Consider the following 60948-nt stretch of genomic DNA (forward strand, 5'->3'; position numbering starts at 1 on the left):
TTATATATCTAAATAAATGGACTTTTATAACAACAAAGGAAAATGTTTTTTCTTCAATAAATGAGCACTGCAAATTAACATAACATACTGATTCATTTTGATTTAAAAAATCTTTTGGAATAATTTTCTTTTTTTCATCAATACAAATGAAGAAAAAGTTTGTTTCTTATATTCACATTACTATTGTCTATTTTCTTGATTCTATATTTTAACAAAATCAATAGCATTCAGACAAAAAGATCCAGTATAACACTTTTGATTATTTGCACTAGTTTTTATTAGCATATTGTATTTCGTCTTCTAGAGGCACTATATCATTATCAGTCGATCAGTACCAGAAATAAGTATATACATGTATGCAGATTCAGGTCACTTACGTTTGTTTTCAGCTTCATCATCTGCTCGCCAGAAATGACTGTGATATTTATCCCTTGATTCCTCAAAAGACCTGTCTCTGACTAGAGCAGCTACATCAGTACCAAGAGCAATGATCTCATTCTTCAGCTCAGCAATCTTATAATACTGAACATCAGCAAGGATACCTAGGAATAAGATTAGGAAATAAATATATAAATACATTTTTATGAATGACATATTCATGGACTCATGACAAAATATTGGGATCAAGAAATATTATTTAAAAATATAATAGGCCTCTCACCAATATTTTTGAAAAACAGAAAAGTGTAAAAATACATAACAACTCCCTATTGCAGAAAATATCTATGAATCAAAACTCTGATATGAAATGTTATTGAAACAATGAAAGACATGAAGTAATCGTACATTAAAATAAATAAACTACCGGTATTGATCAAAATTATATGCGGAGTGAGAGGGAGTGGGAAATATAGAGAGACACACAGAGACATGATGACATACTCTATACTGATATACCGGTACTCATATATAATAGACACACAGGCAGAAAGATTGACGTGACAGAAAGATTGACGTGACAGATAGATAGATAGAAAGAGAGGGAGAGGGGAAGGGGACAAAAGAAAACAACTTACCAGCAATATGCTGCTTTACAACCAAAAATATATAATGAAGTTGATCATTAGCAGATGCATGGTCAACCAAGCTGTAGCTATTATTACTGTGGCTAACTCCAACCAGTCGCATAGGCTTGTCCACTGGGGGACGGACCGCGGGTACAGGCACAGTGTCGGTCATCTTTACGGTCAGTGGCGTCTGCTCGAATCCTTGAAATTGTCGCTAACAATGTCGGTCGAAAAACAGGCAAAAAAATGTTCAAAGATGGAACGAAGGAGGAAGTCAACAAAGTCCTATCAAACGAATGTACTATGCAACTTAATGAAAATGTTAAAGTATATTATGCCCAAATTCAACGTGATGTTTATGCGATATTGTGATGAGTCGCGTGTGTTTGGCTGCTAAAGATAAGCGGTGGTCGTCAACGCCCTGTTTGTTTACATACAATGCCTTACACGTGGGTTATTGTCCCAGCTGGTCGTTGCTACAAACAAACTGCTGCTCAAGAAAAGCCAATTTAAAATAATAATAACTAAATATCATTTTGTGTAATGTGCTGTCATTATAAATATATAAGAATACTACAATTAATATATTTATACTATTTCATATTTTTAATTGCTCATAAATGAAAATTTAAAATTATTTAATCTATTTTTGTATTTTTTTATGAGACACTGAAGATTTGACCATATTGCACCGTATTCCTAGTTTTTCCAGCAGCCGCAGGATCAGGATTTCGATTTTGGGTGATCGGTGAGTTATGTTTTTATTTCATTTCCATTCATTTGTAATTGTTTACTGGTAGGTGTAATTCTCGGGAAGCTTTTCCCCCGTTATATTTACAATATTCATCGCATTAATCACAAGAACAGCATATTATTATGCGGATGCAAAATAAACAGCCGAGCTCGAGCTCGGCTCATATCACTGTCCGACTCCTAGCCTGCAACTGGCGGGGTAACAGCCGTAAGCAATCGGTGTTTGCCCCCGGTATACTGATGAGGAGAGGCAGTGGTGTATGCACCGCGCTACTGTCTGGAGCTTGGGCCTGGGCCTGGCTACAGCTACCTAGCTAGTCAATTCTAACAGAAACTTACATATAATTAGGATGAAAGCGACAGTTGACTATCTAATTATCGGACTTCTCATGAAATAGCCACTGGCAGACGCGACGACTTGTGGTCATCGATTCACGATGTGTCATGTAGTTAAATTATTACCAAATGGAATGTAAAGCTTTGACTACAGTACCTGAGTACCGTCACAAATTGGTGCAACTAGAAAATTTATTGTCGAAGAATTCCGGAGATATTGCTAAAGACCATTCTCAAAATTCGATTTTTTTTTAATCAGAATGTGCTGCAACTGACAAAAAAGTCATCAAAAAAACAAGACCTTAATTCGTGTACAGGACTTTACAGCTAATTTATAACAAAAAGCAATCAATCAAATATAGATAATTGCAAATTTTGCATGGCAAACTATCAATAGTATCATACAATCAGTTGGTACCCCATTTTACGTACAATTTTGATGACATAGATCTGCTCTCCAAATAAAGATTTTGAGACCCTTGCCTTGGCCTTGTCAGTAACTTCATATTTTTTTTGGGAAAGGATGCAAAAGACTAACATTTTTGTCAATATTTTCATAATTTCACACCCAATTCCATAGAAAACGTTGTCTCTGGGTAATTTTAGATTCCTCTGTCCATTGGTGGTATTGGAGTTTTGAATTCTAACCAATTTTTTTGAGATAGCGAACTAAGGTCATGCGCGAACACTGGTCACACCACCATACACACACTGAGCGTAAAGTCTATGGCAGAGCCGGTGGTGGAATTCCCTATAGCATTGCATCCAATGAACCAATGCGTAAAAAAGTGAATGAGCAGTAGCTTTTTTCATGAGAATGCCCCAATAGACTAATACCCCTTCAGGTGGAAACCTGGTAACTCCTTCAACTGAGGCGTGGGCCAAGGATCATGCATTTTGTTCGTCATGTTTGTTCAAATCTTCATTCATGGATTTGGAACAAATTTGCAGAGACTCTCACTAAATATGTTTGTAGGTACCTCTCTAACTTCCTGTTCTTTTTTAATTATCATTATTTTTAATGAAAAGGATAAATTCATAATCTTTTTTGCTTAGTGAAATCTGATTATACCCTGTATGGCCTTATTTCCTGATGTATGTCCAGCCACATAAATCATTTTCTGAGCTGGCGGCCTTTTTCGAAAGAAGCACCTCTTCTATAGTTGCTTATTAATGTAATCATAAAGTTAGATCTAACAGAGAGTTTTGGAGATACAATTTTTGTTTCCTTAAGTTATTTTCATACCTTCATATTATGACATATAAACTTGATTTCATCATGAAAGTTATTTCTTAATTTGAACACTTTTGCTTCATACATGTAGTTCCATTTTATTTAGTTCAAGACCTTAGATAAAGATATTAAACACCAAGAAAAGTTGTTTTCATGTTTTCTCATTCATTTTTTCTTCAGATCAATAACTATTCATCATGAGCGTGACCTCAGCCAATCCAGCCACACCTTATACCAGAGCAGAGTTCTTCAATGCATGCACCAGTGTTCTTGAGGGTCTCAACTGTCTGCAAAGGCAGCAATCTGTCATAGATGAGAGGTCATGGGAAGTGTTGAACCGTTTGGGTCAGATGGTCAGTGACCTTCGACCTGAGGTCAAGGGGAATAAAGAGTACTGGGTGGATGGTCCACTAGTGAAATGTGAGTAGATAGTTTTCGTAGAGAATCTGGGAGGCACTAAGAACATTTAGGAAAGAAATATCTTCAAAATTGTCAGATATTGTAGTAGAATATCAAAAATGATGTTGTTTATTTTCCTTGTGTCAACAATATTTTTAACAGTGCCTTGGAACATTACAGGGTTACATAAAGATTGTTTTTCTTCTTCAATTTGGTTCCGGGTATTTTCACTAGGCCTATGATTATTTGACAAGAATCAAATCTTATCCTGTTTACATTATTGGATAGTTTTTTGTTGACAATGTATGTAAACAATTATAGTTAATGATTAAATATTCTTTAATCATTGAAATGTTTAGAATCAAACATTTAAAACTAGAAAAGATTTACCCTGATCCACAGATACTATGCTCTTTTGATGCAAAATTGTATGTGATTGTATTCTTATTGCTTGTAATGTGAATCCTACTGCTTGTCTAATTAAACTTTTATTTTTTCTAACTTGTTTTGTTTCAGTTTTGACAGCAAATGTTTTGAAAGCCAAGAGTGTCCTGCAGGAAATGAAGAGAACATGTAGCCAAAAGAGTGCAGCTACCAATGGTCCAGAGTACATTGAAAGACATCTGTTACAGCATGTGGAAGATATAAGAACTTCTCTTGAGGTAAGTGGTAACAGATGAAGGCTCTTTAGTTCAACTGTAGTGGTATCTAAAGGGGAGATCCACCCTGATATTATCTTGGTTTTTATAAAAAGCAGAAAAATGAGAGAAACAAATTAGTAAAAGTTTGAGAAAATTTGATTAGAAATAGGAAAGTTATGAATTTTTAAAGTTGTCATCAGTGAAAGACATTATATTGGCAACACTGTGACGTATCATGCAAGCTCCTCTCCAATTTGAAATATTTTTTGTCTGATTTAGATAAATATGTTATGGATAATCTTTAAAGTAAATTCAGAAAGTGAACACAAACACATAGATATATTTGTAATAGTTTTTAAAGCATTTATATATTTCTTTTAAAATGAACTTTACACCAATATTTATGTGAAGAACGGATTACAGAATTCGGATGATGATGCATGTAATTGCTCTCTGTTTAGGAACTTGAGACATACCATCAGCAGACCTTATACAGAACAGACACTACAGGCATTGATGCTGGGGTAGGACAAAGAATGCACACCATTACACAAGGACCTACTGAGATGACAGCTGGAGGGTTAACACAAACGTAAGTTACATTACCCCCAAATATTTTGCTCTGTAGATTTTGGGTTCCATGCTGGTATTTACCTTATCAGCTTTAAAGGCTGTCTGTACTACTTTGGCTAGGATGGATAAGACCACCCAGGAAGGTCACTGACAGGTGGCTATCTCATCAACTCAGCTCTCAATTAACATAAGAAAAAGAGGATCATGGGGGACTAGTGGTCACCGATTAGGCATTGTTTTCTATAAAGAGGAAGCAAGTAGTTACAAGTAGTACAGTGGGGCTTTAAAGACTCCTTCAGCACAGAGATGTATCGTAAATTTAAAAACACTCGAAACGAAATAACGACTTGCAATTAACAAGTTGTTGAAGCACTCGTATAGGCTTCTTGCTGGTGCCTTTGGGCCCCATGCGAAAACTAAAGGGTTTGGGACAAAATACTACATCCCAGATTCTATTCTCATTATGCAACTTGACGAGATAGAGACTGAGTTTACCATCCAACTTGTGATGATAAATGTGTATTTAACAATATTGTCATTGTAGTTATTTTCTTTCTTCTCATCTCTATCACTTTCTGTCTGTCTATCCATCTCTGCCCTCTCCCTCTCCCTCTCCGTCTCTCTTTCTCTCTGCCATTCCCTCTTTCCCCCCTTTTTTATCCAACAGTATAGCATGTAGTTCTGTGTGAAACTTTCTCTCTGTTTTCCATTTGTATGGTTAAAGTCATTATCAAGCATAATAGCAATACACCAATATTTAATTCCTTTCCGTCCCCACAGCCCACCAGCCGAAATCAGCTTAGAACCCAAAGGATCAGGAACATTCATGAAGGATTTGAATAATGCTAAGATTGCAACTAACGATTCTTACCCTGGAACCAGCTCACAACCCATGGTAAGTTCCTCTAAGTTGTCTTTGTGTTTTTATAGCAAACATACATAATTTTCTGATTGATTGTAAGGATTTTGGTGCAATTTTCTTATTTTTTCTCAGTAATACAATTGTTTATTTTACCCTCTCTTTATCTTTCTGCATCTCTGCTGACATGTCTTTGAAGACTTTTACTGAGAAATCTTTTCATTCAAATATTACAGATGATCTTTACCAGTACTAAAATCAATGTTTTTGCAAAATATGTATTACAACCATTCTTTTTTGCTGGTATGTATCTTCAGAATAAAAGAGGATACTTGTTGAAACGCTTGTTTTTTGTTTCTAATCAGTAGGGGCCTATCAACTCTCTTGAAACTCTGTCAACCATATAACCCTTACATTTTGTTTCATTGTGATAATTTGTTCTCCTGTAGACTGGAATGTGGTCTTCAGGATTGCCTCATCATCCAGAGACCAGCAAACCCGGTGTCTTTGAACACATCCAAGAGATGACCAACATCTACCCGGAGCATGATCCAAACTGGCCCAAACGAGAACAGAAACCCAAATTGCCCTTCGAAAGAACACAACCACCATTAGGTAAGGACATGTTCTATACAGGGTCCCGTTGCACAAAACTTACCATTGATGGTAACTACCATGGTAACAGGGCTCAACAGCCAAATAATTCAAGGTTTCCATGGGAGTTACCATTGATGGCAAAGTTAACATCAATGGTAAGTTTTGTGCAACGTGGCAGGAACCATTTGGATCCCAATGTCAGCTTGTGAATTTTAAACTGAATAAGATGTTATAAATAAACTCAAGATACTGACTAGAAAGCATGTCATGACGATTATAATGTATATGTTCGTCACACTGTTACATGAGCTTGAACAGTCGAGCTCATTTCTATGATATTGAATTGCTTGAGGTTGATGTCAGGAATTATGACTAATGAGTCATGTAGTGAAATTTAATGCCCAGATATGATTGTTATTCTTTTCATAAGGGGTCTTGATTGAAATTGTTAAGGCCTGCACTCAGAAATTCATAAGTGGAGGTGTTTGGATTAAAATAATTAAAACGGACCCATAAGTTCTGACTTACAAACTTGATGATTACTGTCTGCATGCATGTATGATAATATATACCCAGCTTTATGCCTCATGACTGAATGGGATCTACAGTGCACAACATGTGTATGCAAGCTATTGCATCCATTGATATCACTGTTGTCACACATTTCATCATTTTGTTCCTTCCTTTTTTCTTCTTCTAATTCAGTTTATCCTGGCATCAGGGACATGCACAACTATAGCAACTTGCCTCAGTTCACTGGCAAGGACCTCCCCATGCCGAAGATACCTAATGGGGAGATGGGACTGAGGGCCCCGCATGTACCACATTGGGACAGCACCAACCACTACTCATACTGAGGACTCTCTAGCTAACAACTATAGAGCAACACTCTAAATCAAATCTTAGGATGGTTTTATGGCTGATAGTCAGTGTTGTAGGGGTATTTTCTTTTGACTCAATATCACCTTGATAAAATTTAATTTCTACTGTTATTTTTACATGTACTGTGATTAATTGTGATACAGAACATATACATAAAATGACCTGAATTTTGTAGCAATTGCGTGATTGCAATGCATTGTTCAAGCTATTTCATCTCTTGGAAACTGCCACACATCTGTTGTTCTTCTGGTGATTTCTTGAAGTCTAACTGCACAAATTGGAGTATCTTTTTTAAGACTTGAGACAATAATTTACCAATATGTATTACTCCCAAGCTACAGAGCATAGCCGACTCTATCATTAGAAAGTATAGAATGGATGCCAAACTTCTAAGCTCATATCCTGAAAACAATGATATGCAAAAAAGAAGGGTCTTGTTAGGATACAAGGGATTGGCAGAAGTGACATCTAATGGATGCTCTTCTTATTATAAAACCGATCTGTTTTCAAAGACATGAAAATGTAAATGTAAGGGAGCAGTATACACAATGCAACATTTGAAGACATAAGCAAATCAATTTATACATGTACCTTGGTTAATTATTGGCATTAGCATTATTGAAAAAATAGTTTATGTCATTGTACTTCCAGGACAAAATTATGTACATTTGACAAAACTAGCTCTGTATGATCAAGAAGAAACAAAGCAGTACTTTTGTATGCAGTCCAGCAATGGATATGTCTTTGGGCTATGATATCTGTATTGAGTAGGAAATATATCTTTCTAATTACATAACTTTTAAACCTATTAATTTCTCACATTCGTTGATGTTGTTTTATATCTTTACAATACTCGGAAATAAAGTACTTTCAAGAGAGGCAGAGCACACTCTTTCAAAGTAGAGAGAAATATTTGAAGACACATATGTAGACATGATCTCATCTGTATTAATCAGCCTTATGTATTTCTGAAACTTTTATTAACAACTCTTTGCAAACAAACTATTCATATCAAAAGTGCATCATCGTTTATACTTCCTTTTTTTGTTTATATCACAGTTAATATGTGAAGATTCATATAATGATATCATTAATACTGGGACTTGTGATCTACCATCACTGAAGAGAGTATGACATTTTATGTTTCTCTTTCTTCTGTTCAATGGCCAATCAGCACATGAAGATTATTAGTGAACATCAAGCCATTAATGGAATTACATACATGTATTTGACAATCAGAGGACAATTTGAACTATATGTCAAACTTTGAAAGGATACAATATGGCTAGACCAAGATATTTAACTAGTTAGTGTCTCATGCATTAACCAAGTATTGTGGACTTCTGAACATAACTTGATATCATGGGTGTTATTTACCTTCATAATTGATCTGGACCCTGTTTCATAAAACTTGTTATCAATAACTAATGCTAAATTTCTATAACAAATCTGCTCTCTGCCAATCAAATGTCATGATTTCAGAAGCTTATAACAGTTATTGTAACTTCTTATTGATGACAACTGTCATGAAACAGCGCCCTGATCCTTGCTGTAGTAGGGCTATGAACTTGATGCATTGTTTTAAAATCTTAGATGTGCTTGGTAAGTATGGGATAAAATAGCTTGGACTTGCCCAATAGCATTATGAGAGTGTCACACGCACGTTCAGAGATTTAAAAATACACCAGATACTGACATGTTGTTCTATGTTATGGTGAAATCATTCAACGTATTACATTTAGATTAGTGTATATAAGCAGAACTATAAAAATTGAGATGACTGTTCCAGGCATCTCTTTGCCAAATGTTATTATCACCTTGATTCTATAATCTACTTAACTATTGTAAAATAAAGAAAATCTAAATTTACAAATATACTCTAGCTGTACATAAAATTATGGATATATTTTTAATGTAAATATAAGTTTATAGAAATGTACATATTGTGGATCCCTTCTTTTCTCCTAATCGGTTTGAAACACGAGGATACCCACGTAGAGTTCCATGTAATAAAAATTCTGATAAAAAAACAATTGATTTAGTTTACTTTTTTGTTCTAAACTGTTGTTCTTATAAAGTATATTTGGTTTATTCATTTAAATGTTTTGTATTGTTAACTGTGCTAACTAGTTATTTGATTAACTTTGCATGAATAATCTTTTTCACGTACATGTACTACAGTGATTGAAAAGTTGTGATAATTAATTTATATCACTTTTTTATCAAACGAACTACTTTTTGACAGTACTTTTTATTTAACGACATCATTTTTTTTCTAGGGAATAATTCTGAAAAATAATTTGCAACAAATGTCATGGATATATCAGAGCAGGAAAATGGAACATTTTGAAGATATAACTAGGTCTACAACTTGGTTTTTCCTGATGTGGTGCAAAATTCCGCAAAAGGATTAAGGGGAAGAAAGATACATACAAAAATATTAAAAAATGAAAACGAAGGACAAATTCACAATCCATCATTCAAATCTAAAGCTAAAAGTAGCAATGATATGCCAGTGTTATGAACCTGTTTTGAAACACAAGTTAAACAAATTAAGATTGAGGGTAATTCATGATATGAACAATAATCAAACTAGCTGGTACTTCTTCACAGTTCTAGATTAATCTAAAATTCATGTTATCAGTTATAATTGTTCAAGTTTTCTGAAAATAACTAAAAATCTGTCTAGCAGAAACTTAAATGCTCAAGGTGAGGTGGGAGGGGTGGGATTGGGGCATTATCTACACAGTTAAAGCCTTTACCTCCCCCTCCCAGTTCATGTATGAGAGTAGAGGTAATTTCTTTGACCCCCCCCCCCCTCCTCCTTACCCCGAATTTTAGTTAGAGGGCTAGATAAATTATTTATTTCCGTTATCGTCCTCAATCATATTAACCCCTACACTTTTAAAATCCTTGTACCGCCACTGGATCTATCAACATACCTTAAAATAAATGGAGTATACCAAAAACTAACGCTATCCTACACTTGAATAGACAACGGTTTATATAAACATGACACAACTGGTGTTTCTTTCTTAATTTAAGAAACAAACAATGAATACGTTTTTCTACAATAACATAGTGATATTAAAAATGTCTTCAAAAAACTTACCTCTATTTACAAATGATACCTTTGCAATATTGTCGTCGTCGTTCTCCTATAGTTCATGGCTGACCCGTTGTGACCCATGTGATGAGACCTTTCCATCGGCATCTGTCTCCTGCAATAGTTGCGTTTCGAGTCGTTTATTGTCAAAGAAACTGTCATGTAAATTATTTCTATTTTTACTGCATTATTCTTTTTGTCACTGCATTACTTTTTATTTCTGTGTTTTTTACTCTTTTTGCGTGTGTGTAGTATTTTTACTCTTTATTTCCTCTCTTCATGGTATTATAAATAACAAAACGAACTGCAGAATCGTACATGTATCATATTTTATTGTATTTATCAAACTTCATTGATGTACATCAATAGTCTGTTTATAAAAATATAAATCATGTAAATTTCATTTTATTTCATTTATTTATCTAAACACGGTCACTTTCTCAGCCTATCGGTTGATTTTCAGAAAGTCCGTGACTGAATAAAAAATATACAAATTATATCACAAAACAAAATCCAGTAACAAAAGATAACAAAACATACAAATATGCAAAAAAATCGAATCAAATCAACAACTAACAATAAACAAAGAAAACATGAATTATTATAATGTACAAAATACAAATTAACAATAATGAATAAAAAGTAAATAATTAACAGAGAGGTGTATTGTAAACCGAGAGTCTGATTGACTCTCCTCCCAATGGTCAGCCCCCACCCCCCCCCCCCCCCCGCTACCTAGGTGGTGACATGATGTGTTTTCTAAAAACATTTTTTATTCTCTCTGGATTTCAGTTCCTGTAAAATTGTGTTCAAGCATTTCGCTCCTCTATAACTTAAACTCCTTATTTTATAATTCGTTTGGCCTTTAGGTAATGCAAAATTATGGAAAGAGTGTCGGGTATTATACACAGGGTTGCGCTTTTCAAAGAAACGTAAAATAGGTTTTGGTGCATTATTATAAAATATTTGGTGCATCATTATTAATGTCCTTTTTTTAAAATCTTCAGTGTTATCTAAATTTAAAAGTATGAACAACTGATCTGTTGGGAATCTTGGGTCTTTCCTTAATTAAGACAGTTTTTAGCGCTTCATTTTGTAAAGTTTGAAGTTTTCTTAAGTAACCCCTGTATTTGCATAGACTATATCACAGTAATCAAAATGACATTGTATCATGGATTTATAAAACAACTCCGCTTGGCGTTGTGTAATAATCGGAAGAATTCTCCTTAATATATACAATTTAAACAAAAATTTTCTTCTTATTTCGTTGATATGTAGGTTCCAACTTTAAATTCTCGTCTAGAATTACGCCAAGATACTTACACGATGAAACTCTTAGAATGGGTATACTCTCTACTAGTAAATGTATATTAGGATCAAGTCTGTTTAACTTACTCCTGGTACCTACGACAAGAAACTCACAATTCTTAACATTTAATTTCATTTTGTTGCATTTTAGATATTCACATACGGATTCTAGGTCTTTGTTTAAAGTCGTTGTCAACTCTCGAACATTGTTACTACTGAAATATAAACACGTATCGTCAGCATACATTAATACCTTAGAATGCTTCACTGCAGTTGGTAGGTCGTTCACATATATTGAAAATAGCATGTGTCCTACGATAGTACCTTGCGGTATTCCGCATGTGAGTTCCTTAGTATTCGAGATTATACCATTCATTGTAATAAATTGCTTTCTCCCTATCAGATAACCTTCAAACCATTTGGTGACTTTTTCAGACATACCGATGAAACGTAATTTTTGCAGAAGGATGTGATGATCAATGCAGTCAAATGCTTTTTGTAAATCGAGCATAACAATCCCTGTTGTGCACCCTTTGTCTATATTATCAAATAGATCTTCTGTGATATTTAAAAGTGTAGTAGTCGTTGACTGCTTTGGCCGAAAACCTGACTGATTATCACATAGTAAGTTGTTGTCAATTTACAAATCAATTTACAATGCAATGTAACAAATCAATATTCTGTTTGTAGCCATGTATATCATAATTATTATAAATCAGTTTACAATGCAGTGTATATAGCAAAACAGAAGGAAAATTATATACAGCAGAACAACTCTTTTTTCTTCTTGTAATAACATGACACATAATTCAAAAAGTAAATAATATAATGTACCATAATACATCCGAAGATTTAGATATATCAAACCTAATATAGCAGTTTTATTAATAAATTATAACTCATGCTATACAAAATAAGTAAATGAGGTACATGGAATGCCTAAACTAAATGACATAATAGTACTTATACATAATAATTATATGCGACCTACTGTAAAATTGAACCCAAAACATAAGATTGTAAATTTGTACTTTGTTGTTACATAGTATTTAAAAGTTACCCCTCACTGCAACTATGTTTTAGTGAACAAAGAGAATATATCTATCATATTTTTATTGTCTAACCTCATTATAAATATGAACTTTTCTCGACATTCCAAGTTACTAACATTTGCTTCCAAATTGCTAATTTGTTCAAGAAAAACTACTCGTAAATCTTTATATTAATCGTAGATTAGGTCTTCTATATCTTCCCGTTTCTATGGGTAAGTTGTGTGCAATCAGTCGTAGTTTGGTGATATTTTTTCTTAATGCGGCACCGGGCAGACCGCGTCCAATCTAAACAAAAGCACCCATTTATACCCCTCGAATTGGTCACGCATGCTTACAGTATTCATTTTTTTTCTTTTTATTTATTTATTTATTTATTTATTTATTTATTTATTTATTTTTTGGAGGGGGGGGGGGGTCCAGTTTTTGTGGAAATTTTTTGCGCCGACTCAGCCGGCCGGTGAAAAAGCAGGGGGGATGCTGGAAAGGAGGAACACTAATTTCTTTCGGTGGGGCAAATTTTAAAAATATTCTTATTTTTTTTATTTTTATTTTTTTATTTGGGGGGGGGGGGGGGGAAGGGGGCGGGTCAGGCGGCCCGCTTTTGTTTTTTGTTTAAAAAAGGGTAAAATTTACGTTACTATCCTATTTTTTACCGTTTGGGGGGGGGGGCGGTAAAATCGGCCCGGGATCCGCGCCTGACTGTTGCTATGACATTAATTCTTGAAAGTCCCTTTTCAGATTTGCATCCTCCGAGGGACGCCAGGGGCCCTCAACTCCACAAAGAAACGAATTCATCAGAAACGATATGTGAATAGAAAGGCGTACACCCCATCTATAATTGTCCCAAAAAGTCAGTAATATAATCAGGTCCAACCAGTCGACCCACTCGAAGCTTCTAATGTCGCTGCCCAACGAACGGAGATCGTTCAAACTTTGGGCGTTTCCTCGAGGTCGGTTATGCCTGTTTGGACCCCACCCGAAACAACCTCTATTTCTACAAGATGGTCTCGCAATCCCGTACAGTTGAGAAAAAACGAAAGTGAGTGACCTCACACCATCACCCCTATTCCTTTCATGCAGGGTCCTCAGATCTTCCTTGATCTCGCGAATCAAGTTGCAACAGTCGTGCCCTGGTTTACTGCACGGTGAGAAGCTGCAGAAAATACTGACGGAACGTATCCCTTGGATGTTTTCTTTAAGGTACCGTATGATTTTATATTCAGCATGGAAGGAGGCTGTGTTCTTGCTGATGAGAAGTTTACTTCTCCCATCCAAGAAAATCACATGACAGACACAAACAACGTCTTGCGACCAGTTGACTGTCACATTTCTGAAGGTGTGAAGTCCATTTCCGACGAATATTTTCAAAATATCCGCGCCGCATAGCTTCAAAATATCCGCGCCGCATAGGTGTTTATTGATGATGCATTCCATCTTGTGTTTGGCAAATCACCTCCGAACCCGGTTACTATCTTTATCCTGATGAAGAAATGCAAAAGTACACCAAATCAACTTAATGTCTAGCTTAAATTAACGTGTCTATAGATCTATACATATTTTGATCTCCCCTCCCAATAAATAAAGTCAGAAATTAGATTTTGTTAAACAAACGCAAGAACAGCTACAAAGGAGCTTCAAATCCTCTTGGCTGGATGTAACACTACCTCACTATTTGTCAGTTGATGATAGGCTGACTTCTTTATTATCAACTTGTAATTTTGGAAGTGTCATGAGTGCGTGTAAAATCTTTCAAAGATCAACTTGGTCGAAAAAATAAGCAATCGAGATGGCTGATTTGTTTAAACAACACTTATCACCCACACATTATACCCCGTACATTACTGTGTAAGTCCATTCAAATAGGCATGGTGTTCTTCAAGACGGGCAACCATCCAGTTTCCTTGAAGTTGACGATCGTTGGAGAAAATCGGACCTCAATTTCCATCTCTGTCTCCAGAGGATTTAATCTTTGCAGCAGAAAACATTGGGATAATGTCTTTCTTCCCCCTTTTGTAAACAAAAAAGTAAATAAAGGCCCTACAAGAAATATCAAATGATTGTGGGCAAAGAAATTCATTACATTGCGATTGATCCACGGGAAAAACCGTATTCTCAAATTCGAACTCAATGTTGGGTAAAGAAAGGATTAGGTTGAGCGACCACGTATTGGTTCACGCAGTGGCGTACGCAGGATTTTTCCAAGGGGGGGGGGGGGGGTTAAAATCGGGCCCAAAATTTCGCAACTACTCAGCTTTATTATTTTGCTCCCGAAAATTAGAAAATCGCGCTGGCCGAAAAGTCGCTCAGTGTGGGGGGGGGGGGGGGGGGGGGGGGGTAAGCGGACACTTTTCTTTTTTTCTTCTTTTTGGAGTCCAAAAAAATCGCAACGATTCAGCCAGCCGCTGAATAATAAAAACAAAAAATCAAAAGGGGAGTTTAACCCCCCCCCCTCCCCCCCCCCCTGCGTACGCGCCTGGGTTCACGCAAAAGGTTGATATAAAAAAATGAAATATTAAGAAGAAGAATTTGTTTACCAAGTCCTGATAATGCACGATGATTTTTGTAGACAGGGGGAGTAATATTGAAAAAGAAAAAAACAACTTAATAAACCAATGAGTGATTATAGGAAAGGAAATGATCGGGTAAAAGCACAAACAATTAACACCAGTCAGGTCTACCGTTTTTGCATATACTTGGTGGGGAATTCCAACTTCCACCGTATAGATTTGCTCACCAAACATATTTGGTGGGGAATTCCAACTTCGTATATGTTTGCTCACCAAACATACTAAGTGGTAGCCTTTTGACAAGGCCTCGTGACTCTGGCTATTTTCCACCCAAATCAGTGGCTGAGATTAATCTAGAGACCCATGGTGAACGCGCGATCGAGTGGCTCGCTCTGCCGTTCACTCGGGTTTTCGCGATTATTTTTTTTTAGTCGCTCGGAGTCTATCAGACATGTGGCCTTGAGTTTGAGCAGTCTTGTTGATCAAGTGAAGTTGGAAGATTCAATCATTATAGCGAGGGAATGAAATAATATTGCAAGTGAACGAAATAATGTTGCGAGGGAACGAAATAATATTGCGAGGAAACGAAATAATATTGCGAGGAAACGAAATAATTATTGGGAGGGAACGAAATAATCATGGAAACCTTTTCCCCTCATGTCACCTGGCGGGCTCCGTAGGAAAGGACCTAGATTTAAATAACAAGCACTATGTGCAAAACGAATAGGTTTTTAGGGGAATAAGAAGACAACGAAGAAGAAGAAGACAAACTCAAAACCCGAACGGAAACAAGACATTGACGAAAGTCGTCAATGCAATGAATTCAGAACGCGAACGAAAACAACGCACTGACAAAAGTCATCAATGCAATAAGAATATAGAGCCGTAAGGGGTACCGTCGGTGTATGGGTAAGGTGGACAAAATGTCAATTTTGTTAAAGAATTACCTATACCAGACGTTTATTTCTGGCTATTGTAGAGTTCACCTTCTCATCATTCTCACAATACTAACAAAATTTAGCCAAATTGTTCATGATATTCACTAAGGATTAGGGTTTCTGCAATAAAAACGTGGATTGTTGTAACTCTATGAGCTTATATATAGTGGCTATTGCTTAGATCAACACAATTTAGAGGTAACGAGTCAAATATAATATATTATACTTACTTGTTTGCCTAGATCCTGCTAAATGCGAAATGAGTCGTGGAATGAGGCGTCTAATCCTCTCATCAGATATGTTTATCTAATTATAGTCAAGCTAAAAGGATTCACACATAATACACAGTTCAGATAAACGTAACTGGCAACAAATCACATGAGAGGATTCTTCTAGAACGTGTTATACAGGCGTTTACAATGTCTCTTTCGCGAGGTGTTAATTAAGAAGAGAGTTTGTCCTTGGGTCAAGAATCCTGCGTGACAGATGTTAAAATATGCAGTGTGTCGAGGAAAATGATCTAGAAATCAATAAATGCAGATTCCCTTTGCAAAACTATGCTTCGTTCTATCAAATTCCCATGTAGAAGTGACGGACAACTTGTATGAAATGAAAGACACAGGCTGCGGGACTCTGTATTTCAATGTCTGGGGGCGGGATTTTGAGCAGGTACCTGATGCAAGTTTAATAGTTGGATCATGTTGTCCAAAAACGAAACCAGAAAAAAAAGGATACATAAGTAGAGTTAACCAACCAAACAAAAGAATACATATCTTTCGCTCAGGAAATCGGTCCTGATGGGCATTGTGATGTTATTAATGACATGTGGTAAAGTGGTCTGCATGGGATTTCACCACCACAAGCGGAAACCTAATTATGGTCCCACCCAAAAGGAAAGTTCTTTAAATGACGATGGGGGGGGGGGGGGGGGTTGGGTGGGGAGGGGACTTCTGATTAACCAGATCTCATTGACAAGAAGAAAGACGATGCGATTCTCCTCGCAGATGACTGATGCTAATGATTCACTGGAATTGCAGACTGTTCCCTCGGCCCCCCCCCCCCCCCCCCCCACTCAGAGGTCGGAATGACCGCATGCGTGTTGCCAAAATGTCCGGTAAAGGGGTACTTTTCGTGCTACAAAGTCCGACCCGAGAATTGTAAAAAAAGGGGTGTATTTGACTTTTCACCCGGAGATTTCTTTAAAAAGGGGGTGTTTTTTCTTTTTTTCTCTCATCTCTTTGGACTCCTGAGAAATTATTCCGAATTTAGGGGGGTACATTGAGCATTTTTCCTGATTTAGGGGGGTCTCCAAGGCAGGAAAAGCCCGCGAAAGGGGGGTTCGGAAATATTGGCAGTCCTCAGATAGGGGGTGCTTTCAAAAAGAGGGAACGAGCATATGCGTACCCAGGGCCGTCGCCAAAGGGGGTGTGGGGGGTGCGACACCCCTCCACCTGTCAGGATATTGTCGGTAAAATTGCGCTGCCGTCGGGAAAAGAGAGAAAAGGGGGAGGGGAAAAAGAGAGGGAAAGGGAGAAAAAAGAAAAAAAGAAAAGGAAAAGAAAAGAAAGAAAGGAAAAGAAAGGAAAGAAAGGAAAGAAAAAGAGAAGAAAGAAAAGAAAAAAAGAAAGAAAAGAAAGAAAAGGAAAAAAAAAGGAAAAAGAGAAAAGGGAAACAAAAGAAACGGGGGATGAAAGCAAGGAGAGAGAGGGGAGGTAAGAGCCTGAGAGAGAAGGAGTGGGAGTAAAAGAGAGAGGGGGGTTGTTGGGTGGAGTCGTCTCGTTGAGGGAGCAAGAAAGACACGGGTAAATATGTTGCTGTGTCGGGTCAGCTGTGTCTGTTTTCTTGGTCGATATATCAATGCAGAAGTTTGAAGTCGGTAAGATGTATATTGTCGGTCGGCCGACAAGTTTTTTCCCTACGAACTGTGACTTTTTATCCGCTGTGACGACTTCGAGAGTGACTACAGCTACAATACTTTTATTTTCTCGAAGTTTCACATTCCTATAATATCAGCTAAAGAAATCAGAGGTTAACAATTTTCGGGGAAACTAAATTCAAACAAGGATTAAGAGTCGACAACGGTACGACGAATCGTCTTCCTTTCTCTTTATTTTGATGAAACGCCAAAAATTTCGCGCTTCGCGCGGGAGGAGAGAACTTCATTTAGCCAGGTCGAGAACGGTACAACGAATCGTCTTCTTTCTCTAATAATTTACGGAAACGTCAAAGCTACCGCGCTTCGCGCGAGAGGGGGAAACTGAATTCAGACAAATAGGGCTTATTAAGAGTCGAAAACGGTACAACGAATCGTCTTCTTTCTCTATATTTCGATGAAACGCCAAAAATTCCGCGCTTTGCGCGGGAGGGGAAAACTTCATTTTAGACGAGTCGAGAACGGTACAACGAATCGTCTTCTTTCTGTAATAATAAAATCAAACGTCTAAGCTTTTCGCGCTCTTGCGGGAAGGGGGAAACCGAATTCAGACAAGGATTAAGGGTCGAAAACGGTACAACGAATCGTCTGTTTTCTCTTTGAATTTAAAGAAACGTCAAAGCTTTCGCGCTAAAGGGGGAAACTGAATTCAGACAATTAGGGCTTATTAAGAGTCGAAAACGGTACAACGAATCGTCTTCTTTCTCTAATAATCTAATGAAAGGTCAAAACTTCCGCGCTTTGCGCGGGAGAGGAGAACTAAATTTAGATAAGGATTAAGGGTCGAGAACAGTACACCGAATCGTCTGCTTTTCTCATAATTTAATGAAACGTCATAGCTTTCGCGCTAAAGGGGGAAACTTAATTCAGACAATTAGGGCTTATTAAGAGTCGAAAACGGTACAACGAATCGTCTTCTTTTTCTAATAATTTAAGGAAACGTCAAAGCTTTCGCGCTAAAGGGGGAAACTGAATTCAGACAATAAGGGCTTATTAAGAGTCGAAAACGGTACAACGAATCGTCTTCTTTCTCTAATAATCTAATGAAACGTCAAAACTTCCGCGCTTTGCGCGGGAGGGGGATAACTAAATTTAGATAAGGATTAAGGGTCGAGAACAGTACACCGAATCGTCTGCTTTTCTCATAATTTAATGAAACGTCATAGCTTTCGCGCTAAAGGGGGGAACTTAATTCAGACAATTAGGGCTTATTAAGAGTCGAAAACGGTACAACGAATCGTCTTCTTTTTCTAATAATTTAAGGAAACGTCAAAGCTTTCGCGCTAAAGGGGGAAACTTAATTCAGACAATTAGGGCTTATTAAGAGTCGAAAACGGTACAACGAATCGTCTTCTTTTTCTAATAATTTAAGGAAACGTCAAAGCTTTCGCGCTAAAGGGGGAAACTGAATTCAGACAATAAGGGCTTATTAAGAGTCGAAAACGGTACAACGAATCGTCTTCTTTCTCTAATAATCTAATGAAACGTCAAAACTTCCGCGCTTTGCGCGGGAGGGGGATAACTAAATTTAGATAAGGATTAAGGGTCGAGAACAGTACACCGAATCGTCTGCTTTTCTCATAATTTAATGAAACGTCATAGCTTTCGCGCTAAAGGGGGAAACTTAATTCAGACAATTAGGGCTTATTAAGAGTCGAAAACGGTACAACGAATCGTCTTCTTTTTCTAATAATTTAAGGAAACGTCAAAGCTTTCGCGCAAAAGGGGGAAACTGATTTCAGACAATAAGGGCTTATTAAGAGTCGAAAACGGTACAACAAATCGTCTTCTTTCTCTAATAATTTAATGAAACTTCAAAATTTGCGCGCTTCGCGCGGGAGGGGGAAACTTCATTTAGACAAGGATTAACAGTCGAGTACGGTTCAACGAATCGTCTACTTTCTCTAATAATTGAATGAAACGCCAAAACTTCCGCGCTTCGCGCGGGATGGGGATAACTTAATTTAGATAAGGATTAAGAGTCGAGAACAGTACACCGAATCGTCTGCTTTTTCTCATAATTTAATGAAACGTCAAAGCTTTCGCGCTTCGCGCGGAGGGGGGGGGGGGCAGCTTCATTCAGACAAGGATTAAAGGGAGCGTTTAACAATGTTAAATCTGAGATACACGGCCCTACGTGTTATCTTATATCTATTTGGACCTGATAGGTATGGGCACGTGTCGCGCACGCGTCGCGTAGTCCCATATAATGATTTTTCTGTGTACAGTGCTTGTAACTTTACCAAGACTGGGCCAAATTTCTTATCATTTTGATGATTCCAGAACCTTGCAGTGCACACCAATACTTATATGTTAGATGATCAACCTTTTCTGATCGATTCCACAACGTTTCTTTCACAACGCAATCGCTTGACCAGAACTGGTCTTTATCTGTAACAAAAATGCATGGTTCATAATCTCGATACTGTTCCTGGATTCCTTTTAAAAGCTACTTTATTTTACCGTTCGCTGCCCTTTAAAAAGATCTATTAGAATTTGCCGTTTTATAAAGAATGATATTCAAAACATGATTGTATTTCCGATGGTGAGAAAAGGGTATTGAAAATGAAAAAGGGAGCGTAATTGCGAAAAGGAGAAAGGGTTCATAAGTCCAAATTAAAATGTAAAACATTTATGAAACATTGAATTTTTTCAATTACCTCGACTTGACTAAGATAATATTATCTGCCTTGACTGGACATGGATGATTTATGTGTTTTCAAACGCACTATTAATACTGCATTAAATAATGACGACAAATATATTGTTTGTGGTTGTTGTTTTGTGTTTAATTAATGTTTGTATGTGTATGCAGACTTCAATGTGAGTCGCCAACTGGTATCAAATCGATCTGGATTTGTGTTAATGAGAGAAAAAAAGTCTACATTTTAAGTGAGAGAATACCGACTGATGTATAGTAAATACATATATACATATATATATATATACAATATATTGTGCTATACTGCGCTCCATGGAGCGACCGTTGTGTTGCTTGTTATTTGATAACGTGTAATAAGGGTAGTGTATTTAATCTTGACCGTTTGCAAATGAATATTGCCAAAGAGACGTGAAATGTTATTTCACAATTTTGTACCAAGTAATGAACACAAATTTGTTATTTGGAAAATATACAGTGTTAGAGGTAGAGGCCATAAAAATGTCCCAGGCATCTCTTTGCCAAATGTTATTATCACCTTGAATCTAAAATTGATCTCCTATCGTAAAATAAAAGAAATTAAAATTTACAAATTTACTATAGATGTACATACAACTATGGATATATTCTTAATGTAAATATAAGTTTATTGAAATGTCCATAATGTGGATTCCTTCTTTTCTCCTAACCTGTGTGAAACACGAGGATACCCACGAAGAGGTCCGTGTAATAAAAATAATGATGAGAAAAAATATCATTGATTCAGTAAACTTTTTTGTTCTAAACCGTTGTTACAATGGTTAGCAAAATAAACGGCACAATAAAGTTGAATAAATAAAGCAATAAATGCTTTGTAATAGTCTATTACAAAGCATTTGTTGCTTTATTTATTCAACTTTATTGTGCCGTTTATTTTGCTAACCATTTGTTTGTTTAACTTTGCATTAATTATGAGTACTACATTGTTTGACAATTTGCGATAATTGAGTGAAATCACTCATTTATTTACTAAAGTACTTTTTTACAGTACTTTACGACATAATTCGTTTTCAAGGGTATAAATCCGAAAAATAATTGGCAAATTTCAAAAATCATGGATAACTCAGACTTGTATGTGTGTGATTTTTGAGGACCCCCCCCCCCTTAAAAACAAAAAAAACATTGTTTTTTTTTTTTGTACCAAAGGGTGACCCCCCAAAACTGACCGTATCCCCCCCCCCCCCCTGAGTCGTTGCAAAAATGTTGGGACCAAAAAAAAAAAAAATTGTGCTCTTGTGTTTCTAGGAAAGATACTTAAAGTACAAGTCCACTCCAAAAATAACTTTCTTTCAATAGAAGAAGAAAAATCAGACAAACCAATCAAAAAAAGTTTCACTCCTGACGACGGATAGTCAACCTGTTCGAAACGTCGAGCCACTCCCGCCACCCATCCTCTCCAAGAAAAGGAGAACTATAAGCTAAGAAAGATAACCAATAGTCTTTTTCAAAACTACACCAACTGTCCTTTTCAGGACTACACACCCTCAAGAAAGATTACCGAGAGTCTTTTCAGGACTCCTCAATCCTCCCTCTCTCTCTCTCACATGGTGCACCCGCAAGCCTACTGTATATCTCCATCACCATGCAAGCCGATACTTACAAGCAGCATCTAGTTCTAGATTAATCTAGTTCTAATTTTTCAAGTAACTAAAAATCTGTCTAACGTAAATTTAAATTCTCAAGGTGAGACGGGTGAGATTGGGGCTATTATCTACAAAGATTAAGCCTTTACCTCCCCCTCCCAGTTCGTGTATGAGAGTAGAGGTAATATCTTTGATCCCCTCTGTAGTTGAGGGCTAGAGAAATCATTTATTTCCGTCAACATTGTTTATCGTCCTCAATAATATTTACCCCTACACTTTTAAAATCCTTTTACGGCCACTGGAACTATCAACATAATTTCAAAATAAATGGAGTAAACCAAAAACTAACGCTTTTCTACACTTGAATAGACAACGGTTTATATAAACATGATACAACTGGTGTTTCTTTCTTCATTTTAACAAACAAACAATAGATACGATTTGTTTTACAACATCATAGTGATATTAAAAATGCCAAAGTTGCTTATGTGATGTTTAAATAAAACAATTGGGATTTGGGTATTGAATCGGTTTTTGCAGATCCAAATAACATCCCTAACAAAATTAATCATGCCACACATATCAAATATCAACGAACATTTGTGCGTGTGTGCGTGTGTGACTTTGCTTCTGCAAAAAGCTTATCCAATGCATTTAATTTGATACATTCAATTTATTCTCTCACTCCGCTAATCCCAACATAATACATGCTGTAGGCATCACTTTGGCGCAAGTCGATTTTTGTACTCTCGCAAACAATGTCCCCTGTTCATCCAAGCGTGAACACATACCACACAAAAATGATGTGGGATAAAACACTATTTCATAAGATGCATAATAATTTACTGTTCATAGATGATTTTAAAAATAATTGGCAATTTTCTAGGTGTAAACTTTTTTTGACTCACACGGTAGTTCATGGCTGACCCGTTGTGACCCATGTGATGAGACCTTTTCATCGGCATCTGTCTCCTGCAATCCGGTAGAGTGTATGGAGAGGGTGGCCAGTGATATCCCGAAGACCGTCTCTCCATCTTAGCTTGGGTCTTCCTTGTCTATGTGTTCCTTCAAAGGTACCTTGAATGATATTTTTTTCAAGGTTGTCTCCTTGCCTAATATTCTGCTAACGTGACCAAAATATTGTAGCTTGTACCCCGGCTTGTACTTATCAATTCTGGTAGCAAGGGGCGGTTGATCTTCGATGATGTACTTTATGGCCCAAATTCACAAAGGAGGATTGTCGACAAACATAAGCCTAGGTTTATCGACAAACCTCCTTTGTGAATTCGGGCCATTGTTTTCATTGGTGATGTGATCTCTCCATGATATCCCAATATTGTCATTGTAGTTTTTCCCCTTCTCATCTCTATCATTTTCTGTCTGTCCATTTCTGCCCTCCCCCCTCTCCGTCTCTCTTTCTCTCTGTCATTCCCATTTTTCCAGTTTGTGTATAAAACTTTCTCTCTGTTTTCAATATTTATGGTTATAGTAATTATCAAGCATTTTAAAAAATACATCGATATTTAATTCCTTCCCGTCCCCACAGCCCACCAGCGGAAGTCAGCTTGGAACCCGAAGAATTAGGAACATTCATGGATCAAGGATTTCAATGATGCTAAAATTCGTATCAAGTCAATTACCCCCCGGGGCAACCCCCCCCCCCCGAAAAAATTATAGAATGATACCATTTATACTGCTACTTGTGATCTACTATCACTGAAGAGAGCAAGAGAGGGAGTATGACATGTTATATTTCTCTTTCTTGTGTATAATGCTCAACCAGCAAGTGAAGTTTATTAGTGAACATCAAACCCTTCATGAAATCTACATGTACATGTACATTGTATAAGACAATCAGAGGACAATTTTGAGGCTTATGTGTGCGAATAGTGAACTATATGTCATACTTCGAAGAGAAACAATATGGCTAACCCAATATATGTCCCGTGTAGCATTAACCAAGTATTGTGGACTTCTGAACATGCCTTGATATCATAGGTACAATTTACCTTCATAATTGATCTGATCCCAAGTATGGTGGGATTCTGAACATAAATTGATATCATAGGTGCCCTTTACTTTCATAATTGATATGGGCCCTGTTTCATGAAACTTGTTATCAATAATAAATGCTAAATTTCTATGACAAATTTGCTCTCGGCCAATCAAATATCATGATTTCAAAAGCTCCTAACAGTTATTTGTAACTTCTTACTTTAATACTCACCAAACATTTAAATAGTCGTGTTTCGAGCCGGTTTCGAAACGCTTTTTGTCAAGGAAACTTTTATGTATATTATTTCTATTTTTAATGCAGGCTTCTTTTTTTCACTGCATTCTTTTTATTTCTGTGTTTTTTAATCTTTTTTCTTGTGTTTAGTATTTTTACTCTATATTTCCTCTCTCCACGGTCTTATAATCATCGTTAATTAAAAAAAAACGAATTGCAGCATCGTACATGTATTGTATTGTATTTATTAAATGTAATACAACGTTTTGGGAAATTTTGAAAATTGGGTAGATATGGATTCTTTACAATTTTGATATATCTAGATGCCCCTGTGGATGTATTATAAGCACTTGAAATTTTAGCCCCTAAAACACTTCTGCTTTCGAGAAATATTAGCTTAATTACTATCTTGATCTTGAGAGGGAGCTATACAACATAAAGACTTTACTGTTTACAATTTCATATCTTAAGACTCGATTTCAACCGCGACAACGATCACTGAATATTGTAGGATCGCATATGTCTCCAATATGTTCATTTAAACCAAATTCATGACCCCATACTAAAACTTTGTATTACCTTTAAACTTAATTGATGTTCATCAATAATCTGTCTATAAACATATAAATCATATAAATCGATTTACAATGCAACTTAACAAATTAATATTTTGTTTGTAATCATATATCATATTAATCAATTTACAATGCAAGGTATATAGCAAAACAGAAGGAAAATCATATACAGCAGAAAAACTAAATTTTTCTTCTTATAATAACATGACGCATAATGCATAAACTAGACAATATAATGTACCATAATACATCCGAAGATTTAGATATACAAAACCTAATATAAAAATAGCAACTTTCTAAATAAATTATAACTCATGCAATACAAAAAAGGTTAATGAGGTACATGGAATGCCCAAAATAAATGACGTGATAGTACTTATACATAATTATATGGAATTCATCTCCTACTAGATTCATATTGCAGTCTTCATATAATCGTAGATTAGAGGGCGTTTTTCTTCTTTTATATCTTCCCGTTTCTATGGGTAAGTTGTGTGCTCGCAGTCGTTGTTTGGTGATATTATTTCTTAAATTTATATTTGGCTTATGAGATAAATACTTTTCTTGCTTGATTGTATTTTTAAATTGTCTGAAGGTTTTGAGTTTAGTTCCTTTATGAGTACCCATATCACCAAGTAAATCCAGTTTTCAATTGTTCATCAATTCTTCTCAGTTTCCAAACAAAGTGATCTTCCATGGGGCCCTGTTAAACATAATACGGAACAATATTTTAAACAATATATATATATATTTTTTAAAATAATATCAAAAATCAAAATCATGCACAAAAACTCATAACAGCAACGAAGAATAAGTAAGAACATGTATAAACATATCTACAATATATTTGATTTCCTGGTAATGAATAAATATTTTTCCCCCCTTTTTTTTTTGCTTTGCTTTTTCGTTCAACAATACGTTGTTGCATATTTATAATATCTTAGTATAACATTATAGTATAGACGGTAATTAGTTTTTTAATCCGATGAAAAGTAACTATTAGCATATTTAGGTATGTATTAGACTTTGAAGAACGGCAACATGTACTTTTAAGAGTTCATAAACAAAGTATTGAAACTACTTAGGCTCAGTTAAGAAAGACATTGGGGATACCAAAATTGTTATATACATAATTATTTACAACAACAAAAAATATTACAGGATAGTAAGTTACTGGATAATATGCACAATTAATGCATGTAATCTAGTATAGCAAATGAATGTACACTCTTAAATAACAGTAAAAATACAAATATATTTATAACTGATAATAAATTATATGAAAGCATTCTTTCAGTTTGAAAGGCAAATCGCGTCCTACATTGAGGGCAAAGAAACAGACAATCAAACATTTTGTGGAAGCAGAACAACTACAAATGTCATATCCTTGACACAGTCAAAAACCAAAAGCATCAAATGAAATTTTCCTAGCAATGAGGATACCACATTTCATCATATTTTTCTGCAAGCCAATCGTTTGATTTTTACAAGAGAAATATGCTTAGATACGCGGACACGCTGCCGGCCGGCACCATAATACATGTACACCGGATGAAATTTCCGGACATCAACTTTTAAAGTGTATAGCGACCTTGTTGGCTCCAGAAGGTCCGTAGTGGCACCAAGTTGATCCTGCGCGATTCTGGGCGATCCGGCGTGTCGTGTTGGACACCCTGGATCACGCCGGATGCGTTATTTTTTTATGCGGCACAGATTGGGGCATGGCGCGTGTTGAGCCTATGGGAAGTACGTTGTCTGCACGTACGCGAGACTAGTCATGTTCGCTAGCGCATTAGCGCTGCGAAGAAGTTTGAATATCCATCGCGAACTATGTGTTTAGATAACATTCCTCTTCGTTTAAGTTAGTTAAGTTTTATTGACTGATTATTGTGATGTTCTCCTTATTGACGTGCTGCCTCCTCTTCAGATTTCCAATTTCATTTTAATTGTTGATGTAATGATTTTCCATACGGTAGTGGATTACATGTAACACTATTAAAAACAGACCTCTACTGCTTATACTGTCTAGTACGCACACGACCACTATTTGTCTGTAAATCAAGACCCCTTTAAAAAAAAAGCCCCAATCTGTGCCGCATAAAAAAATAACGCACCCCGGACCATACACGGTTCATGCCGGACCAACCACGGATAAACAAGGACCCATCATGTTGCAAACAGGAATGGAAAGGCTTAATCCCGGATCGAACAAAGGATGGTCCATGTTAATCAGGGGCGCTCCGAGTAAATTGGTGTGGTTTTGAGTGTGAATGTTGCTTTGCATAATTTTTTGAAAGTCCTTCTTCAGATTTACATCCTCCACGCAACGCCAGTAGCCGCATTCCCCACAAAGAAACGATGTCAGAAACGATATTTGAATACCAGTTTCTATACCGCATCTACAAGTGTCCCAAAGAGCCAATAACTCAATCAGCACTTTCCAGTCATCCATCTCAAAGCTTCTAATGCCATGGCCCAACGAACGGAGATTGTTCAAACTTTTGGCGTTTTCTTGAGGTCGTCTATGCCTGTTTGGACCCCACTCGAAGCAACCTCTATTCATGCAAGATGGTCTCGCAATGTCGTACAGTTGAGAAAAAACAAAAGTGAGTGACCTCACACCATCAGCGTCACCCCTATTCCTCTGCTGGGTCTCCAGATCTTCCTTGATCTTGCCAATCAAGTTGCAGCAGTCGTACCCTTCTTTACTGCACGGTGAGAAGCTGCAGAACATCTTGACGAAACGTATCCTTAGGATGTTGTCTCTAAGGTAATTTATGACGCCATATTCGGCATGGTAGGAGCCTGTGCTCTGTCCGATAAAAAGTGCATTTGTCCAATTCAAGAAGGTCACAAGACAGACACAAACAACGTCTTTTGACCAGTTGACTCTCATATTTGCTACGGTGTGAAGTCCGTTCTCGACGAATATTTTCAAAATTTCCGCGCCGCATAGCTGTGTATTGCCGATGTATTCCATCTTGTGTTTGGCAAATCAACTTCGTACCCGGTTACGTTCTATATCCTATTCAAGAAATGCACAAAAACACCAAATCAACCTAATGTCTAGCATAAATAACGTGTCTATAGTTATATACATTTGCTCTCCCCTCCCAATAAACAAAGTCAGAAATTAAATGTTAACAAACGCAAGAACAGCAACAAGGTGCTTCAAATCCTCTTGGTTGCATGCAACACTACCCCACTATTTGTCAGTTGACGATACAACTTTGTTATCAAGTTGTAATTTTGCAAGTGTCATGAGTGTTTGTAAACAAAATTTAAGATCACTTTTTACCCACACATAATTATGACATGACTGTGTAAGTCATTTTCAAATAGCATGGTGTTCTTCACAAAGACGGGCAACTGTTCACAGTTTCCCCTGAAGATGACGATATATGGAGAAATCGGACCTCTATTCCCATCTCTGTCTCCAAAGGATTTAATCTTTGCAGCGGAAAACATTGGGATAATGTCTTTCTTTCTTTCCCCCTTTTGTAAACAAAAAAGTAAATAAACGCCCTCCGAGAAATATAGAATGATTTGGCAAAGAAATTAATTACATTGCGATTTGTCCAAAGGAAAACCTAATTCCCGAATTCGAATTTAGTGTTGGGTAAAGAAAAGATTAGGTTGAACAACCACGTCTTGATCCACGATAAAGCATTTTTATAAAACTGAAATATTTAGAAGAACAAAAAAAAACACTTACCACGTCTTCACGAGGTACGATGATTCCTGAGGAGTAATGCTGGAAAAGGGGAAAAATAGATTTACTCACCAAACATACTTGGTGAGGAATTCCAACTTCTGTATAGTTTTACTCACCAAACATACTTGGTGGGGAATTCCAACCTCTGTATAGATTTACTCACCAAACATACTTGGTGGGGAATTCCAACCTCTGTATAGATTTACTCACCAAACATACTTGGTGGGGAATTCCATCTTTCGTATATAGATTTACTCAACAAACATACTTGGTGGGGATCAAATTCCAACTTCCGTATAGATTGGATGTAAAATTAATGTGACAAAGAGAAAGAAACTTTGGGAAGTTTTATTAAATTTATTATTACAAAGTTATGATCCAAATTTTACTTTTACCAATTTTGAAATTGTTGTTGGTGTACAAATTTGTAACCTTTTTTTTTTCCTGGTGAAATATTGTATTTATATTTACAAATTTAGAGATCAGTTACCAAATGTTATTGCTTTCAAATCGTTTGTTAAAAAACAAAAGGAAATAGAATATTATTTGGCTAAAAAAAAAATATATACTTTATGTGCATTTTAGAAAATGGAGGTTCAATTTCTAATAAGAGGAAGACTTTTAATGAGTCTGTTTTCCCGTAAACGTATTTTTTTGTATATCATGGAAGTTATGCCTAAGTAATGCTTTTTTTTAGTATACAGTGTATTGTGTATCATAATATTTGCTGTACGGAGCCATTGTGGGTCTCTTTGTTTATTTTACCGTGTCTTGGCCTGGAATGGATACGAAGTGGCTGATTTAGTTCAGTGCACATACATTATGGGGTCGGTGGGGTCGGGACGCACTCCACAATTGAATTTTTGTTTGGACATGAATGTGAATAATACCCGGCCCCCCCCCCCACTCAGTGTTATTTAGGGTACGCATATGCGTGTTCCAACCGACCCCCCCCCCCCCTTTTCAGCAAAAGTCCGGTGTGTAAAGTCAATACGGCTCGACCTTTTTCTTTTGTATACGAGCCTTTTTCAGCACCCCTCCCCCCTTTTCAGCAAAAGTCCGGTGTGTAAAGTCAATACAGGTCGACCTTTTTCTTTTGTTACGAAAAGGACATTTTGGCAACACGCATGGGGTCCGTCCGTTCTCGGAGTGGGGGGGGGGGGGGGGGGGGCCGGGGAATAATATAAGCGAAATGAGAGATTGATGTACTGGGCTGTAGCTGGAATATTGGGGATGTGAAGAGGAATGATCAGATAGTGAGGAAGAGGTTATGATCATGAAGCTACATGCAGCTGCATGTAGCTGCATGATTATGTTTAATACAGGCAATATTTAGTGATGGTCTGATCATGTAGTATTTAAGTATGGAACTCGTGCAGATCGTGTGGTTTTCCGTGGAGAGTGTCCAGGCTTCGGTGGCCCTGGACAGAACGAATTTGGTCTTGGCAGCTAGGGGGACTCCCCATTATAATAAACAATATTCTTTTTTTGTTTCTTTCTTTCTACATATATCTTGTATTTCTTGTCACTTTTTTGTTGTTATATCTTTTTGTAGAGTACCAATCATTATTGATGAGCTCTAAATATTTTGATATTACTTAGTTTTGACTACTAAAACAATCAAACAAACAAAAATATTTTTAAAAAAAACTTCTGTATAGATTTACTCACCAAACATATTTAGTGGAGTATCCAACTTCCGTATTTTATAGATTTACTCACCAAACATTAATTTGAAATGGTCGTGTTTCGAGTCGTTTATCAGGTCATGTAGCTACGGTCACATGAAGAAATTTTAGAAATTTAGAGGACGCTATTTATAACATAAAAATTAAATATTATTATTATTATTATTAACATGCGTGGCCACTGCAGCGTGAAATCTAATTGGGGTGTGTGCAATGGACAGATCAAGATATTGTGAAAAATTGACACAAAAAGAAATTTGTATGACAAAGTAATGGAAATTTACGGTCGTCATCTTTTAAACGGAGTCGATTTCGGAATTGAATTTCCAGTATGAAGATAGCATGCTTAAGTGAAGGTGTACGTCGCAGATGAAAGAACATCTATTGGACTACCTAGAGGAATTTGTTAGAAGTCTGTTGGATCTAGGTACTTAGTGGAGATACGAAGGAAGAAAGTAAGGCCTTAAAACAGACCAGAAACGGACAAATTGGCGCATGGACGGTCACGCATTTTGGAAAAAGAAGATTCGGGTGACTTTCATTGGGTGTAGCAGATTACTCCTACGAAACTTGAAAGGGATCGGGCTGGAGAAAGGGACCTAGATAGGGGTTAAATCTTACAAGCACTACACTGAATAGGATTTTAGGAAAGAAGAAGATGAATTCAGAACACGAACGAAAACAAGGCATTGACGAAAGTCGTCAATGCAATAAGAATTTAAAGCCGTAAGGGGTACCGTCTGTGTATGGGGAAGGTCGACAATAAATTGTTAGTTTTATACCAGACGGTTATTTCTGTCTAATGTTAGTATATATAGTCCAACTTCTCATTATCTCACTTATCAAAAATGAAAAAGGGTAATAATGAGAAGGGGAGGGGGGGCACTTATAAGAGATGTATTGTATTGTATTGTATTTATTAAACTACATTGATGTACATTGATATTCTGTTTATAAACATATAAATCAATTTACAGTGTAATGTAACAAATCAATATTCTCTTTGGAAACAAATATATCATATAAATCAATTTACAACGTGTTTATAGCAAAACAGAAGTAAAATTATATCCAGCAGAAAAATCTTTTTTTTTCCTTCTGTAATAACATGACATAATGCATATAGTAATATAATGTACCATAATACATCCGACGATTTAGATATATAAAACATAACACAGCACTTTTCTAAATAAATTATAACTCATGCCATTAAAAATAGGTAAATGGGGTACATGGAATGCTTAAAATGAATGACGTAATAATAGTTATACATATCTGCGACCTACTGCAGAATTAAACCAAAAGCATAAGATTGTACATTTCTACTTTGTTATTACATAGTCTCTAAAAATTACCCCTCATTGCAATTATGATTTTGGTGAACGAAGAGAAAATATCTATTACATATTTATTGTCTTATCTCATTATAAATATGATTTTTTTTCTTGACTTTTCAAATTACTAAAAAAAAAATTCAGATTTTTAATTTTTTTCTATAAAATCTACTCGTAAATCTTTATACTTGTCACATTTCATAATTAGATGGAATTCATCTCCTCCAAAATGAAAAGAGCACTTATCAGGAGGGAAGGGGCACTTGTCAAAGTAAAACGGGTATCTCAAAGAATTGAACAGGGTCACTTACAAGAGATGAAAAGGGGCACTTATGAGAATGAAAAGGAACTATTTTTCATAGATGAAAAGGGGCATTTATGAGAAGGGAAAGGGGTTCTTTTTTAAATGGGGGCACTTATTAAAAAGGAAAGGGGGGCACATGTGAGGCATTTATCCGAGTTAAAAAGGGGTAGTTATCATAAGGGGAATGAGCACTTTTTACAAAGGAAAAGGGGAACTTGTCACAGCAGAAGGTGAACCTCTCAAATTTAAATGGGGCAATTTTCAGAGGTGAAGGGGGCGCTTATCAAAAATGAAAAGGGGCGCTTCTCGTACGTGAAAAAAGGCTTACTAGAGATTAAAAAAGGGCAGTTTTTGAGGATGGAAAACGGATACATATTGTAAAGGAAAAAGGGAACTTGTCAAAGAAAAAGGGATACGCGTCAAAATAAAAGGGGTACTTATCAGAGGTGGAAAAGGGAAGGGGCACTTTTTAAAAATTAATAGGGGCTTTTTTCCTATGTAAAAAGGGGCACTTCTTAAAAAGTTAAAGGGGCACTTTTTATATGTAAAAAGGGGCACTTTGGAGTACTTGAAAGAGTGTGGGGGCACTGAGCTCCCCTGCCCCCCCCCCCCGGGAGCGCCGCCTCTGGTTAACATGACACAACTGAGTTTTCTTTCTTCATTTCACAACAAAATAATAGATACAATTTATACAATAACATAGTGATATTAAATGAATCTTCACAAAACATACCTATATTTACAAACGAAAACTCTTCACACCATCTTTCGAAGAAGAAAAAATGTACAATTTGGTTCAGTTCAAACACGAGAAACAACCGTTGAAATGACCGACAATCTTAGATCGAATCTGCCTATTGAAGAATGCATATATGAGAGGATCAAGCATCGCGTTGGTGTAGCCCAGCCACATGGTGGCCACCCCTAACATATGGGAAGGGGTGAAGTCAAGGAAGCAAGCATGGACGAGCGCGTATGGAGCCCAGCAGATGACCGTGGTCAGAACAACCATACTCCCTGCAAAAGATGAGAATAGAAATTTAAAAGAATTATTTAGCGAGATAATATGATAGTTATCATTCAGTAAATTGTTCCTGCTGCCTTTGAAACCGTCTTTAACGCAATTTTTTTCCGCTCTAAGAGTAAGCTTGGTAGTCGAGTAAGATTGCCAATAATAATAATAGTAAAACTAATGATAATAATAATGATAATTATAATAATAATAATGATACTTCAAAGGAAATCAACATTTGTTCGATTTGTTTGTTTGTTTGTTTTTGTTTTTTGTCTTGCTTTTGCTTTTGTGTTTTTTGTTGTTCTGTTTTTGTGTTTTTTCCAATATTTTTCCCTTCACAGGGATTTTATTGATTTTCATTTGAAACAAATTAATAAATATATATTCATGGTAATTTACATATATAACATAAATACAATTGGCTTCTCAAGATACAAGTATTGTTTTTTTTTATACTTTGTTTCACATGTAAATTGATAGTTTCTAAATATCACTATATAACATATAAATGTAATAACAAATCATGCCATCAGACCACAAGAAAAAAGGGGATTGGGGGTGTGATTTTCTCCTTCTTTTCACTAACCTGTTAACTTATAAATACTGAAAAGTTGATATCGGGTCAAGAAATTACTCCCTTTGTAATAAGCCTTAAATTCTTTGAAATATCAATGAAATAAAAGGATGTTCATGAGTGATTTTTTTAAAAATTTATTGCCATGACATTAGTGCATGAGAAAAAATTCAGAGAAAAGGGTTGATGGCTTAGCTCAAATTTCTACCAGCAAATCTTTACATAAAAAAGTTTTTTTTTCTCTTGTCTACTGTTCAGTTTAGAAATTTGATCGAGATAAAGGTCAAAGATACATCAAATTAATAGTTTTACAACAACAATGAAAATGAAATAATTCAGCGAGGTTTTCGTAGTACTTGATAGTCTGAGGCGATAAGAAAACCTGGTTAAACAAAATTGTTAACCCGTTACAAATTACCAATAGATTTTCATATCTCTTTTCGATTTTTTCCTATGAAAAGAGAAGGGTTTATTCAAATAATGATGATAATCAGAGAATTTCAAGGAACCGAAAGATCATGTAGATTCAATGGAAACAATCGAACCACCATTACCACACACATACCATACCTATATACCTCCCCCCCCCCCAACAAAAAATCAACAACATAAAACAACTTGTACCTGCGACTGCAACTTGTTTGTCTGCGCTCAGATTCGCCCACTTTATTGCCAATTGTGTCTGCTTGTCCCTTTTCATTTTTGCTCCCCTCGGCTTGGTAGTGTCTGCTTTCTTATGTGCCCGAGGTGTCATATCCGAAGCAGAGAGATCAAGATCGGACGTGCCGAATGTGCCCGAAGTATCACCGAAATCCACCGAAAGAGATTGTGTGCTGAATCCTTGTTCCATCGTACCGCTTGGAGCGGTCGCGCTATGAATGAGCTTCGTTGGTGTCTCGTCACATTTTACTTGTATTCCTTAAAATAAAAATAAAAACTAAATAAAATCAAATGAACTATCTGCTTGCCTTATTTCTGCAGTTTGTTTGCCAGTTTTGTTCGTATGTCTCTTACAAAAATTATAAAGACTTCCATTTTCAGCCTTTACGAATGTATGAATAGGGCATGTGGTATTTCATCACATTTAAACTTAATCTCATGGCATGAAATAAAATGCCACGTAATCACGGGCGGATAAGGAGTTTGTTTAATGGGTGGGATGCGCACAATTCCGAAAATCTATTAAAATAAAATGCAAAAACAAACAAAACGAAACAAAAAAGTCGTCACGTTTTCACCTGTCTTTTAGGGGGGACGGGTACAAAATAAGGGAAAACATTTTGTTGTATGTGGACCTAATTAAGGTTTGTTAGGTTTTATAGATGATGAGCTGTGCAGATGCTCCATATCAACAATCAGAGAACAAGGATTGATGGCTCAGCTCAAATTTCTACCAGCAAATCTTTACCCGTGAATTCCTTTCTCTTGTCTACTATTGAGTTTACTTAGAACATCTGCACAGCTCATCGATATGCCCAGGACAAAAGTGGTAATAGAACTTCATCATCAATATGGAGGGTCAGTCATGGCGGCGAGGTTTGGTAGGGGGCATGGACAGGGGGCATTTAGCCACCCTGAAAGAATTCATCCCGCGAATTGTGAAATATAAAATTCAACACCACTTGCCTTCCATGGACATGCCAGGTCCCATTGTCGCTGAGCCGGTGATAGTGGGGATGCGGTCTTCAGAACGGCTTGCTTGAGCTTTCCCCGACTTGCTGAGTCCATACGATCTCAGCTTCTTCTCCTTAACCCTCAGTGTGTAGATGATGGAAACATGTGAGATCAACATGGTGGGGACTGCCAATCCGTAGATAAATGTGAGGTTGAAGATGTAGAAGAAACAGTTCATCCATGATGGCGAGCAGTGATGGGTCGAGCTGCTGTAGTGGAAGTACGAAAGACGCTCTGCGGTAACCATGATGGCAAAAAAGAGAAAACATCATACATGTATAATCATAACTTTTCACACGAAGTTAAACTGTCACTACTGTAAATAATTTTTACTCTCATCTTTTCAACAGCATTTTTCCCCAAGCCCTCAATCTATTCTCTCTCCCTCCTTTTTTCTTTTTCACCCTCTCTTTCTTTTTAAGTTTTCTCTCCCTTCTTTCTCCCTCCCTTTTTCTTTCGCACTCTCTTTTAATTCGTCTCTATTTCTCTCTATCACTAGACTACAAACTTTGATCAGTGTATAGCCTATGATGTGTCATCTCTTTGTTTGTCTCAATCTCTTATCTTCGTAATTGGTCCTTTCTAGTCTTTTTTCCTCTCTTTAAAAAAACAAAACAAATTATTACATTAGAACTCCCCGTCTGTCCCTGTCTCGATCTCTTCTCCAGATCATATTGCTTCACTGCCCCCCCCCCCAAGCTCTCCCTCTTCTTACTTCATTTTAGCTTGATGTATATTATTTGGTAGGCCTATTACGAAACACGAATAAGTGATCAAAATAATAACATCCATCTAGCCGTCAATTTGATTCGATAAATCGGGCTCACTCTAATTGAATTAAAGAAAAAAGAATCTTCAAAATCTTGACGAAATGAAGTAAAAGAATCTCACCAGTCAAGGGTGCTCCACCAACAAGCAGCGATAATATCCAGGCGATAGCTATCATAATGGAGACTCTCGTACGGGTAGACGGGAATCGAGTGGACCAAACAACCGCCAAATACCGGTCGACTGAGATGAATAACACCGTCGAAAAGTTGCCAAAAGTGCACAGATTGGCAAAGAAACCATTAATCTGCATTAAAAAAAGTAAGGTGACATTATCATGGCAACAATAGTTGTATCATACAACTCTTTTGAAAGATTATTCTACATTACAGTGAAGGGAAAGTTCAAAAGATTGTGCTTGAAAAATCTGTCCTAAAATATACCTGTAGCGGTGGCGGTGGGGCTCTAAACAATTATCTTTCAATAACCAGTTCTGTTGCCTGCCCCGCTAGCATTTTTGAAAGGTGCCAAAGGGGGCAAAATGCCCCCCCCCCCCACCTCCGCTCAGACATATTTTTAACAAATATTGTTAAGTGAAAAAACAATTGCCTCGCTTTAAAACCTGAAAATCGTCGGTTGCCCGGCAAAACGTCGCGTAGCGCTACACTACCTTTTGCCGGGAAGTTAAATTGCGCGTGCGGGCTTTTTTGTTTCCAGCAAAACGTATAGTGTAGCAAAAGAAAGACATATTTGCAAATTAATTTGCGAGCATAATAAATCAGGTAAATATCTTTCTCTAAGAATAGTTTTGGCTACATGGAACATAGAAACATTGTCATTTTTAGCACTTGAAGTAGGTGTTAACACTTCAAAAGCGTTTTTATCGGTTCCCCCTTTTTTTACCAGCGCCAACGCTACGCGACCTTTTACCGGGCAACCGGTAAAATTATTATTTGCTACATCGCCCGTATATCATTGTATGAAAGATTTCCACTCTTTCATATTATAAAGGATAAGTAGCTTTGAGCAAGATTTTTTTTATTAAGAGGCTTGTTAAACTCGGCTATTGAAGCCGGATAAAGGCTAGTTCAATGATTTTCGAAGCTCATCATTCCTCCTTAATTAAAAAATCATAACGTATATGGGGTAGTAAGTAAGGTATTGCACACGTATTTGACCTAGCATATGTACAATAGCATATCTCAAGAAATCGCATTGACAGCTTCAGGGGCGGATCCAGCCGGCGGCAGGGGAGGGGGCCCAAATCGTGAGAAAAGGGCAAAATTAACGTGTTTTTACACGTGTTTTTTTCTCCTAGGGGGGGGGGGGGCGCCCCCGCCCCTGGATTCGCCACTGGATAGCTAACAAGTCAACCAAACAGACTTCCCCGGCATTTGTTTCGCTTTCTCTCCGTCTCGGATGTGATTTTGTTATTTGAAAGTTTTGATAAAAATGACAACGATCATCATTATTACTTTGATCCGAAAGTAATGATAATACACAAACAAAATGATACGGTAATAATGATATGAGCGTCGATCCATTTTCATTTATTTATTTGAGAGGGGGGGGGGGGTGAAGCATTAAAGTGAATGATATACTTCATTATATAACATGCATAGGTTTTTTAATATTAAACGGACAAGGGGAAAGGGAAGCTCCATTCAATCTCTATCCATGTCCTTTTGTCATACTCTCTTTGTCTCTCTGTCTGTTTGTAATTTCCAAGATGTATCCTAAGTATACAAATTAAATCCGTGAAGATTGTGTCTGTCATAGAGAAAATTAATTTTTGCATTATTTGCGTCGAAACGCATAATATCGGACGCACATAAACCTAGTGTAACATCGCCGATCACACGCGGAAACTGGTAGAAAAGACTCGATCACACCATTCCTTGTGTTGCGGTTCGTTTTATTTCAGGTGCAAGATAAATTAAGCTAAAGTAAGCTAAAGCCAAAGCTAAAGTAAGCTATAGCCAAAGCCTGAACAAATAAACAAAGTTAAAACAATTAAATAGAAATGTGGACATGTTTGAAAAACACACCTAATAGTGATAAACGTAATATTTGTTAATGACTCTAAGATACGCATTCCAACAATATGACGTCAAGCCGACTCATGATAATAAATGATAAACATGTTGTTTATATTACATTCATTAAAACTTAATCAATATCGCATGAAAATAACAAGTATCTAATCAATACAGTTCTTCCATCTTTATGGATAACTTTCCCAACAAATAAATGAATACAACCATCAAGTAAACTTTGTCAAACAATCAAACTTAATTCCCAATTAAAACTACATTGAATTAGTGGTTTATACATTGAATATGATAACCCACTCACCCTGGCAATCTGGCCTAGAGGACCGTTTCCTCTCGTTCCCGCTTCTTACATGTTGATTGTAATTTGTCAACACCTGAAGGAATAATAATCAATACAAATCATTGGTAATTTGACTCTAAAACACCAAACTGAAGAAGGTTCAGATTATATCCGTTAACTGTTAACTCTTAAAACATTACTTTAAATTACAACTGTCTTGCAAAATACGATTATCCAGAGTTAACCTCAACAACACATTATATGACTAAAACTCCTAAAGATTACAAGTAATATAACAGATAACATAGTAATATTCAAATCATCTCAAATTACTATTACCAAATCCTAATCTAGTGCTTAACTCACTAACGAAATCAACCTATACTAATGATCAAACAAATAATATGCCACACCTTACATAATGCATATTAATTCAACACAAACTATGTCGTTAAAAACGATACCAAGGTTATTAACTTACATCAGAATACATCTACAAAAGTACTAATTAGCTCAATAATTATCCAACTTAACAAAAGAATAATCTTCTTACCTATATAATGACATGTTACACCAAAAGCTTGCAGAGTCGACCTCCCTGCCTGCCCCATGGATGGGGTGCAGTACAGGAGTGAATCTGTCAAATACCTCTGCCTTCTTTTATAACACCTACACTCTCACAGTGATCTAGCTACCACACATAACCTGTTCTGGGAAAGGGTCTTGTTATTGGGAGGGAGACAGGAAGTCTTTTGTTTTGGGAGTTTGGGGTTCTTATCCGATGTTTACAATTTGGGGTTTGTTTGGCAAAGTTATTACAAGTGTTCTGGAAGGGGGGGGGGGGGGTCGAGTTACTAACCTTTGACCAAGTGACCGTACATCATTAACTCTCTCATAGCTGTGGAATGTCATGTTTTGGCCAAATTGATAGCTTCTACTCAGAATATGTGTGAGTCATAAGTCTTTGAAGTACAAAGTTTGTTAACATATAAACTTCTTACTTTCCTCCTGAGGAGATAGTCCGGCAGCCACTGAGCTACACCTCGTTTTGTTGAAATAAGTTTTTTTCTTGATGGATTCTGTTTCCTTAGGTATTGCAGATGACCAAACAGAAAACTGGAGCTTTGTCAGTGTTGAGCAATTTAAGATATGGCCAAAAACAAAATGGCCGCCAAAATAGCCTATTTTCAGGAAAATTTGAATTATTTCATAATACATTACAAAATATTGGCAGAATGGTGTGCTTATAATTCACAAAGACCATTGTCAATATATTCCTGATGACCATACATGAACATAGATGACCATAGATGACATAATTAGCATATTTTCCATTGTAATTGTTGCTAATTTGCATATTCAAAATGGCGGATAAATGCCAGCTGTTAAGCTTAGATTCACAGTAAAATAGTATTATACTCATTTCTTTTTATCTTATGTTTTCAATTCCTAGAAAACCTAAGTGTATCAAATACTTATGTCATACTCATTTGTCAATAATGACTAATTTAGATAATGGGAAAATACAAAATGGCCACCAAAATACATTTAGACATCACGGATGCATGACACGCATTTGTGCACGCTAATTTGGCTTTGTTGCATCCACATCCTTATGATTTGCATGGGTAGTCACTAGCTTGCAAAATTGCAACGTATAAGTCTCAGTATGTTTGCAGGTGCAAGTTTCACATTTGGTGGAGTGGTTACCGGGATGAGTGACTTTGTTGCTTTGTCTTTCATGTACCAAATGCAGTGGGATCCAATGTTGATGGATTCATTTCCAAAACACTCTTCCAAATCCATGTTTGAAGATGGGCACACTTAACATTATCTTTGAAAGCTTCAGTTGTTGGTGGCATTGCAGCAAGATTTGGAGTGTTGGCAGCTCCTGCTTCCCCGACCCGTCTAGTCCACACATTCAGTCGGGCTTTTGACAGTGTCGTAGCATTGGGTTGTCCATAGCATCATCACGTCGGCCATATCTGCATGTATGTCTTCAATCGATGGCAATGGGAACCCATTTTTCTGCCGCAGCACTTTTAGCAAAGTTCCTCTGCCAACTCCAAAATGTGCACCAACAGTATCACAACCTGTCAATGGGTGACCTGCCAGCATAGAAGGGATGATGTCTCTGTGTCTGTCCACTGTGGCATGTATATCGATTACAGATCTGTCTATGATGGGCGACTCCATTATCAAGGGTGACTGAAGGCCTTGCTTTTGGTAGAAATGAAGCAGAAGAACATAAACATCTGTGTCGTCTGCAGGCACCCTGATGGATCGTCCTTCATCTGCAATCATGATAGCCTGCTGGACAATAATCACATCAGCCTCCTCATGAGATGTGGCCATATCGTGCCGTTGGATTGTCAATCTTGGAGTGCCATCTTGGCTGGTGATTACAAGCTTGTGTTTTATGATGAAACATGCATCGCCTTGCAGATGTTGACAAATGATGTTAATCAACTGTGTTTTGTTCTCTGTGACTGTCGGAGTCAGTTTCTGAGACGGAAGGGGTGAAGTTGGGCTCGGTTGGAAAACTCTGCAACCATCATCGCCTCTCGATATCCTGGTTGCACACTTGGTGCTGTAATCATTGTACCTGTCAAAGACCAAATACACATCACCGGATTTTAGTCTCTCTTCAATCTTGCCTTTGAATTTCGATACAAAGTCCATCACTGTTGTTTGTTGTGTTGGCGGTGATGAAGGCCAATTGGGAATCCAAAGGAGAGCACAGCCATCGATCACTCTACACGTTTATTCAAGTGTCTCGTGTCTAGCTGATACTTCAACCTTTGTCTCTGGTTCTTCAAAGTGGCCTTGGACTTCGAGATACCCATATCTCCAGACTCATCAAACAGAGCTGTAGGAACTGGCGACAGCTCGCATGTCATAAACATCATGAAATTCAACATCTCTGGAACTTGCTTGTAGACCTATCACGCGAGAGTATATCAACTTGGTATCGTATACCTTGGAATCACCTACGTCAATTAATTTCTTCATGACAGCCATGGTTTGAACTTTCTTCGAAATTGTGTCGTAGATACCTCCAGGCAATTTCCGTTCAAACTCACCCATTTGCTGAGCACCAGTTTCAACTGCTCTGTCAACATTCACTGATTCAGGAGCGTCTGTCCATTGACCACATTGACAATGTTCGCTGGGTGCTTCTTTGAGTCCATTGGATTGATGCTCACATCCAGTTTTCTGCGCAACCAGTCTCTGTCACCTTGGTCTGCAGATATCCTTGCTGGAGCCTCTTCTTTGTGCACCGTTTTAGAACTAGCCGACTTGTCTCTCAGAGTTAAAACGTCTTCCACAAGTCTGATACATATGTGCAAGCTAGGTCTTGAGAGTTTCTTGATTTAGGATGATGCCAATCACACCAGCTTTACCATGCCAATATCCCATGAATGTTGTCTCGATGAACATATCGCTCCATATGCCATTCCATAAGCCTTGAGTGTGTCTCATCACATGAGACCCTTTCATGGAATGCTGGAGTGCATCTCCTGGTAGGGCTTCCATGCGTCGAAGGTAGAATAACCCATATCGCGGGTAGTTTACATGTCCCAACGCAAAGAAGTAGGGCATCATAAGCTTCACTGCCTCCAGGTGAAGTGGCCAATCACCTTCTCGTTCAGCCCGTACATAGAGCATCAGTATCAGTACTGGTTTGATCAGGTTGTACCTCTACTGCAACCCTGTACAGTTGTTGATCTGCAGTGAAGACAGTGAAACATTGACCAGTTTTCTCTGTTTAACTACTGTGATTTGCTCATGGCTGTCATTATTGTGTTTGGATGTGCTGGTGGCATATCAATCAATGATAGATACACTGCTTTAGTTTTTGGTTGTGTGGCTTCTCCTTGATTGCGACACAAATGCGTATTATATCCATTGATTTCAGGACAGTTATCACGCTGCACAAAATCTGTCAAGAACCTGAGGTCACACTCATTAGGTCTCTGTCGAGAAACCATATGAGCGAGAACACTAAGTGGTGGAACTTGGTTCTTGACAGGTGGCATATCTGCTTTCCTTGGACCATTGTATCTCATGATGTCAAGCTTGTAGTCAATATCTCTAGACATCTCAGCCTTCTTCAGTTGTGAAATCTCTTGCTGATCATTATGGTGCATGCTTGTATCTGGCTGGGTCATGAGAACTGCAAGGGAATGTGTTGACAATTTACCGTTCTGAGATGAAACATCAGCATTAAAGTTGTCAACTACGATCTGAACAAGACCATCTTCAGCACTTGATAATGCTGTCAGTTCAGTGTTTTCCCCTGCCTCTACAGCTGCAGACTTCTGGAATCGTAGCAGTTCATCATAGATGTGTGTATGTTCAACAGGGTATCATTCTATACAAATACATTTGCTTTGAGATGATAGGCTACATGAATTAGCTTTATTTAAAATGCAGCGTATATGTGTATACATTGATTGCTTGTTATCGAAGTAGAAAGAACTACATTGGTCTCCAATCAAGCAACGCATTGAGTTCAAGATCCTGACGGTTGTCTACAAGTGCATCCAAAACAAAGCTCCAGTGTATCTCAATTCTCTCATCGAACCCTACCAATCTGCTCGTACTGGCCTTCGCTCGTGTACTGAGAGCACCCTGCTACACAGCGACAATGCTTTCCATGCATGTGCTCCTCGACTCTGGAATGAGCTTCCACGTTTTATCCGATTAGCACCTTCGCTGGATGTCTTCCGAAAATGTCTCAAAACTCTCCTCTTTGACCATGATCAATTATAGATTCTTTGATAAATTTTATGTAAAGTGCTGTGAAACAACAGTTAGTTTGTAAGAGCGCTATAGAAATGACTTTATTGTATTGTATTGTATAATTGTACACTTTTTTATGAATCACCCTGTATAAATGTATGAATTGCTCTGCCATCTAAAACCACGTTTATAATTATCAAATATATATATATATATCATATATATCATATCTGGTTAAAAAAATCAGAAAAAGGTTCTTAATGCAGCAATAAAACATGACAAAGTATACATTTTCACATATTCTTAGTGCAGAAAACGCCATTTTGGCGGCCATTTTGTTTTTCCTTATAATCACAAATTGCTAAAGGCGATATGCTGATAGGCTACATCAATTAGCTTCAATTAAAATGCAGCTTATATACATCACAAAATATGTTGCCAGAGTGTGTATACATGGATTGCTTGTTATCGAAGTAGAAATCGCAAACAGCCGATCTCTTGTACACTCTTTTATGAATCACCCTGTATAAATAATGTATGAATTGCTCTGCCATATCTAACATAATATTAAGAATTATCAAAATATGTATCATATATATCATATCGACAGTTGGTAGGTGAAAATCAGAAAAAGATTCTAAATGCAGCAATAAAACATGACAAAGAAATCGCAAACAGCCAATCTCTTGTACACTTTTTTTTATGAATCACCCTGTATAAATAATGTATAAATTGCTCTGCCATCTTTAATAATATCAAGCATTATCAAAATATGTATCATATATATCATATCTGGTAAAGAGAATCAGAAAAGGGTTCTAAATGCAGCAATAACACATGACAAAGTATACATTTTCACAATTTTTAGAGCAGAAAACGCCATTTTGGCGGCCATTTTGTTTTTGCTTATATCTCAAATTGCTCAAGGCTGACAGAGCTCCAGTTTTTTGCTTGTTCACAGTGGATATCTAGACAATCAGAATCCATTGAAAAAAAAACTTATTTCACCAAAACAAGGTTAGGCCCCAAATCCGGGTTTGGCTGCCGGACTAATATATATGTTTCACTATAAAACAGTTCAATTCTGACCTGTTACACACTCCCCTGCTTAATTGAGTGTCGTCCCGACACTCAGACTACAACAAAATTATATTAAATTCCCACTATACCTTCTGCCCATCATGGCTGTTTCCCGATCCTAATACCGACGCCTACATATGCAAATCAAAATTAACCAAGTGATTAAAAATATTTTTGCATAATACAGAATATAAAAATTGAAATCATAACACAATATTGGCCAACCCGCACCACTAATACGAACTTTCTGGTCTCATGACGAGAATCACAGAAAACATATCTAGTGCAAAAACTCGTCTGTTTCAGTCATTCTAGCACTCCTTATTATGTAAAACTGGTCTCATGTCGAGGCTCCTAGCATTCACAAATTATCTAAGTACTACCCAACTGATCATAACAGTTCCAGAGTCTCTACTGCCAAACCTTAGTTATCAACACAAATCTTCATATCCCAGACATTTCAAACAAGCCAGATGACTTTCACGGTATACCCAATTATTCTACCCTGTGTCATTCTAAACACACAAAAACAATAATCGTCCTTATAGTACGTTTACACACTCTAGCAAATACAGCAGTAAAACTATCAACTATATTTCGTAACAACCTTACCCTACGGATATTCCTTTCACATCTTAATAAACTCCTAAGATACAAAAATTTGACATATTGTAATATACAAAGAAATCTTATAACTTTTGGCTAATCCTCTCCGCTACCAATGTGCCCTTTCCGGCCTCTCTACGAGGTTAACAGAAAAACAAAGATAGAGAGATAAACCCTACTGTTCCTAAAAAGTCGCCCCAGTATTTCTACCATGAATGATTCCGGTCTCATGTCGAGGTTTTCGGAATAAACATTAAATACACTATCCAGGCTAAGTCCAACAGTAATTCCAGCCAAATCCCAGTTACATTCCAGAAATCTCAGTATAAAACAATACAATATCCATTACACAACACACGCACATAGTTACTCCGAACAATTGCTGACCCAAACTGAAACAACATTTCACGTTCATGGGCTCCCCTGCTTTTTCAAAAGCAGTCTCTAAAACTAAAAAAGATATCCACCATGCATATCAATTCAATGAATGTAATATACATGCTACAACCTAACTTACCTAAGTTACCAAAACTTTAACAAATGTCTTGCCGAACTTTAAATATCAACAATTTACAAGTTCAAATAAAGGAATATTCCAACTATTCATAAGTGATAAAGCTAGAGCTCCATACCTGCTCTACACCTACATGTACTGTTATCCCTCCTATCAATATATAAAATACCGGTGTCTTTGTATGCCATCCCTTAATTTGAGGCTCCATCCAACCAGCCGAAATTAAATACGAAAGGGGGTATGGATTGTTCCAAACACAGTATTATCATGACAGCCTGAACAACATATGAATAGTATCACTCCTTAATTTCCCCAAAACCATTTAAACTGAATACATTAAAGTATTCCATTACAAAATAATTTCAATAAAATTACCCTAAACAAACACACTGTAGCCCCTTACTAAACTTCACACTAGCTTAGCAACACACATTCATACAATACACACAATCGCTACAACTTAAATCTACGTCAATATTTACAGGTCTCCAGACGTCCATGTCCGATCAAGTTGTCCCAAAACTAGAAGCTCCACAGAAAGCCAGGGCTTGCACTTGCAGTGATGAAATCCCTGCCGATTACGCCATTTGTAACATCGCCGATCACACGCGGAAACTGGTAGAAAAGACTCGATCACACCATTCCTTGTGTTGCGGTTCGTTTTATTTCAGGTGCAAGATAAATTAAGCTAAAGTAAGCTAAAGCCAAAGCTAAAGTAAGCTATAGCCAAAGCCTGAACAAATAAACAAAGTTAAAACAATTAAATAGAAATGTGGACATGTTTGAAAAACACACCTAATAGTGATAAACGTAATATTTGTTAATGACTCTAAGATACGCATTCCAACAATATGACGTCAAGCCGACTCATGATAATAAATGATAAACATGTTGTTTATATTACATTCATTAAAACTTAATCAATATCGCATGAAAATAACAAGTATCTAATCAATACAGTTCTTCCATCTTTATGGATAACTTTCCCAACAAATAAATGAATACAACCATCAAGTAAACTTTGTCAAACAATCAAACTTAATTCCCAATTAAAACTACATTGAATTAGTGGTTTATACATTGAATATGATAACCCACTCACCCTGGCAATCTGGCCTAGAGGACCGTTTCCTCTCGTTCCCGCTTCTTACATGTTGATTGTAATTTGTCAACACCTGAAGGAATAATAATCAATACAAATCATTGGTAATTTGACTCTAAAACACCAAACTGAAGAAGGTTCAGATTATATCCGTTAACTGTTAACTCTTAAAACATTACTTTAAATTACAACTGTCTTGCAAAATACGATTATCCAGAGTTAACCTCAACAACACATTATATGACTAAAACTCCTAAAGATTACAAGTAATATAACAGATAACATAGTAATATTCAAATCATCTCAAATTACTATTACCAAATCCTAATCTAGTGCTTAACTCACTAACGAAATCAACCTATACTAATGATCAAACAAATAATATGCCACACCTTACATAATGCATATTAATTCAACACAAACTATGTCGTTAAAAACGATACCAAGGTTATTAACTTACATCAGAATACATCTACAAAAGTACTAATTAGCTCAATAATTATCCAACTTAACAAAAGAATAATCTTCTTACCTATATAATGACATGTTACACCAAAAGCTTGCAGAGTCGACCTCCCTGCCTGCCCCATGGATGGGGTGCAGTACAGGAGTGAATCTGTCAAATACCTCTGCCTTCTTTTATAACACCTACACTCTCACAGTGATCTAGCTACCACACATAACCTGTTCTGGGAAAGGGTCTTGTTATTGGGAGGGAGACAGGAAGTCTTTTGTTTTGGGAGTTTGGGGTTCTTATCCGATGTTTACAATTTGGGGTTTGTTTGGCAAAGTTATTACAAGTGTTCTGGAAGGGGGGGGGGGGGGGTCGAGTTACTAACCTTTGACCAAGTGACCGTACATCATTAACTCTCTCATAGCTGTGGAATGTCATGTTTTGGCCAAATTGATAGCTTCTACTCAGAATATGTGTGAGTCATAAGTCTTTGAAGTACAAAGTTTGTTAACATATAAACTTCTTACTTTCCTCCTGAGGAGATATTGATTAGAAATAGATATATATGTTTCACTATAAAACAGTTCAATTCTGACCTGTTACACTAGATTTGTCGACAAACCTCTTTTGTGTAATTTACTTTTACATTTTATTTCTTTATTTTTTTAAACGATCATGTGAACAATAAAATTGGAGAAAATATCTAGGAAATAAACAAAGATTGTGAACAGCTTTCCCCGACAACTTACAATCAATAAATTATTCATCCGATTTATTTCATTTAATCAATGTAAAGGACTTTGATTTTACCTTGCATAAGATTGGATAGACTACTAGAAGATAACCACCATCGAAGATTGAAATCATCGAAAATGTCATGCTGAAGATGGAGATACCCAAATCCATCAGGATGAGATTCAGCACCAGTAGATTATGAGGATTCCTCCTCAGCTTCTTATCTCTAATGATCGTAGTAAAGGCCACGATGTTAGCCGACAAGGCTACGATTAGGATGATGCTCAGCGTCAGGATCTCGACGATCTGGGCAGGGCTACCAAGCTCATGAATTAACGTCGCGTTTTCCGTGTCGTTCAACATGATTTAGGCGATTGTGAGTATGGTCGACAGGTAGATCACAATCGTACGTGTAGTCTATATGAAGTTTAATAAATATCCTTTCGTATGTTGGTTAATTGTTATTCTATTTCAAGAAATGCGAATTAGGTCACACAATCTATCTTAGATTTCATAACAGCAAAACACTAGTGAAGACGTGTACAAGGATAAAGGAATGCTTTGCCGCTAGTTTGATATAACATATCATAGAATGAAAAGGAACGAGATGATTGAAACACAGTTGTTTTCTGTTATCAGAATTTGGTGAGCAGACAAATGCTGACGATAGAACTACGTTGACTAAATTAAACCGATGTTTATCCAAATGTGATATTTTAAAAAAATCGTTCGAGCGTATCAAATTCCAAATGAAAAGTAAAGCTATTAATCCTGGTTTGTAAAACGCGTCGAAACGCATAATATCGGACGCACATAAACCTAGATTTGTCGACAAACCTCTTTTGTGAATTCGGGCCACTGAGAGCGAGCTAGTAAATAACGCAGTAGCAAACGAAGTCGAGTACAATAATGGAGTGATGCCTGTAATTATTATACATAGTGGATCTTCAAGAATTTTATATCCGTATTTGGTCGTCAAATTTCGTGTTAAAGGTACTATGTCCCATTTGCAGGCCCCAAAAATGGAAAGGTTAAATTCCAACGGCATTTGAAAGATAAAACCATTTTAGAACTTCCCTAAAAAAAGTGGGGCTTGAAAAATCTTCAAGTGGGAAAATAACGACTATTGTCAAATCGAGCTATAGAGTCAATAAGTAATAGTCTTGATTTTCAGACCATTGTACCGAACGGTCATATGTTTTATGCTGCGCAAAGATTCAATCAGTTTAATCTTGACCATCACAAGAAGTGGGTTATTGATGTAGACAAATGCTCATGTACCTTTTACAGCTCATTTTATGTATATGTATATTATTACCAAAGAAGAAGAAAAAAGCCAGTCAGTCACTGCATAGTGTCTGACAGTGAAGCCTAGCAAGTAAACGGGTTTCCTTGCATAATTTGAATATTAGGACACTGCTAACGTTTAAATTTCACAGATAGGACATACATGACATATTCATAGTTCCTGCAAAGTTCTACAGAATTTGAGGTTGGCTGCAAAAGGGACATAGTACCTTTAAGGGTGCTAAGTCACGTGAGAATGTCTCCTTTATGTCTCTCTCCTAATTAAAGACCCTTTCGCGTGCGTGGCTAAGTTTTAATGTTTGTTGTTCAGTAGCCTTGGGTACCAAAACTAGAAACTAACAGAATTGATGCACTTGAACATGTCTAAAGGCTACAGTGGTCATGATTATTGAAGTTTGGTTGTTTCTTTTGTTTTGCCTGACTGCTAAGAGAGCATGTGTAATGCTTGTAAGTAAATAACCATTGGACAGACGGCTTTAATATTTCTACTCGCTTTACTCATTTAGAAAGCAAAATAATAGGTACACGAAATAACTGATATAAAGATAAACAATGAATGTGATTTTAAGGTAGATTATTAATTTAGCTATGACAGACATTTTACAAGGTCAATGCAGCGTACGTACTTTATCTAACTTCTTTTGTATAACCCGCGTAAAGCTTTTCAAAAAAAAGAAAGAGGGAAATTACCCGAAGTCAAATCTTCTTTGAATTCCATGAGCAGCCTACACATCTGTCAGAATCGATAAAATAGTAATTACAACGGAGTAATTTTATCGCACATATCACGTTTCCTATGTCCAAAGCATATTGTATATATCCGGTTTGTCCAAAAGAAAGTATATAGGCATATACATTGTGGAATCAGTGTAGCCTACCTCTAGAAACTGCAGTTTTATCATTAAAACATAATTCTTGATATCAAGAATTCAATTCTTGATATCACGAACTCGAATTCCTGATATCACGAAATCGAATTCTTGATATCAAGAATTACCATTGCTTTACAACATAAAATCATTTCTTGATAACAAGAATTGATTTATTGATATCAATTAATAATAAAACGGCTTGCCATAAGATCGCGCCAGCTCGCCACAACTCGAGGTTCCAACTCGGCTAAGTGGGAGCCCTGCTTTAGAAAGATCTCTCTTTTAAATGACATTTTCATTTTATGACTTCCTCTTTTATTGCATTTATTTGGAGTGAACTCGTGCATGTACTTAGTTATAAGATTAAAATTTGATTTTGAGTGAATGATATGAAGCATGAAATTATTTACTACCGATGCTCTCTGAGATGCATTCGTTTGAAGTGTGATGCTTATAGATCTATGCTCTGAAAGAAGGTTATCTTGAAGTTGAATATCATACATTAGATTTTAGAAACAACAACTCGTTGTCATGACTGCGATAAAGCTGATGATATGAATTTGTCGCGTCACTCAATGAGCATGCAACCAGTGGCGTATAGCCAGGCTCCAATAACTGAGTGGGCCGCTGCAATCAAAGCGTGAAGAAATGGAATCATTAGATGAGTGAAACGCAAATTAATGAAACTATCCATGTGGAGACGGATGTGTTAGAGGAGGATATATTTCATCTTCTCTTTGGGCTCCTCATTTCCTTTTCTCCCTTTTTGTTTCTCTTCGTTTTCCTTTACTCCACCTTTCGATTGGAGTGGGGGGGGGGGGGGGGGGGGGCATGTGCCACCTCCATGGCATTGGTAAATGCTCAACTGCGTATTGCCGTTTCAAGTTGACATAAAATTAGCTCAATTAATTGAAAGAGGAATAGAGGACTTTCATTTTTCATCATGGGCACTTAAAGGTACTATGTCCCATTTGCAGGCCAAAAAATGAAAAGGTTAAATTCCAACGGCATTTGAAAAACAATACTAATTTAGAACTTCCCTCAAAACGAAAGGGCTCGAAAATGGCCTTTAGTGGGAAAATAACGACCATTAGTTGTCAAATCAACTTAAGTGATTGCAAGCACCTAAGTAATAGTCTAATATTCAGACCCTTTGTCCGAATGGTCGAACGTTTTGAGTTGCACGAAAATTCAATCAATTTAATTTTGGCCATTCAAGTAGTGGGTTATTGATGTAGACAAGTGCTCATGTACCTGTTACGGCTCATTTTATGTAAGTAATTACCAACAAAAAAGTCGGTCATTCAGTCACTCAATAGTGTCTGACAGTGAAGTCTAGAATGTAAACGGGTTTCCTTGCATAATTTGAATACTAGGACAATGCTTATGCTTAGATATCACAGATCGACGTACATGACATATCAATAATTCCTGCAAAGTTCTACCGAATTTGATGTTGGCTGCAAAAGGGACATAGTATCTTTAACATGATATGAACTTATATCAAACAAGAACGCATTCAACAATACCAGGCAAATCCAACAAAAGTGATAAACATGATGGACAAAAAACATTAATCAATATTATTGATTGATACTGGTATTAATTAGCATCTCATACTAGGGTTGTTTTTGTGTGCCTTTTAATTTGATTAGTGGCTTTCGATAATTGAAAAAAAATTATTGTGACAAAGAAGACACAGTTGATGTGTATTATCATTAATTTGATACGAGGACAACCATCGATTCATCCATTTTTTAAAACCATATAGGTGTACTTCAAATTCAAACCACCCTGTTTAAGGGATTTGTAATATCCTTAATTATTTCTGATTGCTAACGTTGTTGCTATTTTTAATTTTTTGTAATGATAATTTTAACTTAATTTATTGGTGTGTGCGTGAGGGTTGGTGTGGGTGTGTGTGTGCGTGTGAGAGTAGGTGTGTGTGTATTTGTGTGTGTGCGTGTACAGGGGTTATACACATCCCATTCCTTATCTCTCTGCACACATTCAAACCTCAAACACACACACGCACACGCGCGCGCACGCACACACGTACACGCACCGTAAAAAAGAGAAACCCCCTTTCATAATTATTTTCTACCCTAATGAACATGAATACCTGATATCCTTTTTTTTTTCCTGTCAGAAATTCTTTGAAGGCAAATAATATCTACTGAAACAAATTTCACTGAACTCTTCATGGCTCTGTTCGGGTGTTTTTCTTACGCCGTCCTCTCGGATATTGTTAGCAAATCGATGTGACAAAGGTAACATTCATCTGGATATATATCTATGATCAGTATGATGAAGAAATAATGCATTAATCGGGTTTAGATTTAAATAGGAATTTATATACCGGTATTTCAAACATATTTGCGACCTCACTCTCTTCCATTAAAAGCCACTTAAAAATCCACCATTTTGGACAAAAGCGGGAAGGCTCGTCTTTTCATTGCTTTTAATGACATCAATACGGCTTACGTGTAGAGTTTAATTAACATATTTCAAGCAGTACATTAACTCTATATCCGAATCGTTTGTTACTGCACCAATCTAAGAGGGGTTCAGATTTGTTAATGGTAGTACACTTGGGAGTCATCATGCTTTGTGAATAAGGCTATAATTATGGCAGTGATAAGGAACAGAATTAGCCTTCGCATAATTAATATGACCGTTGAACATCCACAACTTCATTCTGGAATATTTCTCATCAAAGTGAATAGAAAATCTGTTAAAATATAATCATCTTGTGCCACACATTTTTCTAGATTTTATCTATTTTTTTTTATGAAAGGATGATTCTTAAAGACCATCTAGTACTGTACGTCGCATAAAGGAAATCTTAATGATATACCTTCAACACTAAGTGATATTTAACTCAAACACCATTTATTTTGTTTATAATTACAATGGCTTTGTCTACATGCATTTATAATCCAAACAAAAAACGATATAAATCAAAGTAAATGAATTGGATGAGAGAGATTATTTTGTAAAATTATATTCACTAGGTAATCATGAAATGATTAAAGCTCTAAGGATAGGCCTACTAATGTCTTTAATGTCATATCTTAAGACCCTATGCTAACCAATGGCTCCCTTCTTTGTAGACCCGTTTTGTGTTTCGTAATTTTGTATAATGACAAGCCATTTATCACTATACCTAAACGTGATTCATTCATCAGTAAAGGGATCCGGTAACTTTGTCTCAGATTCTGAAACAAAGTCCTGGATTAAGCTCATGCTACAATGATAATTATGAACCTTTAGGTCAGTCAGGAACCCCATGACTTTTACAAGCCGATCGCCTGTCTGATTATCAATATATTTATGATTAGAATAACAAATTTTGACACTATAGTCTATTGGGGAAAACGAGTATGGTAAAACCGGTCACTCAAAGATTTTTACATTTTTGAGGCACTTCTTGATCATTTTGAAGCGAAATTTTGTTAGGGCTTCATTATTACTCCATATCACAGACAAAGATAACACGTAAGGCCGTGCATCTCATATTTAACATTGTTAAACGATGCCTTTAATTAAAAGAGTAATGAGAAGACAGGTGAACATCTCTGGGTCCATACACACTTGTAAATGTCGTTTATAGATCACGTGTCTCGTCTCTTTTCGAATACAGATACTCTATTTTTCAAACTCATGGAGTTTATTATGACATCTCTCTATCAAGGTAGGTGTGCTCAAGTGGTGAAGAGCTCGACAACGACTCTCGACTGGAACGTTGAGAAGGAGACATGTGGAGGCGACCTGAAGTTGTCCAGTCGTCATGGCCATTGCTGCTGTACTGAGGAAAACGTAGTTCATCGTCATGGCTTTCCGATTGAAGGTTGTGTCGAGATCCGCCGCATTTTGGTGATGACGTGCTTAGGATGAGGTAGCCGAATTCGTCAATGTTACAGCTCGGGAATCGTGAGTCCTCTGTCAATATTGTAGATGATGAGTCAGAGGATGACCCTGCAACTTGAGATCTAGGAAGGCCACTAAAGTCAATTGATTTTAAGGCTCTCTTGCTATGTGGACAGCGACCAGGGTGTTGATTAGAGGAGTTGCTTGAGCCGCTATCTTCAAGCCCTGATCTGCTGGACGACGTACTTGAAGAACTGTCATCACATATGACGGTATTAATACTTGGAACATTCACATAATCTTCGTCATACCTCCTCTTAGTTCTGATACCTTTCGGTGATGTATCATCATGAGAGCCCTCCACGAATCCACCCCTTGTGAGTCGATTGTGATCAGCTGTCGAACAAACATATTGGGACTCCTCTTGCCCGTATCTCCTGCCTGTATTAACACGAGGTTTAAGGGGGATGGCATCCTTGTGATCTCCATCGCTTCGTGATGCGGACATGACGACACCAAGATGTTTTGATATCTTGGTGTTATCAGTCTCTCCACCATCATCAAAGCACTGCTTACCAAGGGGGTCAGGTACGCAAGCGTAGGTATCAGCGTACATTGTGGAATCCACACCAAGTTGATTCAGGATGTCTCCTGCCTCACTAAACACCTCACCTTTCATGATATGTTTGTTCTTGAATGTTGCCGTGGTGTTGTCGCAATTGTCTTCTACACACGAGCCTGTGTGACACGCAGGTGGGGATGCACATGCCAGAGACGTGTGTCTTCGCGTGAATCTGGGAGGGGGTAATGCCGGCGCCGATTCTGTGACGGAACAGTATATCTAAAGATCAAGTAGACACAATAGAACAAAGGTCAAAGCAATGCGTAAAGATCACATTCCATTTTTACATTACCTTTGCCATTGCATTGTTTGTAAAATACAGTTTGTTATATACAATAATGTGTAATGTGATATCACACGGTGGTAGTCCATAGTCATTCAAGTGAATTTGCTATCATTCTTTTGCATGTTAGGGAGGATTTACCATGATACGTCTCGTTTGAGGCCCTTCATACAATTTCTTTTTGGAGAGGAAAATGTATTACTGGTGTATTGCTTAGTAATTGTTTGACAAAATGCCAAATACAATTGGTTGACGAGCGTATAGCAATAGAATTATTCTTCCTCTTACCCTTCCATCTAGCTGTGCTAAGTGGCGTCGTCGAAATTTCACAACCACACAGTGCAGAAGTATTACGAGCAGGATGACACAGAGTAGCCCGGAAAATACACCGAAGATTATAACGAAATTTGTCGAACTGTTCATCTGTTGCATCTCATATACTGGAAATAAAAAAGGGGGAATATATTTAGTTGTAAAACTTAAGTATTCGGCGCACTCTCAAAACGAAAACAAATCTATCTTTTATCTGTAATTATCTTTATGACCAAAAATGTGATCATGAAGTGATCAGACGTGTGAACGAAGACTCATACTCGTTTGTAGAAACACAATGATGTAGGCATAATATTTCATGATTTAAACAAAAAATAGGTATACAGTCACAAGTTCCATTCATTCGGGAGGAGAAGGAGCAAATGATACAAACTTGACAAAAAAAAACTGTAATGTATTTCACCAGTAAGATCATTTTCAGCTTGATTTGACCTTTTTAAAAAACTCACTATGAAGATAGTTGGTTAACTTACCACCCTTTTGCGTCGTTGTTTTGGGAAGTTTAGCACTGCTGTCAGACGTAATGACGTCATTCTCCATACTCCGACCTGAGGTAGATGGAAAAATTGGTGTGGTACTCACACGTTGCATTGTAGTTTTACCTGGAGGTAATTAATGAAAGGAGGAAATTATTTAAAAAAAGGTAGATTAAAGTTTAATTTAGATTTATGATTTCGACCAAATAACGGTACATGCTTGTACGATCCTATTTTAATTGATATATAGAACGATAAGCGCAAATATTAGGATTATACTAATTGTATTTTAATTTAAGTAATTTTATTTACCCAGGGAAGCCTCATCAGCACCAGTGCTGTTCTTCCTCAGGTTCCTATAAATGTTACGACACCAGCAATTGCTATTAAATTACCCATTTTCACCTGGACGGAGTGTGGTACATGTGGATTAATAGGGACTTTTAGATTTGCATGTCAACAGCTTTGACTGCAACGTGTGACGTCATTTTAAGGCAATGCGCATGCGTTACGTCGTCTTAGTCGGCGATCGAGAATACGTCAACCTTGATTTTCCTAAATCTAGTACATACATACATACTGATATTTATATAGCGCCTTTACATGCTCAAGGTACTAATATGCCGCGTGCGCATAATACAGTTCCTCAGGTAGACAAAGAAACATCCCTTCCCTGCTATTATGTAAAAATGTGTAGAACAGGTGTCACATGCATATTCACCTGTTCTACACATTTTTACATAATAGCAGTGAAGGAATGTTCTTTTGTTGAGGGTAGAATGAGAAACTGTATATTTTGTCCTCTTCCTTTGTCCGTGATGTTCATAGTGTTACTTCCTGCATGCATGTATATCGTCGAGTGCAATCTAAAGGATTTCTAATTGTAGTCAACATGGGCAGTTAAGTACGTTGACACTAGTCGGCGTTCGTCGCGTTCTCGTCCACTCAATCTAAAAGTCCCTAATGTCTTTGCAAACTGGGACGTTAGTCTCGAGCTGGGATTTGAACCCAAACACTCACAGTTGCATTTTTACCACTTCACGAATACTTTTTTTGCTAAGCATGATAAGTTTAGATATTCATCGAATGCGAGTGGTTTTTATTATTCGAAAGCTAAAACGTAGACAAGCTACTTACACATGTATCTGTCTTCACTTATTCCCCTTTCCAATGAAAACAACAAGAGGCCTGTGTAGTCCTTAATATGGCAATAACAATTTGAAGGCTACTAGCTCTGTCACTATTTGACTTCATGTAAATGTCATAAACTCTGTAATAATTTTACTTCATTAATGTGTTGATGGTTACAAACTCTATCAGTATATGACATCCTGTAAAGGTCACAATCTCTGTCATCAAATTACATCATTATGATGAGCACGTCATGACTGTCATATGTTCTCAGGATTCAACTTTATTCTTACGCAGTGGCGTAATGAGCAAAAACGTTTGGGGGGGCTGACAAAAAAAAAAATCCGCAGCACCCCACTCTAACATGCAGGCTCCGCTGAACGTTTCGCAAAGTGGGGTCGAGGGGCAAAGCCCCGGCGGGGGTCAAGGGGGGCGGAGCCCCCGAAGCTCAAGGGGTATGGGCATCAGTGGCGAATCCAGGAATTTCTTACCGGGGGGGGGGGCATAAAATGGCATGGGGTTAAATATATGAAAAACGATGAAGCGACAGAACAGGGCTTTAGCGGCGAGGGAGCGGAGCGACCAAGCGGGGGTGGGTCTGGGAGGGGGTTCTGGCCCCCTCCCAGAGTAAGAAGCATTTGCAATTTTAGAGCCAAATTAGACGCATTTTCAGGCACTTCCTGGAGCAATATGACGTAAAATTGCTTTCTCCTACCCCTTCCAATAGTAGGGATCTTTTGCAATTTGAGAACCACATTTGGCGCATAATGTCCACCAGCACTTCTTGGAGAAAAAACGAGGCCTTCTGATTGGTTAGAAGTTAGAGAAAAGTGATCTGTCACGTCTTGAGACGTTGTATATGCTTTAATTAATGCCGCACAATGCACAAACACGGTGGTCCGGTACTTCATCAGTAGTATTTGCAAACATTTTCTCGAGTGTATAAACTGTCGTTATCAGGGGCGTCGCTAGATCTTTGTCAATGGGGGAGTGGGGAGGGGAGTAGAGGCCACCAATTACCGACAAAACGAGCAACCAATTACCGACAAATATATTATAGCCAATATCCAAATGTCTACAAATTTAACCCTATAAACCCGGGGCCAGGAACTAAGTTATTTTTCTATCTCCCCCCTCCCGCGCGAAGCGCGGAAACTTTGACACTTCATTAAATTATTAGAGAAAGAAGACGATCCGTTGTACCGTTCTCGACTCTTAATTCTTGTTTGGATCCAGTCCCCCCCCTACCGCGCGAAGCGCGGTAGTTTTAACGTTTCAATAAATTATTACTCTTAATCCTTGTCTGAATTCATTTTCGCCCATCTCGCGCGAAGCGCGGAAGCTTTGACGTCTTAATAAATTATTACTCTTAATCCTTGTCTGAATTCTTTTTCGCCCATCCCGCGCGAAGCGCGGAAGCTTCCACGTTTCATTAAATTATTAGAGAAAGAAGACGATTCGTTGTATCGTGTTATTATCTGAATTTAGTTTTCCCCCTCCCGCGCGAATCGCGGAAGCTTAGACACTTCATTAAATTATTAGAGAAAGAAGACGATTCATTGTACCGGTTCCGACTCTTAATCCTTGTCTGAAATCATTTTCGCCCATCTCGCGCGAAGCGCAGAAGCTTTGACACTTCATTAAATTATTAGAGAAAGAAGACGATTCATTGTACCGGTTCCGACTCTTAATCCTTGTCTGAATTCATTTTCGCCCATCTCGCGTGAAGCGCGGAAACTCTAACGTTTCATTAAACTATTACTCTTAATCCTTGTCTGAATTCATTTTCGCCCATCTCGCGCGAAGCGCGGAAGCTTTGACGTCTTAATAAATTATTACTCTTAATCCTTGTCTGAATTCATCTTCGCCCATCCCGCGCAAAGCGCGGAAGCTTAGACACTTCATTAAATTATTAGAGAAAGAAGACGATTCATTGTACCGGTTCCGACTCTTAATCCTTGTCTGAATTCATTTTCGCCCATCTCGCGCGCAGCGCGGAAACTCTGACGTTTCATTAAACTATTACTCTTAATCCTTGTCTGAATTCATATTCGCCCATCCCGCGCGAAGCGCGGGAGCTTTCACGTTTCATTAAATTATCAGAGAAAGAAGACGATTCGTTGTATCGTGTTCTTGTCTGAATTCAGTCCCCCCCCCCCCAAAAAAAAAAGATTAAAAAAATAGGATAATAACGTAAAGTTAACCTTTTTTAAAACAAAAAACAAAAGCGCCCCTCCCCCCCCCCCAAAAAAAAAAATTATTCACTGACCGGCTGATTCGGCGCTAAATTTTTCCTCAAATACTCGATCAAAAAAAAGAAAAAAAAAGAAGCGCTCCCCCCCCCCCCGCTTATTCGCTGGCCGGCTGAGTCGGCGCTAAATTTTGTATTAAGATTTGGCTCCCCCTCCCCCACCCCCCCCCCCCTTGTCGACGACTGGCTCCTCTGCAGGCGTGGATCCACGGAGGGGGGGGGGGGCTGACGGGTCAACAACATCAAAAAAGAGTCGCAACTAATATTTTCTCACGGATTGGGCCCCCCCCCCCCTCTTCCCGCCGGCTAGATCCGCCACTGGGTACATGTGCAGTGTTACATGATGTAAGTATGGAACGCCCGGCAGTGCTTGTCACAGTTGCTTCTGGAAAGGATTTTTTTTTTACTAGTGTTACTGTTAGTGGCCACGGCCCCTTAGTGTCTATAACAAAACATATGCTCTTCCTGGCCATTTGGGAATGTGTCAGTTTGCAACAGAATGTGATATCACGAACATTTATACATCACTTCTATATGGAATTGAAAATAAGTCATGATTCAATTTTATTAGGGGGGGCTGGCGCCCCCCTAGCCCCCCCACCAGTACGCCAGTGTTCTTACGTGCTTGTTTCACTGCCCGTAGCTCAATCCGAAATCCGGATTCGACGGTGACGAAGTCGGTAGTGAATATGATTTGTACCGAGGATTGGAGGGAAGTAAAATCTCGATAGTCTCTGATCTGACGCAAATCTCCCGTTAGATCACGCCAGGTATCATCGTGGTTTGAGAATCTTCTTGCACCGTCTCCGATGTAAAGATAATCATTTTCGAACTCAAGATCGAAGTGGTGAACGATGACGGACACGACAAATCCATCGGCACATTTGAAATACCATATTTGGTAATAGTTTAGAGGGTAGTCTAATGGGTAGCCTGGAGATTGAATAAAGGAACTCTCGGCTGCGTCCAAAAAGGCTTCATCTGAAGAAGAAGAAAAAAGAGTTACAACAAAATGTCGATTTTCAAAAATGGGGCTATACTAGGACTCAAATTGAGATTTGAGAGTGAAATAATTCACATCGTCTTTATAATTGTTATGAAACAAACTTGTTGATATTAAGCAAAAAATGTATTTGAACAAAAAATCCAAGACGAGTAATAATAAATCATATAAAATAGTAGCAAATGGAAAAAATCTCCATCAATGTTGTGGAGCTACTATTTTTAAGATATCCCGAAACATAATTTATTTGTATAGAAAAAAACGCGCTTCATTCTGTAATTGTAGCAAAAGTAGGCCAAATGGATGTGCTCAAAATATATAAACAACTGCTTTCATTTCATGTTTGGAGGCTCTTACTCCACCCTTGCAGTTAGTTATAAATTCAGAAGAAGCAAGAAGAAAAATGGTATGCATCCAGTTTTTTGTTTAGTGTGACAGTGGCTTTATTTTTTTTTTACATCACATTAATTTTGTATGAAGAAGGCACCATTTCTTCTTCACTACCTGTTGGAGTGACCACTGTTATCTCCAGTCCAAAGGATGCTGACGCTGATCTGATGAGAAAACCTATCCAGACAGCATTTGTGATGGACGTCACGTGACTTGGCTTCTCGATGGAGCCACTGAACTTCGCCAATGTCGTGTACTGTCCGCCATTAGTAAACACTGCATCATGGGTACGGTCCGCTGTTAGACCATCACCGATACTGATGTAATCAAGCCCGGCGACGAGGTTGAAAGAAGTAAAGTTGACCCGGATCCGGAAATTGTCACTCGTGTTGAAAGAACGCGTTTCCCAAAGGTCAGATGTTATATGAGGGGTTAATATGTTCCTTACTGAATCTGTTGATAAGAATGATGGCTCTGAAAAAAAAAGGTGAGAATGGAGAAGCTGTTATCATTTTCCTAATTTGTCATCGTCATCATAATCTTGAAGATTTT

The 60948-nt window shown here is 37.3% G+C and overlaps 5 protein-coding genes and 2 long non-coding RNA genes across 7 annotated transcripts in view; 1 reads left to right on the plus strand and 6 right to left on the minus strand.

Annotated features, from left to right (window-relative positions):
* LOC577943 overlaps positions 1-1443 on the minus strand; it is a 4117-nt gene extending 2674 nt beyond the window's left edge. Inside the window, exons 1-2 of the mRNA XM_794883.5 lie at positions 1017-1443; positions 378-542 (exon numbers count right to left, since the gene is read on the minus strand). Coding sequence (XP_799976.2) covers positions 378-542; positions 1017-1179 — 328 coding nt within the window. The 5' untranslated portion in view covers positions 1180-1443. The remainder of the gene's footprint in view (positions 1-377; positions 543-1016) is intronic.
* A 215-nt stretch (positions 1444-1658) lies between these two features.
* LOC578017 lies at positions 1659-9314 on the plus strand. Its single transcript, XM_794889.5, has 7 exons — positions 1659-1755; positions 3511-3750; positions 4246-4391; positions 4832-4962; positions 5724-5838; positions 6252-6417; positions 7105-9314. Exons 2-7 carry the CDS (start codon positions 3528-3530, stop codon positions 7254-7256), a joined length of 933 nt encoding a protein of 310 aa, XP_799982.2. The 5' UTR covers positions 1659-1755; positions 3511-3527; the 3' UTR covers positions 7257-9314.
* A 23492-nt stretch (positions 9315-32806) lies between these two features.
* On the minus strand, positions 32807-34736 carry LOC105444711 (5-hydroxytryptamine receptor 1A-like). Its single transcript, XM_030973827.1, has 2 exons — positions 34469-34736; positions 32807-33272 (listed from the first exon to the last, which is right to left on the minus strand). The coding sequence occupies exons 1-2, from the start codon at positions 34692-34694 to the stop codon at positions 33052-33054; spliced, it is 447 nt and encodes a 148-aa protein (XP_030829687.1). The 5' UTR covers positions 34695-34736; the 3' UTR covers positions 32807-33051.
* Positions 34737-35456: 720 nt separating this feature from the next.
* LOC115919906 lies at positions 35457-36581 on the minus strand. Its single transcript, XM_030974536.1, has 2 exons — positions 36410-36581; positions 35457-35752 (listed from the first exon to the last, which is right to left on the minus strand). Exons 1-2 carry the CDS (start codon positions 36462-36464, stop codon positions 35457-35459), a joined length of 351 nt encoding a protein of 116 aa, XP_030830396.1. The 5' UTR covers positions 36465-36581.
* A 1799-nt stretch (positions 36582-38380) lies between these two features.
* On the minus strand, positions 38381-39597 carry LOC105444485. The gene is made up of 2 exons (XR_973094.2): positions 39174-39597; positions 38381-38714 (listed from the first exon to the last, which is right to left on the minus strand). It is a non-coding gene; the product is annotated as an uncharacterized LOC105444485 (long non-coding RNA).
* A 6810-nt stretch (positions 39598-46407) lies between these two features.
* LOC115919837 lies at positions 46408-47724 on the minus strand. Its single transcript, XR_004062033.1, has 2 exons — positions 47201-47724; positions 46408-46741 (listed from the first exon to the last, which is right to left on the minus strand). It is a non-coding gene; the product is annotated as an uncharacterized LOC115919837 (long non-coding RNA).
* A 5685-nt stretch (positions 47725-53409) lies between these two features.
* On the minus strand, positions 53410-60044 carry LOC105440353. Its single transcript, XM_030974765.1, has 4 exons — positions 59625-60044; positions 55619-55747; positions 55101-55252; positions 53410-54748 (listed from the first exon to the last, which is right to left on the minus strand). The coding sequence occupies exons 2-4, from the start codon at positions 55734-55736 to the stop codon at positions 53711-53713; spliced, it is 1308 nt and encodes a 435-aa protein (XP_030830625.1). The 5' UTR covers positions 55737-55747; positions 59625-60044; the 3' UTR covers positions 53410-53710.
* Between the last annotated feature and the right edge of the window lie 904 nt (positions 60045-60948).

The sequence above is a fragment of the Strongylocentrotus purpuratus genome, unplaced genomic scaffold (genome assembly GCF_000002235.5).
Source record: "Strongylocentrotus purpuratus isolate Spur 01 unplaced genomic scaffold, Spur_5.0 spur5_scaffold_7, whole genome shotgun sequence".
Lineage (NCBI taxonomy): Eukaryota > Metazoa > Echinodermata > Echinoidea > Camarodonta > Strongylocentrotidae > Strongylocentrotus > Strongylocentrotus purpuratus.

Excerpts from the sequence above, each read along its gene's own strand:
- LOC578017 (XM_794889.5), top strand. The coding sequence starts at position 3,528 with ATGAGCGTGACCTCAGCCAATCCAGCCACACCTTATACCAGAGCAGAG. Across the intron at positions 4,392-4,831 it reads ATATAAGAACTTCTCTTGAG|GAACTTGAGACATACCATCA; the intron begins GTAAGTGGTAAC and ends CTCTCTGTTTAG. Across the intron at positions 6,418-7,104 it reads AAGAACACAACCACCATTAG|TTTATCCTGGCATCAGGGAC; the intron begins GTAAGGACATGT and ends CTTCTAATTCAG.
- LOC105444711 (XM_030973827.1), bottom strand. The coding sequence starts at position 34,694 with ATGGAACAAGGATTCAGCACACAATCTCTTTCGGTGGATTTCGGTGAT. Across the intron at positions 33,273-34,468 it reads CAAACAAGTTGCAGTCGCAG|GGAGTATGGTTGTTCTGACC; the intron begins GTACAAGTTGTT and ends CATCTTTTGCAG.
- LOC115919906 (XM_030974536.1), bottom strand. The coding sequence starts at position 36,464 with ATGATAGCTATCGCCTGGATATTATCGCTGCTTGTTGGTGGAGCACCC. Across the intron at positions 35,753-36,409 it reads TGGTGGAGCACCCTTGACTG|AGCGTCTTTCGTACTTCCAC; the intron begins GTGAGATTCTTT and ends TGGTTACCGCAG.
- LOC105440353 (XM_030974765.1), bottom strand. The coding sequence starts at position 55,736 with ATGCAACGTGTGAGTACCACACCAATTTTTCCATCTACCTCAGGTCGG. Across the intron at positions 55,253-55,618 it reads AACAACGACGCAAAAGGGTG|TATATGAGATGCAACAGATG; the intron begins GTAAGTTAACCA and ends TTTTATTTCCAG. Across the intron at positions 54,749-55,100 it reads TAGCACAGCTAGATGGAAGG|ATATACTGTTCCGTCACAGA; the intron begins GTAAGAGGAAGA and ends CTTGATCTTTAG.